We start from the raw sequence: 71751 nt of genomic DNA, 5'->3' as shown, positions 1-71751 counted from the left end.
TGATACACAGAACAGTAAAAATACAATAGCCTTATTTATAGGTCTATGTCAGCAATCTGAACACTGTCAGGTTTGTTACAGATATCACAACGGAAATCTTAAAGACAAAGCCGAAGCAGAATAATGAAGCAACTTTTCGGATGTTAGAGAGAACTCTTCCCACATGTGAGAAACCAAAGGAGGAGGAAGATGATGCTTACTTGAGAATGTAACAGGTAAATTGTGGAGGATGGCCCTAACTGACCCATCGCAAAACACAGCCCGTGCCTCAGCACTGACTGGGAGACATTAGGCCTAGCGAAGACTGTCTTTGAACTGGCTTTGAACCAGAAGACAAATATCTTATCTTTGATGCTATAACAACCAGTAGAGGCATGTAAATAAATGAGTGGTGGGATCAAATAATAGACAGAAAAAAGGTCTTTGCAGCAGCAGCCTGAAGAGGGATAAGCAACCCAAGATAGCATTTTTTTAAAGCCAGAGAAGTGCATTTTACTGTTTTAAAAATGTATAGTAAATAAAACCTCATCTCACCCTAGGTTTAGTATCAGATGTACAGACAGGTGGGAATTTAATTCAGCAATATTAGAAAGCAATATGTGAATGCAGCTGGACGTGAAGACCAAAGAAATTAGGGTCAAACCCCAGCTACAGACAGGATAGTGATGTTGCTCCATAAGCAAGAAAGGTGAAAGAAAAGAGCTTGCTTTATTGTGCGGAAATACTCTACGTGATGTTGACAGAGAAATGCAATACGTAAGGTTTAGAGAGAGAAGTACCAGCAACAGAATTCTCTGACAATTCACAGTCATGAAAATGATGATGAAGAACTGGTTCTGAGATTTGGCTGCAGAGAGAATTCCAGTGAATCATCTTTAAAGACACCAGCAAGGGCAATTCAATGAAATATAAAAGGCAGTAATCGGACTGCTCGAAATAGAGGCTCTAACAATTGTTTGGAGTTCTTTTTCAATGACTGTAGACAGCGCATTCAAAGAGTTTAGAAGTGGAAAGTTGTGATAGTTGGAAAGTTGGAAAATAAGGTGATAAATGACAGAGAACAGAATAAATCTGAAATAGAATCAGGTTGCTGGAGAAAACAAAATTATTTGGAAAGACCTAACTAGAGATGTCTGTACAATATGAAGGAGGAAAGAAAAGGCTCAGAGCAGCTTCCTGGTATATTTTGACTTCTTCCCCTCCTTTGAAGGATCTTGTAAAAATTGTATGCAGCTAAAGAAATGGCAACAGGAAGAGGGAAGGATCTGAGAAGCGTATCAGCCAGGGGAGTAAGTAACGGGAATTTCAGATCTGGTATTCACCTGGAAAAGTTGGAAAAATAGAGTCCTACATACGTAATTTGTTTATATCAATTTGAAAATCCCGCTGCTTCTTGGAAGCGCACGAAATTTCCTATGCTCCCATTAATCTGTAACCATGCTTAAATGAAAGCACAATATACTTATCAAAACTTTTACTATACCTCTCCAATAGTATATCCTAACTGTCTAGCCCGAACAATCATCTCCATCTGGAAGACGTATCCTTTAGAAACACATTTTTCCATTAGTTTCTGTAAGACTTCTTTTCTGTATAACCTGTAAACAATTACAAAGAAAATGAAACCTGAAGCACAATTTCTGAACTTTGGAAATCAAGATAGTGTGTAGGAATCTTAACTGTAATCACTCGTATCGTTACTATTTTAAAAAATCTTTAACAATGTCATAGGATCAATAGTTCTTGCAATCTAGGCTACTATTTCTTACATCCTTTCCAAACAGATTTCGTAGTCCTCCATAAGGAAGGTCTGTTTCTACTCCAGTTCCTTGTTCAGCAGTTTCTTCATTTCAAATAAACTTTATGAATTGCAAACCAGACCCATACCTGAAACTCCCTGTTAAGTCTGATGCACCTGGTCTCAGCAAAACCTGAGTTATAAAATTGGCACCACGACTGTGAAAGAAAACATGAATGTCAGAAGTGCTCAGTACACAATTCCAAAAGCAGAATTTCTAGAAAATAAGTAACTATCATTCTACTACCAAAAAAAAAAGAAACCTTTTATTGCTTAATATGAAACAATTATATTTCTAATATGTTTTCACTGCTAGATTTGACTAATAAATCATAGAATCTTGAAATCAAACCCCAATGTTTTGTTTTTCAAATGTAGGTGATTAGTAGATTATTGAACTTCTCTATGAAGGAGAAAACAATGATTTTTAGAAATGAGGTTTACAATCTGGTTCTTTATGGTGGAACTGTCAGTACAGCTACACACTAATACAATACAAAAGAAATAAATTTGACCACAGTCAAAATAATGTTTTTCTTCCGACTAATGTTCACTGTAAGTGGAGAATTTAGAATGCTTCCTGGACAAATGTGAGATATGGATTTAGAAAATCAAGGTTCAGTTTTGGTTTACACTGCTTTCATAGTATGATAAGGATAAGCTCCACTGACGAAAAATGTTGAGACCAAAAAGCCAGTCATGACTATCTTGCTGAGGGCTATATTACACACTGATAAGATGTGCAAGTCCTTCATCTAGTCCGGTATTATGTAAAAGGATTCCTCTGTAATGTCCATTTAGCTCTCTTCCTTTTTTTGGGTGTATATTTTTTTTAGATTCATAAAAAGATGAGCACTTATTCCAGCCGTTAAAAAACAGGAGAAATCCAAATACACTCCCTGTGATACCACCTCCAGATCAGACTGGTAACACAACTTCCGCTCTTAATTCTTTACAGTAACATATAAATCAGCATTAACTCATGCCTATTCTCTTTAAATCGGGCATAAGAGAGAAAGACTCTGCAGTAACTTGTCGATTACCTCCTCAAAATCTGTAAGTCCCTGTAAACCTGAGATACCAGCCTCCATATGCTTACATGACCTTGACAGGGTTTTCCTCTTTGCTTTTGGGTGAAACCTCTCCCTAGCGTTCACAGTAACCATTTTCCAGTAAAGTCTAAGTAATGATTTATTGACATTGATTGTGCCAGATAATTCTTAACTTGTGACAAATCAGAGTGTCAACAGAGGGGTTTAGCAAGCGATTTACTTTTAGGAAAAGGACCATTACAGCTATTAAAGCTAACTAAATGTGCCTTTTAAACTTGACAAGAGTGTCATAGTCTCAGCTCATTCTTTGGATGATGAAGCTGAAAGAGGGTCCCAACCTGATGCCATATAGATTTGTCCACTGTTCCAACCCACTTCTCAAGCCCAGTCATATAGCTACATTCTTTCCTGGTGGGTTTTAACCAAAGAATCTGCAAATCATGCATGCTTCTGTTATTTAATATAATTCTGTAGTACCCAGTACTATTGACTAAAGACTCAGTTCAGCTCACACAGATTGAGTTCAGTACTTGGAATTATTATTTCTAATTAACAAATTTATGTGTAAATATCTAGAAAAATACTAACCTGATTAATTTTCTTTTCAAATCCCAGCCATATACTCCTCCATTTCCTTTATATCTTGTTCCAGATACAATATCAAAATTGCCTTCTTTCTGCTTTCTATAAGCAATTGGTTTTATCAGAAAAACAGGAGGAATATTTGTATGAAGGTAGTACAAATTTCAAAATAAGAACAATCACTCTTTTAGTACAAAATCTGTATTTTGCAAACCTTTCAACAAACAAATAGAGAAGAGAGGAAAGCAATAGTATGATGGCTATAAGCATTGTGCATTTAAAAACCTATTAACTTCTATTATAAAGAGCTATTTCAGGGAATCTTATGATTATCTTCTAACAACTATGTCAGAATTTCATAACTACCTCATAAATAACTTATAAAGACCAACTTACGCATTTTTAAAGCCTCTCTCTAGCAAAAAAGATAGAATTATTTTAAATACAGATTTAAACATTTAAATTACACAAATCCATAGTAAGGAAAAAAAAAAAGTCTGGAACCATCCTTAGCCCATACCGTGCCTGACTGCTGCAGAACCTTATCTAATATTTTAGGCCTCCAGTACTACTAAGCAAGAAAGTTGAAAATTAAGCAGACTGTTACCCTCAGGCTCCAACGGAATGCCTGTTGACCATTTCTGACAAACTGAAATGTTACCGGGAGAGGAAGGTAAGACGTAGGCGAAAGGGACAGGAGTATTTCACCAATAATTGAGGACATTGTCCTCTACTCAATATCCTTACACACACACATGATGAAATCATTGGAATTAGAAGATGACATTTATATATTCACTTTCCAAAGCTGAACCATTACAAGGAAGAGAAGTACTTAGCCACACATGCTTTCTGTTACTTTAAACTTGAGGATTTTTGCTCCAGTTAAAAACTAATTATTTTCTGGATTATTTTGGGACAAATCTAATGAGGTCCAATCACTTTTATTTAAATTCTTGCCTTGCCAATTTTCTTACTACAGCTAGACAGCTAACACAAGAATATAAAACTTTCAAATATTACTACGAAACAGTAAATGTTCAGAAGTCATTCTCTCATACTACAATTGGCACCTACCTGATAAACTCTGGAATAAATTTTGGCTGAAACGGAAGGAAAACAGATCAGAAAAGAGAAAGGCGGGGAGGGATTTACTTATAACAGATTAAAACCACAGTACATAAAACACAGACTTACATGGTGAGAGAGGTCAGCATCCATAATAACAATAAAATTCCCAGTGGCGTGCTTCATTCCATGAATATAGGCAGTGCCTGATGGAAACAGTACAGAAATAATTTCCCTCGCTATTTTAACTTATGCAATCTTCTAGCCACAGTCTTCACTTATTTTCTAAAATCTCCAAGTCATACTAGAAAAGAATCAACTAAAAACTCCTAGAATTTATTTTCTAAAATCTCCAAGTCATACTAGAAAAGGATCAACTAAAAACTCCTAGAATTTATTTTCTAAAATCTCCAAGTCATACTAGAAAAGAATCAACTAAAAACTCCTAGAATTTATTTTAAAATGATGTATCAGTGGTCAAACATTAAAATTATTTTTCCTTTTCCCTACAATTTCAGCACTAGATTTTATAAATAAAAACCTTGGCAAACCCTACCGCACTAGAAATGCACAGAGAAACATGACTTGATAAGTGGGTTACTATTTGAAATATCATTTTCAGAAGTGTCATAGGCACTTATGAGCCACAGAAAACTAGGACACAGACAACAAAATAATCGCTGATGGTTAAAAACCACCTGATTTCTAGACTCAGAATTTACCATTAGTGGTACGTAGATTTTAGTTTGTTCTCCTTGACACCATGAATTATATTCTGACACCTAATCTGAAGATAGCCTTTTTTTTTTTTTTTCTTACTTTAGATTTTGTTGCGTATTATTCATCCTGTAAGAATTGGTGTAGCTATCTCGATAAGAGCTGGAACAAGTTTTGCTATTACAGTTTTCCTCAATAATGCAAATTTCTAGTCCAAGTCATATCGTTCAAAGACAGCACTGCTTCCAAGGACAGTACGGCAGCACAACAGAGATTAAAAACCTGGCGTACACTCTTCACTGATCCAATTACTCTTGAGTCTTTCTATTAACTTCATAAGGAATAGATAAAACTGAAAACAAAACACTCTTAACTGATGTCCTTAGCAGGCACTCTCACAGGAAACTAAACTCCTGGTTAATGAACAACCTGTCTTTCTTTTCCATGTTGTTTGCAAAGTTACACAGTAGGAGTGTCACAGATCTGTGTATTGTGCATGATCAGTAGCTATGGTACATGAAAAATTTTAATTCAGTCATTTTTAATCCATAATACTGGTCAAATTAGGACAAAGTATGAAAAAGCAGAAAACAAAGACATGTAAGCTTTTTGGAGTTTTAAATAAATGACAGATGTAGAAAAAAGTACAGAAAGATGAATTTAAATAGACAATTCAGTATCAAAATTAGAATTTTATTTTCGTTCAGTGGACTGGAGAAATTAGCTAGCTGCAGCACTCGGTACACAAGACACCTCAAGTGTTTCATCAGCACATGGAAGTGGGAGTTGCCAAGACATTTAAAGAAGGGCAGATACTGATTTCCAATAAATCAAACAAGGTATTGCATTTTATCATTTTCTCCATTCCTATTATAAGAAAGGAGGGATAAGGATATAACATGAATCTTAACAGATGGAAAGATCTCCACTTTATTTTAGGATAGTTTCCATACTACAAGTTTTAATGCTATTTATTACTTCCTAGGATTTGCTTTTTTCTAAAGCAAATAATGACAAACTTGATTTACGTATTCTGTGAAATATGGCAGAGCTATAAAATTGCAGTCCTGCATCATTCCATGCAAATTTTAATGATCAATCTCAGTGGTACAAGATTGGCTCCCAAATTAGTGAGATTTCTGCAACGCAAGTTAACTTTTGCAATGTACTTCAAAACCTTCAACTCACATGTCAGTTGATAGGTGAGACAATACTTCAGTAGTTTGAGTGCTGTAAATCTGTCAGATATGTATTTTTTAATTTAATTATAGTCATAATTCACACTGAAATGGGTTAACTGTGAAGAGCTCTGTCCAAATAAATATCAGAAAAACATCCCAGCCTTCTCTGGAGATTAACTATGGTCCAATTTTTGAAGCATCCTGCACATGGGGAGATTGCACAGAAAGTACTGCTGTCCCCTCTGGATCAGTAGGTTCCACACAAATACAGCAGCTACTCTTGTAAAAAAATTACATTTTTTCTCAATTTAGACCCCTCATTCTGTAACCAGTGAAAGCAGTATGGGAGGGAGAGAAGCATCATAATGTTAACAGGAAAACACAGTTGTACAGAATTGCAGTGGCCAAAGTTTTCAGGTTTGAGGTTGTGGGGAACTTGTTATAAATTATTACTTTGATTTTTGTCTGTGTGGTTTTTAAGCTGTTCACTTACAAAAAACTTGATGAAAACATGTATTTCTGCTTTTGGGTTTTACTGATTTTTCCTGGAACTTTATACACTAGAATCAATCAAAGAATACAGCAGACTTTTTTTTTTTAGTACTAACCGCAGTTAATAAGGACTTACCAAGGCCCAACTTTCTTGCTCTGGGTCTTAGAAGCTGCAGGATATATTAAAATATACATATATTACTTGAAGTACAGTTTCTAATCAATTTTAGTGATACCTTGAAATTCACTATTTTCAAGGTATAAAAATATTTTAAAACATACTTTTCATTTTTTAGAAATCTACATAACATATAAAAATAAATTCATCTGTCAAAATACAGGAGAAACAAACCGTTGTATTAAACAGGTATTTGATCAGGTCACATTTAAAAACAAACCCCTTTTAAGCTTTACATAGTAGTTCTGCAGTAAAAAACAAAATTAAAAGCACCATGTTAGTAACTAAAGGATTTCTTCAAATTCCACTATCTGAAATAGTTATAAATCCGAACAACAGTCTCTCAGCACCATTATGTTTAAGGAATGACAAACACTAACAGCAAACATTTTTAGCAAGTTTCCCAAAGTGATTTAGCGTACTTTTAGTAACGAACATAAATGTCAAGACTTTCACGTGCACATAGATATAACCCATGAATAACGACCACAGGACAGTATTATTAATCTTTCATGACATGAATGACCAAGCTTTAAACCTGTGCCCAGTATCCTCAGCTCCTGCAGGGCCATATGAAGTACAGGGGGAGAACGGGGCACCGCCACTAACAGAAGAGGAATCCAACTTCTAGATCATCATGACAGTAATTTAACTTTCAACTCTTCCTGAAGTGGCTTTGTCAGCATTTGGGGAGGAGACGGTAGGTATTTAAGCAGTCATCTAAATATACTTCAGAAACAAATTTTAAATCTCACTTTTAAATCTGGGCTAATTTTCATGCATTATCTGAGAGGTCATAAGTAATGTAATTCAGAGAAAGACATGGATATAGAAGTTAGTAATCATTAGTGCTTCTGCTGATTTGTTATTTTGGTTTCTGAGGGTTTTTGTTCTTTAATAGTTAAATTTGAACATTAGCAAAAAAATCGCTTTGATTCCTCATCTACTTCCATGAACATGTTGGCCTCTCATTAAGTTAACTACATACCATGTTCAGTAAGCGTAAGGTAGTGAAAAGCCCCATGGAGTTATTTGGATGACGACTCCTGAGCACAAATCGGAACACTGATTTTGCTCAGGAAACAAAGAAAAGAATTTCAGGCAAGGAAAAATAAAATTATCAGGAAACAATGAAAACTCACAGCTGATTTACACTTCTGCAGTAATAGCCGTATGAGCTGAAGGCAGTGCCTCCATCTAATTCCGCTCAAGTGTGCTTGGCTCAACACTGCTGCAGGGGTTGGTCCACAGATTAAACTTCAAAATTAAACTCTTAAGCAGTGAGGAAAGGTTGGATAACTGTTTTAAACTTTTCTATTACTAGTATCCAAAAAGAAAAAAAAAAGGGGAAAAAAAAAAAGACTCTAAAACTTCCATACATGTTATTGTTTAAGTAATCTCTATAAATGGTACTTAATTCACAAATACTTTTTAAAACCTTACACTTACACAGTAATAGATTAGGAAAGTGCCTGACACTGCTTACAGCACAAAACCATCAAACTGAAAGTTGGGTTTTTACGCTATTCTACAATAAAGCTTTCATTGGGGAAAAAAAAAAAAAGCAGCTTAATGGCTCATAAAGACTAAATAAATGCCACTATCTTGTTGTATATAATTGACGGTTATACAGTAATATATGAAATAGAAAAAAAAAGTCCTGTTACTGAGGAATGCAACTAGACAGATTAAAAATAAATCACAAAACCAGACTGGCTTTCATCTTTCCATTTCCCTATTCCTGCAGTCACTTAAAATGAAATTAAAGTTTGTCCAAACCTTTCCCTCGGGCATGCACAACGGACACTAACAACCACTGTTCATTACCCAATAGCACACAGCAATGCACAAAGCATTGAAAACATTTTCCAAACTTTATTTCATGATTCTGCATATTAGTTCATAATGCTGCTAAGCAGCTGCAGGACTAGCGTAATTTTACATTTGTCTAAAGTGGCGTGCAAAAACTTAAATAACTTGTTTAAGGATGTAAAGAAAGTGCAGAATGCAGGGACTCTGTTCCAGTTCTCTAAGGACTTCAAGTACTTTCCAACAGAATAAAAATGAAAAAAAATACAGAATATACAACTCACTATTTTATCTGATCCATATATCTTTTGCAATTGTTCAGCAATTTCCTGTGTCCCATCCGGGCTTCCATCATCTATGATGATGATTTCAAAATTGTTTCCACTGAAATGAGAATTATTTTTAAGTGAACAAATGGAACCCCCAGTTTCGCTACCTATGTCATTTTGAAAGGCACAGAACTAAAGAATGGAATACAAAGTCATTTTCTGGCAGAGATACACGCTATTGTTATTCTTGTAGCCGTAAGACTGCGCCTGCAGCGATAAACCGCGACTCTCGCCCTTCCGGGCCTGAAGCTGCGACTGCTTCGCAGCGCCCTGGGCCGCCCAGGCCCCATCGCCGCCCCGGCGCCACGCCGGCAGCCGGTCCCGGCCTCACGACTGGGAAAGGCGAAAAGCCAAAGCTGCCGCCGCGCTTCCCCCGGGCCTCGGCGCAGAGGGGATCGGGGCGCTGGCAGAGCGCTCACCGGAGCGGCCCCGCGTCCCGCTACCCCGGGCAGCCGCGCCCTGAGCCGGGGCTGGGCGCCGCCGGCTGCGCCCCCTCCGGCACCGGGGACAAACGGCCCGTGTCCCCCGGCCCCGCCAGCGCCGCTGCCTTCCGCTCCCGTGGTGTCATTTTCGGAGCCTTCCGGACGCCCGTTTCCTAGCTCTGCAGACAGCCGCTCTCAACGTCTCGGCTCTACCGAAACCTCACACCGAGAGCGTCTGGCGGCTCTGGGCCCGCTCCTCACCCGCGGGCAGCTCCGCCCCGGGGGCCCCTTTCGCCCGAGCTCCCACACCGCCGTCTCCCTGCGGCTCCGAGAGCCGCCTCCCCTCGCAAAGGAGCCGCCGGCTCCGTCCCTTCCCCCGAGCGGCGGCCGCGGCCGGCCCGGGCGCAGGGAGGGAGCTCAGCCCCGGCGCGCTGAGGGGCCCCGGGGCGCTCACCCCCCACCGGCCCCGGCCCGGGCCCCGGCACCACGCCTGCCGCGGCCGGTACCTCTCCCGGAAGGTGCGCGCCAGGAGCCAGACGACGAGGGGCAGGTTCTCCCGCTCGTTGTAGGTGGGCAGCAGCACCGAGAACTTGTCGGCGCCGCCGGCCGCCATGTCGGCGCGCTGACGCACCCGGAACCGGCGGGGCCGCGCCGCAGCCAATGGCTACACGCGGCGCGACCGGAAGCGCCGGGGGCAGGCGGCCGGAAGCGGAAGCGAGGCGCCGTGTCCCGCAGGCATGGCGGGCGGCACGGCGGGCGGCGCGGAGGCGGCGCGCTTGAGCGCCGAGCTCCGCCAGCGGGAGCGGGAGCTGCGCGGGCTGCGGGAGCAGCTGGCCGCCGTCCTGGCCGGGGGCGCCGCGGGGGCGGAGGAGGGCGAGGACGCCGAGGACGCCGAGGACGCCTCCGCCTTCCCTGGCGAGCTCCCCCCTCTGCCCGCCCAGGCCTCGCTGAGCACCGCCGACATCCTGCGGTACAGCCGGCAGCTGGTGCTGCCCGAGCTGGGCGTGCGGGGGCAGCTGCGCCTGGCCCGCTCCTCCGTGCTGGTGGTGGGCTGCGGCGGCCTGGGCTGCCCCTTGGCCCAGTACCTGGCCGCGGCCGGCGTCGGCCGCCTGGGTCTGGTGGACCACGACGTGGTGGAAACGAGCAACCTGCACCGGCAAGTGCTGCACGGGGAGGCTCGCCGAGGGCTGCCCAAGGCCCTGTCTGCCGCGGCAGCGCTGCGGCTGCTGAACTCCAGCGTGCAGTACGTGCCCTACTGCGGCGCGCTGAGCCCTCGCACGGCCCTGCAGCTGGTGCGGCAGTACGACATCGTCGCCGACTGCTCCGACAACGTCCCCACCAGGTACCTGGTGAACGACGCCTGCGTCCTGGCTGGGAAACCCTTAGTGTCCGGCAGCGCCCTGCGGCTGGAGGGGCAGCTGGTCGTGTACAACTACCAGGGAGGGCCCTGCTACAGGTGTCTCTTCCCCAAGCCCCCTCCGCCAGAGACGGTGACTAACTGTGCGGACGGCGGGGTGCTGGGCGTCGTGCCAGGCATCGTGGGGTGCATCCAGGCCTTGGAAGTGCTGAAGATTGCTTCGGGAATGGGTTCCTCCTCCAGTCAGTTCATGCTGATGTTTGATGCCCGTGAAGGGAGATTTCGCAACATCAAGTTAAGACCAAAGAAACCAGACTGTGCTGTTTGTGGCGACAACCCATCCGTCACCTGCCTTCAGGATTATGAGGCATTTTGTGGTTCATCTGCGACAGACAAGTGTAGGACTTTACATCTGCTGTCCAGTAAAGACAGGGTGTCTGTAGAGGAATACAAAAAACTGCTGGATGAGCAAGTTCCTCATGTATTGTTAGATGTTCGTCCGCAGGTAGAAGTGGATATCTGTCACCTGGCGCATGCTGTGCACGTTCCTTTGAGTAAATTAGAAGAAAAAGATGAAGGATATCTGCAACATTTAGAAAAAAGAATTTGTGAAGAAAAGCAGAGAACCAATGGCCAAGCATCTGTTCCTGTATATGTTGTTTGCAAATTAGGAAATGACTCCCAGAAGGCTGTAAGAATTCTGCAGGAGTTACCTGTCAAAGAATTTGGTTCTGTGTTAGTTAAGGATATTAAAGGGGGGCTCATGGCTTGGGCCAGTAAAATTGACCCAACATTTCCTCAGTATTAGAAATTTAAATGGGGAAACTACCCCCCCCCCGCAATTTTCATAGCAAGTTCCATAGGCTTTCATCTTCTCTGTGTAATGACTATATTGTGGATAAAACAGGAGATAAAAATACAGTGTTGCTTTTTCTACAGTAATTTTTCTTCAAAAAATTATGTATTTTTGTAGATGTCTGATTATTTTTATAAAAATGTGAAGCTATCCATGGAAATTGAAAGAAATGTGTTTCTTGGTTATTGTTTAATAGTGAAAACTTGGAATAACTACTTAGTTGTGCATGCAATAATTGAGAATGACTCCTAATTAGTAATTGTAGCCTGGAGAATGACAAAGAACAGGAGTCAAGTGTTGAAAACTTTTACTCGTTCTCCTGACTGCCTAACAAATTGAAACAGTGCATGCAGTGGTTAAAAAAAAAAACAAACCCTGTTAATCTCTAGCTGGTCAGTAGCACTATTAAGCCTGTCGTAGGGAATTGCCAAGACAATGCTGACAAGACTGTTTTGGTCAGCATCCTTCAGTTCTCTGTGGAAGCGCTGTGTATTTCATAGATAGAGAACTGCACGCTGCAAATAATGGCACATACAGCAAGGGTGTTCTGTTAAGAACTTCCAGGCCCGTCCATCCTCATGTGTTCGCTGTCAGAAAAGTGTATTCCCTGACTTGTATAAACAGAGGTTAAATGTTATAAGATGTAAATTTAAGCCCAGAAGGTTTGTAAAACATACAGAAAATGCTTTTGTGAGGGTTTAGAAGATTTCGGAGATTAAGAGATGAAGAGGAGGTGGGAGAGAAAAAATAGGTATGTGGCCTCCCTTCTGCAAGTACAAAGACATATTTCCTAAGTGTTCTCCCTGTTTGTTGTGGTAGTTGCATATCCCCAGTTGTACTGCATTATTTTGTTAACTGGCATGAAGAGCTATGCATATCTAAAAAGTTCTCGTAGATTAACTGAATTAAAAGAAAGGGAAATAAATAGCTTGTTAACAGAGAGCTGCCTGAGTCCTCATCACTTAAGCATAGTAATTATCCTCCTATTATATTAATTAAGGTATGGATTTCCTTTGCTTTTTGAGGAGACAAAAACCTGTCATGACTAATCTTTGCATTATACAAGGGCAAAAAAAAGAATGGTATCGCTGTAATTAATAGTCGAAAAAGCATATTTTAGTAAAATAAATTTGAGAACATCCACACCGCCTACTTTATTATAACATGCCATGGGTTCTAGCAATAATAATATTAGTCTCTTGTGAAGGAAACAGTTATGTGAATTTATAAATATGGAGTTATATCTCTTGCAATTTAGAGGACAATGAAAACATTGTAGGCCATGTCTTAAAGTAAGCATTGCGGTGTGTGGTCAGACAGTCGTAAGTCAAGACCTTTTAAGACAGGCTTGGTTCAGTCAGAACATCTGGCTTCTGGTGGGTTTCAGCTTTTGAGAATTGGAAACCAGAGGGACTTGTTTGAAATGCCTGACCTATGTTTTCATTTTTCTTTCTTTACTGTGATGTCAAGAAGAGACTGAAACATAAAAGGGAACAGTAACGGAAATTCTCTAATACCCAGCCTTCCAATGCTAAACAGCAGATCCACCTGACCTGAAAAAGTGATTCCTTTTCAGTCATTCAAAGCAAGGTGAACCTATGGACCTGGGGAGAGGGGAAAGACTCTTTGATTCAATGAGTGCTACTTCCAGTGGATAGAAATAATGTGTAAAGCCTTTTCCCTCATTGCAACATTTTAGCAGCAGATGTACGCAAAGTCTGAAAGAAAAAGGAGGTGACATTAAAGCTTGTGGTGTTCGGTGGAGGATTTTTTGTAGCGAATTTATATCTGCATTTCTTGTAGCACATTTTCAAGCAGGAAACCAGACTGTTGAGTCTTTGTGCTGTATAGAAAACAACACCTCGAGGATCTGGAGAACTCTGTGGAATAACGTTGATAAGGGTGAATTAAAATGGACCAAAAGCATAGAGTGATATCAGAACTGGCAAACAAGTAAGTGCATCAAGTCAGGCTGACGAGAGACAAACTTTCAAGGATCTTTTCTATTAAAACAACTTTTTGGAAAGACCGTTCTTGCCAATCTGCAGCGACTAAGGTCCAAAGTTCTTACAGGAGTACAGCATCTGAAATACGTCTGTTATTTTTGCATTAGTTCTGTGCAAAACTAATTAGGCCATACTATATAGAGGTGGTTATTCTGGAAAGAGCTAGTGGGTCAGTTCTGATCTCAAGGGAGTATGCAAAATGTAGGTTGCTCGGGGGGGAAAAAAAAGTGTTCTTTTCCTTGACTTAGGATAGCAATTAAATTCTCAGCAAATACAAAAACATCTGCCATGCATCTTAGATAAAGATGGGGTCCGTAGTGCTTGCCAAAATTTCATTCTTTACATGCTGGGGCTTTTATTTTTTTAAGTTTAGTTTCTTTTTTTTCCCGTTGGCTTGCTGAAGTGGAACACAAATCTTCCTGTAAATACAGTCCTCACGCGGTGCTGGACTCTTTGGAGATAGGCTGAAGCATCAAGGGTCACAGGATCATAACTAAGCCAAAACCATTCTTATTATTGGAAACTTATCTTTTGTTTTGACTTGCTTTATTTCTTGAACTCTATAAAACATGCAGTGGTTTCTCTGTTTACCGGGAAGTATAATAGCAGAACTCTACTCTGAATTTCTAAGAGAAGCAATAAAACTGTTTCGTTTTGTATTGCTGCCAAAGTAGTATCTAAGTATCAGTACATGTTGACATTGTGAATGAAAACAAGCTGCTTTATTCAAGGAGCTTGGAGTGTAGCTGGGCTGCGATGTGTTACCAAAGGATCGGGTCGGCCAGCTGAGTGTTTCCTTGCTCTCGATGTCATGAGGTTGCTTTTGCTTGTTTGGTTGTATTTAAAGGACTTACTAGAATTTGGCACAGGACCTAAGTAGGAAACAGGTTCCTGTTAGATGTTTAGGGTAATAGAAGGTGGCTGCAGCATTTATTCTGAATTGCTGCATTTTAATGTCTCCCACATGTAGGTCTATGGGGTAGCCTCATGGTTCAGGCACAGAGTTAAATATCTAAACTTGTTTTGTCCTGGGACATGGTGGTTATTTTAAGGCAATGCAAATCAAGTTGGTCTAGCTTTCATGCAAGTCTAAAAGGTGTCTGCATACAAGGTACTTATGTGCCTTGGTAAGCTAAAATCCTCGTTATTTTGGTGGCAGGAGTCCCTCTCCTGTCAAAACTCCAATAAATTCAGCACTGACCTACTATTAAAGTTTATGATTTAAAAAAAAATCCCCCAACAATTAATGGAACTATTTGTAGCCGAATGTATAAAGGATATGTGCAAAACTAGTTCTCAAAGTTTGTGTACCAGAATTTTAGGTATGTGAACATCCTTGTTATTATCCTATCTGTAAGCATAATTTCTAACAGAAATTTACCTGTTCAAAACAAAAGCATGTACTAGCTGCTTAAAATACTGCAAGCACAAATTTGTCTTTTTTTTTTTATGTGAAAGCTCTAAGCTGTCCTTCGTAAAACTACATCAGGAAAAAAAATTTTAAGGACGTTTGCTAGGTGGCACTACAAGTTAATAAACCAAATCATTCTCTAGGTTGTAAGATGCAATTCAACCTTAGCAAGAGCCAAGGTTCACTTGTAAAAATGTATTGTTGTACAGTTCTTTTGAAAAAAGACTGGGGAAATAGAACAAAATGGAACAGGGCAATTGAATAGTACATAAAATATTCCCAGGAAAAAAATATAACAGAAATTATATTTCTAGGGTTTTCAAAGCATTGTTTGTTTCAGAGACTTAACCTGAGGTCTTTTTTCATATGCTATTTCGAAACGCTTTTGCAGCCAAAATGGATAATTGTACAGAAATGGGCCATTAGAAACGCTAGCACAAAATTAAACATAGATCTTAAATCTGCAGAGTTACTGCTAGTATGTTATTAATATTACTGAAAAGCATTGCAGATTTTCTTATCTGGTTAGGGCAGGTTTTTTTTTTTTTTTTGAAAAGTCAAGGACATTTCTTTTTTGTCCTTCTTGTTCTGTAAAATGGAACTTAAGGCATAAAATCTAAAGAAAAATAATAATATTAAAAAAAAACCAAACGAAGTCCCCTAAGTCAGAGAACCCCACACAACAAATTGGACTTCTTTGGAAAACAAGAAGTGGACTTGCAGACCTGATGTATCAAAACAAGCCCATAGAAGTAGCTGTGCCCAGAGCTCAGACACGTGGTAATGAAACTGGGTTGTGAACCTTATAGTACTGTAGAAACATTTGATGCCTGTCTTCAGTATTTAAAACATAAAAATAAAAAAATCCTCCAAGTGTGTTCAGTGCAGATGACACGAATGAAGCTTGTAACAGCAAGCTGTAGTTTCTGCAGAAACTTCAGATAACAAAAGCAGCAATGGGCTATCCTCTTCCAGCTCTCTAAAGAAAAGTGGAGTAACAGAAGTGGTGAAACCAGGGGATGAAAATAAGCATATTCATTTGTTTAAAGCTTCTATAATTATAAGCATCTTTTAACTCAGGATTTATTAAGATAGATTTGAAAGTTTTTCTCTTTAGAATCTTTAGCTTCATGTGTGGGATTAAGCTTGTATTCCTGTAATGCTGCAATTAAGCATCTGCATCATGCTAGCAGTGGAGAGTGGCAGATCGCTTGGGTCATGGATACAAAGCAAAAGGAGGGGTCTTGGGAAGTCATGGCACTTGCATCAGTTTGCTTGTGATTTTCATTCAAATCCAGGCGCTGGTCAGAATATAGAAATGAAAAGACAGTGTAATCGATTTTTCCTGCAGTAGACTATTGCAATATTTCATATGAAATGGTTTAAATCATGTCCTGGTTAATTCGGTGAGTTGTTCCTGACAGTGAGTCATTCTGTCACTGGAGATTCAAGACTTGTTTATCACTGTGTGCTTTAGAAAAGGTTGAGTCATTACAGCGTTAACATGAACTTTATTCCTGTCGCTTGATTTACGCGTGTGTCTGACTTGCTAGCTCAGTGTTTGAAGCAGAATTAAAAAAAACCGCGAGAGAGGAGCAGTGGGTACTATAATGTTTTGCTAAAATTGCCAGCTGGGTTCAGCCAGCGCACGTGCAGGCCAGGGCAGTGTTTCTCCGCTGGTGGTCTGTAAAATTGTAGTGGCCTCTGAGACGTCAGAAGATCATCTTTGTAGTGACTGGGGAAAAAAGTGCACGTGTTCCAGTGCGTTTGAACAACATGCAGCAAGATAGTTTAACATTTTGGGGGAAAAAAACCCAAACCTGCTGTTGAGATCCCCTTCACCCCAAAGCAACCGATTTCTCCAGAAGATGGGGGGCTTCTCCTTTTGCCTGGATATAATTATGTCTGTGACTTGGTAGTAACAGGAAGAGAAATGTTGAACTCCTTAGGAGAAAAGATTTTTGTTTATGCAGAGAAAAGTTTATAAAGAGGGTTTTTTAACCCTTAGGTGCCAGATGTAAAAAAAAAAAAAAAAACCCACAACCCACAACTTGCAAATTAAAAATACTAATATTTTTGATGTCAGGTATTACTTTTAATAGAACTTGTAGAAAGTTCTTTTAAAATCTAGGAACATAACCAATAGCTGTCCCTAATTTACATCTTTGTAATAGTTAATTGCTACTACATTTACTCTGATTCACTGGTTGAATTCACGCTGACCACTTCCGTTGTGTCAGAAGTTTAGTCCTAATAACATTCTTACAGAATCCGTTTTAAGACTGCTGAAGTCATTGGTTGCTGTTCTGTTCTTTTTACAAGATTTCAATCTGAAGCTCCTCTGCTGGGGCCTGCTGATGTCAGTGGGAAAGTTATGATACACTTGGAAGAGCCGTGGATGGGAATGTAGCGTGGATTTGCCTTTTCTTCTGGAGTAAGAGTGCATTCAGCCCCAGCCCTGTATGACACTGCAAGCTTTTGCTTTTTATTCCCATGTAATCACCTAATACTAATGAAAGGTGGCAGCTGTTTCTTGTGGGAAGGAGGCAAACGTATTGACCTACAGCAGGTCACCTTTATCTGAGATCTGAGAAGTACTCTTATCTGGGTGAGAGGAAGCTAAAGGGGAATAATGTAATGTCATCTTTTCATTTACAAACCATTTTTGTGTATTTCGGGAAGAGTAGTTACCTTGTAAAATGTAATGCCTTAGAGCCTGCGGCTGTCTTGTAAACACAGAGATCTTAAATTGCATCGCTGGTTAGTAAAACAAATGCACTCAAACACAAAGCTTTAAAAGGAAACTCCTCAATGTCACTTGTTTATTTTTGCAGTAGGCAATTAATTGGTTTCTTCAAAGTGCTGATAATAAAAAACCGCTTTGGATTACTGGTCCAGTTTGCAGTTTGCTTGCAGTTTGCTGAAATCTGGTGAAGAACAGGAGATTAAATAGTAACAACGTGTGGTTAAGATGCATGCCTGCAAACAGGCTAAGTTTTAGCAGATAGTTTGCAGTTACCTGTTTAGTAATGTGAAAATTTGCTGCCTGTTGGCAAGTGGTTTCTCAATGACTATGCTGAATGTTCCTTGTTTTACAGGCATCGGAAACATGGATCCATTTTAGTGAAGCAAACCAAAATGCAGCTTCACACTCCAGGTTGTGGTGGTGACGAGCCCTCGCAGCCCTGGAGATGGAACTTTATTGCTGGGACACAAGCATATCTAACACATCCAGGTTTGCAGTGGCTGCTCAGGTAAATGAATTGTTACGTGAGGGGAAGTCTCACCGACACTGTGAAGTGGTGCATTGAGATGAAGAGCAAGATCATCTTTTCTTAGGCTGGCCCAAGTTCTTGCACAGAACCCCTCCCTGCTGGAAGGAAGGATCCGTCACTACATGCACTGAGCAGGTTACTTCCAAGCTTGGACCCACGCTGAATGAGAAAGGTGGAGCCGAGTCATCCTGTAAGAGTACAAGAAGCTTGATAAATACAAGCTGTGCTGCTTTGTTTGATTACAGGACTTCAGCCAGAAATAACAGAGTAGTTTCGAAATGGCAGAGTTGAATAAAAACCAGTTACATCACTAAAGAGGGTTGCTGGGTGAAGAAAAGGAAAAGGGCAATCAAAAGCAGCAATAATTATGGCTGGAGGCTAACTAGAGTTCCTCAGAGGTAGTACCAGTCCTTTGAATTTCTAGTGGGCATGATGTGGTCATACTTTTCCTCCTACATTAAGACTAGGAGAAGTGTAAAATATTAACGTGTTTTAGGGTGGCACAATTTGGAGCACAGTTAGCAAACACTGATGTAAACCACAGGAAAACACACACACACACAGGTTTGTGGTATTAACCTTCTGTGGTTTATGTTACCGTCGGTTAAATATACCGGCCCCACTGCTTACCTTACACTACAGTTTCAAAATCTTTGGGGGAAAAATAAATACAGCACAGGAAAAAAAGCAATACATGTTAGAGCCCATGGTTAGGAAGAAGACATAAAGATTTTCCAGAGCTTTCTCCTCAAATAACTCAGAGTTGTCCAAAAGAGTAATGATTTCATGAATAAGGCAACAGACTGAGAAGAAATCCAGAGTTTCTGCTAAGTTTTGGCTGTACTCCTCCTGGGCAAGTCACTTTTTCCTCACTCTCTGCTCTGTGTGTGTTGTGTTTAAATCTTGCTCTAGTGACCAGATCCCAAGGAACCAATTTAATAAGCATGTTGTTCTAGAACAGCTCTAAGAACTAAAATTCATGGATTATGTGACTTGGACAAGGCAGTGGGATATGGCATCTGCTCTGCTGGAAGCAATGAGAAATGCTTGGTCACTTACAATGCAAATACATTATAATCTTCATTATGCAGTCAGAAGCTTGAGCCATACGGCTGCATGCTCTTCATCTTCTCCATGTAACAGCAGAAAAGCAACTGGTGTGTTCTGGTCTCAACAGCAGGAAAAGAAAATGGCTTCTGTTTGTATATTCTCTAGTCTTTTATCATTGAATGGGTTAATTTAATCTTGTCTTCACCATATATTTCATGTGATTGATTCAGCTGATGGTCAAAGCCAACTGAAAGATACTTCTGTGATGGTGCTGCTCTGACCTCTTGTTCTTTTTATTGTGAAGTACTTGCAATTCTAATATTTCATGCTCATGACAAAAATTGTAGCTAAGAACAAAAAATAGCTTCCATCCAAAATGTTATCTGTCATATCAATCTTATCAGAAAAGCAAACTGATATAAAATCAGTCTAGTCCTATTGCAGCACAAGTTTTCCAGCCAGAAAAAAAGCTATTCCTATTCTGCATCAGGGCTACTTAAAATTATAGTATCTATTGAAAGCTGGAATCAGGCTACAGCTGTAGCCAGAACCAAGATCTGGAAAGGATGGCTTAGGTGGAGGAATCCACACAACGTGCATGGAGTAGCCATAGTCCTTCCTTTGCCAGGGGCCTGATGTGTGCATCGACTGTAGGCTTTGCTGACCTGACCCTTCACCATCGGTCACCGAAGGAAGAAACCGGCAGCTGGCTGTTCTTGTGGTTTTTCCATGCCCATGGCACGAGGCCCTTCTGTGCAAATGAACTGTAGTTTTGTTCATGAGGTGTTCGTGCTGTTGCTAGGAGACCAAATCTCTGCTTGCAAAGAAAGGTTATTTCCAAATTTAAAATGGCTCCTTATATATTTGGCTGGGAAATGAAGTCTCCTATACAAATGGGCATTCACCTGCTCATGAATAGTGAAAGGAAGTTCTCATTTTGTGAAATTGTTTTCTAACTTCACAATGTAAGGGTTTGAAACTCTTAAAAAAAATCAAAGTGTTTAAACTTGTCTTTTTTTATATATATATATATTTATATGTACACGTATGTGTGTGTACACCCAGAGCACAGGTGTATTCCAGATACTGTGTGATAGAACCATAAGTGTTAGGCAGAATTTACAGAAATAATTTCCAAGACATACATATTGTCCATTTCTTTTTGAAGCTGCTCTCAGTTTCTATTTTATTACTGTAGTAGTGGGAGGTAACAGGTGTAACAGTGGTTGGAACGCATTAAAGCACTCTATAGGTGCCTTTTTACCTTCAATTTATTAAAACTGATTTTGTGTTGTTATGTCTTTCTGTTTTTCCTGCCTTTCAGATGAGAGCACTGACAAGTTCTTCAACACTCAGAACTCTAGTGCTCATCTTTCAATCACTCTTGCTCCACTGATCCAAAGAATATCTGAATATTGACACTTTTAAAACAATAATTCCTTTCCTATGCTTTCTGCCCAAAGTTCTGCTGGGGCCTCCTCATTTGCTTCCCCTCCTTCTCAATTAAAGCATCTTTAGTATTGCAGTCCATTCGAAGCACCGTTTCTGAGATGAAGTTTCTTGTAATTATTTCTTGGATGCAGTTACCTCAATCAGATCTTCAGTTTTCGTAGTGACAAGCTTAATGTTCTCATCTTGTTAGCCTTTTTCAACACTGATCATTTTGTGGGTTCTTATCATGTTTCCTTCTTTATTTCCTTTCCCTTTGTACTGTGATTAAAAACAATGGCAGCATTGATGTACAATTCTTCTAAGAAAAAAAAAAGAGCCATTATTCTACTAGCATAATGTGACAATTGCTAAGAATAATGAAGTTTTTAGGTTTTTGCACAGGTACTCAAAATTTAGACATTGATGGAGACCGATTTGTAACACCCTGGTGCTGTTGAATGTTCTATATTCCAGCGGTAGCTAAATGTGAACAAAAGGGAGAAGTTTTGTCACTTGTCCTGGGACAACAGAAGATTGCAGAGACTCTAAACCAGCTTCCTTTTAGTCTTCCCATTATTAGTTTCAGGTAATACTAAGAATCAGTTGTTCCAAGGAGCTGGAACTCATTGGAGTTCTGGGAATAAAGGAAGGTACAAATCTGTTCTTCCTTCTGATACCCAACTGGATAACTTGCATCGATCCTTACTGGAGGACCTGGTGCTTTCTTCCTGGAGATGGTGTTCTTCAGATGACTGCGTGACACTACTACTGTTTTCAATTTCCTTTTGTCTACCAATGAGTCAATGACAGGAAGAGCTGACAGCCTTTCTCCCACACCTGTGCTGATATTGCAGAGGCTCTTGTTCAGGCATTGCTCGCAATATCGACAGGCTTCCACTCCGCTGGGCACCTTGCTCTCCATATGATTCACCACTGTAATGCCTGCAGGGGTCCAGCTGGGAAGATGAGGTAGCTGTACTGTAAGTAATTACAGTACAGGAAAATTGTTCTTATTTATTGTGGTTGCACCCTACCTGTTCTTCGTGTCTCCCTGTTTATCTGTACCTGTTTTTTCTCTCTCCAGTGAGCTATGAGGGTGCAGAAGTAGGAAGGGTGACAAAGCTACTTAAGTCATAACTAATTCTACTGATACAAGTTCAGAGCCAAAATCACATGCAGAACTTGTACGCAGAAGAGTGCATTGGTCTATTCCCAATTAATGGACAGTATGCTAAGTGTGTGTGCATCCCTACTGCCAAATGAGCTGTCACAGAAGTTTAACATGGTAGCTTTTTATCTGGATGTAAGAAGCTACAGTGCTGTCCCCTTCCTTAAGACTTCTAGTGCACTTCTGGAATTAGATTTTTTTTGTTCCTAAACCTCAGACAACAGGGAAGCAAATATTGCCTGTTTGGCTGTTGTTTAATTTAGAACCTGAATCTCGCAAGGTCATTAGTCTTTTGGTGGCAAATTGGGGATTAGCACCTTGGTGCCATCTTGTTTGTTTACAGGAATGAATATTGAGAGTCCTCCTTTTCCTAAAGGCAAGGTTTGTTTTACACTAACTGTAGAACATCTCCAGCTGACTGTTCTCCCATGAGCAGCATTTCCCTCTCTCCTCTCAGGGTGAAGCTTACAGCTCCCTTGCTTCTGTTGTCTACCTCCTCTGTGGGTCACTAAATCAGTGCTGCCACTGTCCCTCCCATGGGAACAGCTCATTTCCGGCTCTTCCTTCTGCAGATGCTGGTGTTCATTTATCCCCCAGGGAACCTTTTCAAGGAGAAAAGTAACCCCACCAAAGCAGTGGATCTCACAAAGAGTGTCAGTGCCTCTGTGAGGAACACACGGGTGTGGGTTCGTGGCTGAGTCTGGGAGAGCAGGATTCTGGAAGTTTGGATTTAGATGACCCTGTATCGTAACGGAGCAGCACCTCGAGCTACAGATTTACACCTAGTGACGACATTTGGGATTGGGCTCTGTAAGACTTAACTTTTACTTGCCATGCAGCCTGTTCCTCTGAACAGTCCCTGCTGTTATTTACAGCTGCTTTTGCAACACAGAAAGACTTGATTACTCTTTCTCTTGAGCTTGACCTATTCATTGTGTTAAATTCTGTGCTTGTCTGCAGAGCAGCGCTCGGTGACGGTTCTTTTCTCTTTTGAGCATAACACAGTGATGGCTTCACTTTTTTCACAAATACATTATAAGTTTGAGAAATATGGGTTGATCCTCCGACAATGAAAAAGCATCAATTTCATAGTTTGTGCCAGGAAAGATGCTCTGTATGGGGTTACCTTCTCTAACTTTAAACATTTAAAGGTTAAGATTAGATTCAAGTTCTCTCTGTAGTTAGGGAGAGAAATGGATCTGTCCTTTGCAGGGTGATTGATCCCAGCTTACTAGAGGTGTCTGGGATGGCTGGGAAAACTGCAGAGCCCTGCTGGAGCCCAGTCAACTGGGTGACCGTAGGCGCCTCACTGAGTGAAGCATCACAAGTAATGTTTCAGCAGTACGGACCCAGGCTTTCCCTGGCACCTCAGTGCCCTTTGCCTCGGACTGGCGCATGTACTTGTGTGACTGCAGAGTCAGCTGGGTCAGGGAATCTCTATTCTTTCTTATTTTTAAGCAAGACAAATTTCCTCATCCCACAGCAGCAGGAGTGCTGGGGCTGGTGGAGTGGGAATGAGGGGTTTGGGTCAGGCACGGCTAAACTCCTTGAACATTGAGCAATTGCACAGATAGAGCTACTTGAAAGTTTGGGTGGGTTGTTTTGGGTTTCTTTTTTGTTTTGGTTTGTTTTTTTTTCCTTTGAAGCAGATCTTGTAGTTTCTTTTATAAATAAAATCATAACTGGTTACTTAAGAGACTGCTCTTGTACAAGCAAGGGAGGTGTTTACATTTTCCTGTGACCTTGAAGCTTGTTGATTTTAGCCGCATAAAGTCGCATTAGCCTTTTGAAAACTGTCACTTACCAATATTCTGGCCAAATAAATGCTGCATGAATATTGTTTGTTGGTATTTATGTAGTGTCAATACGTGCTGCGCACAAACTAAGGTGGCGATATCTTCACCCTACTTTCCTTGCAGATCTGACCGCCTGCTCTGGCAAATGAGAGGCCACGCATGCAGAAGCCAAGCAGTGCAAGGCATTTAATAATTTACTATTTTCCTCTGTATTTTAAAAACAATGTCTCAAAATATTTTGTGTATCCTTTTAAAGCCGACTGGTGGGATTGACGCTTTAGGACGGAGTTTGGGGACTCAGACGAGAACTGCCGGGAGTGGCCCGTAGATGGCAATGTAAGATCCTTGCATCGGGCTCATTGCGCTCTGCCTTGATGAAACCCCCTTTTTTTACCCAAACACACACAACAGCTTGGATTTATCATGTTTCTTAGTAACTCTTGACTCTTCCAGCAGAACTGACCAACTCTCTGGCTAGTCATGCATCTTGAGTACTATAATGCTCATAGTTAGAAATACAATCGTATTCAAATAGAGCAAATAATGACAAATTCCCATTTACAGGGAAAACCTTCCCTTTGCCTTTGCAGATCAGTAGTTTGCAAAAACATAAATATGCATCATGGTCTTGTGCAAGTGTTTGAAGTACTTCAGCTGTGGGCCAGAGTTACTGCTGTCAGTGGAAGAGCAAGGAGTCAGTGGGAAAAAATGCAGCCGTAGGTTTACACAAGTCCCACCGAGACTGTTTTGTTAATGCAATTTCAGGGTTTATAAAAGCCTCTGTGGTGGGATGAGGATGCCAGCCTTACCTCATGCTATTGTTACTGGTGCTTCTTTCCTGTTCCTGTCAAATCAGGTTCGTTTTCACCCTGCGATGCCCATGTTGAATTTGTGCTCTCTGCTTTCACCTAACTAAAAAGATAATTTCACCTGCTGACTGTGCCACGTGATGCTTTGCAGTCTTAACTTTCCTCACTCAGGTTGTCCCCAGAAACATTCCTGTCCAAAACTAAAGACACCTGCAGTTCAGCAGTGTTGGATCTGATTTGCCTGAGCATAGTATTTCTTTAAGTTCCCAAAATGTGCTTCTATTTAAGAGTGAAACTAAGTTGTCTTTTCCTTGGTTGACCTGGGAGCTATTACCGCTGTAAAAGTTATGGATGGTATCACTCAGCTTCTTTGTGATATGAGGTGCATCACTAATGAAAATGGGCAGCTTTACTTCAATTTATCATTCAGCAATTCTGTGTCAAAACTTCATTTCTATATATAATTAACTACAGAAACTTATGCTAGTCCACACAACTTTGTTCCTGTGGTAGGCACCATTTAAATTATATTGTTATATTTAACAGAGAGATAAACACTATTATACTTGCTGACCACTTTACTTGCATGACTGAGAGCTGTAAAATTAGCTGTCTAGTTTTGAAACAAATGGCCTTGGTTTTTTAAAAATTCTAATCTCCAGATGATGGCTGGGAAGTACTTGCATTCCAGGTCAGTCATTTGAGCAGGCTAATTATTGTAGTTTACAGCCCTGTTTTCCTGGACCCACAATGAATGTAGGAATAAAATTATGGCCATAATTAAGTACGGCTGCAAAACTGCAGTCATTAAAAAGGGTACCCGATAAAGGAGAAGCTGAAACCTTAGCTTGACAGCGTTACATGTGTTTATGTGCCCTAGCTGACTTTGCTGTTGCACAAGGCTGTTCAACTCATGTCACAAGGGCTGCAGGGATAATGAATTAATATTTATAAAGTGTAGCAAATATGCTCTAATTACCCTAATTGGCCTGCTGTGTTTCCAGTTATGGCAGAACTTTATTTCTGTTCAAGTGACATTTGCTTCTGGATTAGTTCCTGCCGGCGAAGTGAAAGTTAAAAGCCCTGTTGGACAGGGCAGAAACATCCCCTGGTGTTATGATCCTGCAGTTTCTAAACCATGCTTTTGGCAAGGCTAATAGCATTTGTAATATCTTTAGTGATTTCTAGGGAGTATTTCAGAAGAGATGAGATGCTTGAAAATGACAAAGAAAAACAATGAACAAAAAGAGAGGAAGGTCTAGTTTTATTGTTAATAATTAATAGGCCAAACTCTGAACATTTTCAGTTTGGCAGCCAGGCAAAATTTTCCATGACTTTATTTGTGGTGTACGAATGTATCTTTATTTGTGGTATATGATTTTACATAGTGACTGACTGCTACCAAACAAGGAATCCTGTCCTAAGGACTTACATTCTAATGGTACAAGACAAGACAGAACGTGCACCGAGATGAACTGATTCAATGAAGTACAAGTTTTGGATCTAAACTGGTCGTCTTCGCTTTTCTGTTTTTTATACACTCTTTACTATGTTAGGAATGCTGAGATCATTAGTAATGCTGAAACGGGATTGTTAAAATGCCACAGAGGAAGTGGTAAATGAGTGAGCGGGTAAAGCTAGTGTTTTCTGGTTTAGCAATAGAACTTCTGAAGTGTATTTTTGTTGACGGGGGTGACGTTCATCCACTATCGTGAACTCTAGTTTCATGCCTTCCGTTCTGTCTGGTTTCTGTAGGTTGCACTCTTTGTGCCTATGGGATACCACAGTTCCACCATCCCAGAAGGCGTTCTACTTGGGGCTTTTTTTCCCCCCTCTGTATTTTTGGTACCCGTATCATCTTTTGGATAAACAGATGCTAAATTAACAGTGAAATCTCACATAAGGAAGCCAACAGAACTATTAGTGCAGAAAAAAGTGGGTCATATGCTATTGTAAAAACTACTGATAGAAGTTAAAATGGTGTGATGAATGTGAAAATGGCAAAACTCTCTGACATCTGGGCCAGAGTCAACTGACAAGGTTAGGGGTTAATGTCACTGACTGACTCGTGAGCAGAGATTGATGTCACAGTCTTCAAAGTCACATTTGTCACTTTGTTTAATTTCTGATAAATGCAGTCAATTAAATCTGTGTAGGTTTAAGAGTATCCAGTCCAGTTTTCAGCCTGTTGCAAACCCAAGACAGGGATGTGAAATTTTATAGCTTTGTTATGAGAAGTATCTGCTCCTTTCCTCTTGTTTTAACTTACTACTCTTTTTTCTTATCTAAGCAAAAAAAAAAAAAAAAAAAAATCAGTAACTGTATGGAACAGAGCTATTTCACAGTCAGGCATGAGCTACCAAGAACTCGTATATTTGCTGCTGTCTTACTGTTTCAAACTGACCCTGACCAAGAACAAGCTGACCTCTCTGGACCCGGATTCTTTGTGCTGCTTCATATTCCTTGGTCCCCACGTACAGTGAAGGAGATGTGGAAAGGGCACATGATGTGGAGTTAGCACTGGTGGTTCTGTGCAATTGAAGAATAAGACTCCAATTCATCTGTCCTAACATTGGCCTTTTAATGCAACACCTGAATGAAGGATCTAGCTCATTCTAGGCTCCCTCTATTAAAAAATAAAAAATAGAGAAGATTACATGTCTCCCAGTGGTGATTCAGATCTTTTGACAGCGAGGCCACCACTTCAGGCACTTTGGTAAGTGCCTGAAATGAATTTTTACTCTGAGTCTCAGTCTGTAGCCTAAAGGACTGTTTGAGTGGAAAGCTTTTGTTCACAGAGATTCCTGTGCAACTTTGGTTTTAGTTACAGAGAAGAGCTATAGCAGTAGGAATGAGAACCTTCTACAGCAAAAATTTTTGCTTTTGCATCAGCCTCAATACTCAGTTAAACTCTGCCCACACAAGTAATGAATGTATAGACCATGCCAGTTTTCCTTCCCAGACATGCATCCGATGATGTGTAAATCCATGATTCAGTTCTGCATGATTTTTTTATTGTTTAATTGGACATTGCTAAAGACTGACTATTCAATGACACCACTAAAGCCTCTGACTATGCAAATCTGGAGTACTGAATTACGGTAGAAAAAATATAAAGGGACAAATGGAGACAAGTTCTGTATATTCCCTAAGGAGAAATTTCCCTAAGACCTTGACCTGTAATGAATGTTAGTGTAATACAAATTATTCCAACTCACCTTGTAAATGATGTTCTTTGATGTACAGTTAGAGAAGCCTTCTGGCTCTGTCTTCATTTATCAGTGTTGCACTCATCAAGTGATTTTTGTTGCTTTTATTATTGGTTTTGAGGAAGGAGGATGGAGGAGGGAAAGATTTTGGAGAAAGTAATTTAATATACCACCTTACCTGGAAATTCTGGTTTTATCAGGGATTTTTCTTTTTCTCAATCTCCATGGATCCTTCCTGTTCTTTTCTGAATCTGTTAGATTCTTTGGTTAAATGGTTAAAATATTTTGAAGTTATGTCCCAATTAACTGTGACTGTGTTTCTTGGGACAACATGCAAGGAGGAGGTTTCCCTATACAAGCTGCTGAATTGGTACCTACATTTTTCTATACCGAGATAATTTTATTTCCTAGTAAATGCTTTCTGTCACAGCCAGCCTGCTTCAGCTAGCGATGCTCATAGCCCAAATTTTCCTTCAGCTGCTGCTCACTTCTCATAGTAACCCCAGGTTGTTAAGCACGCCTATAGCACATGTGACAGCCTTTCTATACCATAAGCAGCACATCAAAATGAAAGGAGAGCCTAACACTTTATTAATCAAAATTAATACAGCTACTGCTGTTTGAATTCATACTGTACATATTACTGCAGTATACAGAGGATAATATAAATAGCAATGCAAGCCTATCTCTGTTGGAGACATGCACCACTCTTTATAAGTGCCAATTCAAACAATTCTTTTGACTTCATAAAAGCACAAAGTGTTTTTATTGGAACTTTCTTGTTGACTGCACATGCTGTTAAAATGCAAAAAAGGAGTGGTAACTGACTTGATAGCTGTCAGCTGTGTCACTGGAAACAGTCAGCTTTTGACTCAATCCATAATTGTCATTAATTTGACTAAAATTCAGACAATATACTGTGAAGAGGCATATTCACCTTAAACCTTCAGCCTTCACCGTAAAAGCTGGGACACAGCATGTGGGTTTCATACTCATGTTGTGCTCTTAAGACTTATAGCTGGATTTATTTAGCATAAGGGCTACAGTAGGTATTACCTCCTGTAAAACATAAGCGAGTTTGTTACAGTGATTCATAGTAAAACATGTTGATATGCTTACAAGTAATGTGTTGCCAAGTACAAAATTACATAGGGGTACGTCCTGGATGGATTATCTGTTCCTGGCTTAGGCAGAACTTGCAACAGGCAAGATACTTTCAGGGGTTTGCTCAACCAACACCCAGCTGCAGGGTGATATTTTTTATTTATTTTTCTGGACAAGGACTTCAGAATCAAGCTATAATTTGGGGATAAAAAATAAAGTGATACGTGAAATAAATGAGCATTAACTTAATGTAAAGACATTGAGAAAATGGATGGACCTTCAGCATTTGTTAGCTAGCATAACATGGAAATAAGCTTAGGTTTTATTTGGTAAGTCTTGATTTCTCCTTATATTCGCTTACAGCTTCTTATTTATGGCTCAGCTTGTCAAACACATTCTTAGATAAGCAACTGTTGCTCACAGGACTAATCTAATTACCAGTTCTTTTTATAATGAATGCTGACACAAAGGTAGAAGGATGTATAGCACTTGTGTTGGAGCCAATGCTACAGATGATCAAACAGTTTTGAAATGAAGAGTATTTTGGATGGAAAATGTGTCCCTTTTTTGTCACGATGTTCCTGTTTTTTGTCCAACTCTAATTAAAGCTGAAGAACAAGAGTGAAAAGCTGGTTACATTTGTAGCTCTGGCACATAATTAATTGCCAAGAGTTTAGACTGGGTATTTTAGTGCTCTGCAGTAATGCTCCTCAGGCATATTTACCTACGACAGCCTGAAGAATGCTACAGCCCTAATTATTTGTAAAGAGCCTTTTTTAAAGTTTTGGAATTATTCTTCAAGAACAAGCATATCAGAACACCTTCAAACTGTATTTTGAAGACATTTGAAAAGAAAACCAGTGTAGCGTGGGCTTGGCCAAACAGCATAGGCTGAGGAACTAATTCTACTTTTTTTGAAAGGACAACGTTTGTGTCCTTGGCCTTAATTTAAATCACAAAACCATCATGCATTCTGGCATTTCTAGCAACGTGCTCCAGAAATGTCAATAAGCAATAGTATTTCTGAAAATTAAGATAGAGAAGCATTGGTGAATGTGATGGGAACTTCTAAATTTCCCTAGCTCTTAACTGTTAATAAGTAACTTTACTAAAAAACAGGGGGGAAAAAGGTGAAACTCTTTAAGATTAGCTTTTCTTTACCTCTAAGCACACATGAAATTAAACAAGTGGATTTAATGGTTTTCTTAAAGTTCTGGAATTTTTCTCCTGAGCTGTTATGCAAGCCAGTCTCATTCCCTCTAAAATAAATGGGAGGTCTGTCATTAATCTCCACAGAAACCTGTGCCAAACCTGAGTGTCTCACTGACCCATGTGCTCCCCCTGACTGCAGCAGGAGAACCCAGACCAAGACACACATGTGGATGAAGAATACATGGTTGCGTTTTGGGACCTTGGAATTGCTTTTTCGTATCGTCTTTAAAATTTTCTCCATTACTATGATGTGTGTAGTGATGGCAAAGGTATAGTTAATTAAGTCTTAAGTCCCTCATGATTGAGGACAGTAAAGTATAAAGCTGTCAGTACCCCCCCACTCCATGACTCAAATGATATTTTCTTTTTTTCATCATTGGCAACTTCCCACGACCATATATTTCTGCTCCTTTTAAAGAACCAAATGCCGAATGTGAATGGGTAGACGCAGCATCAATTTGCCAAGTAATGGTAGGGTGTCCCCTGGAAACAGGCCTCTCTTAATTCTGTTTCATATTTGAGGTAAAGTGAAAACATGGAAACAGATGGTAGGGAACGACTGGCATCTCATCACGCATATTTCATTTGATTTGCAGCTAGTCGCCTCTTGATAATAATATTAAATGCTACAAAATTCAAAGACTTTGTTCCTGGGAGTACTGCATTCAATGACACAGGATCAACACTGTAACTTAATTAAATTTTGAAGCTGGTGAGCTATAAGTATTTACATCTTCAGCAAGGGTACGATACAAACAGCTCGATTCTTCTTTTCTGGTATGTTTAGGGCTGACTTGCAAAGAAATATACAGTTGCTGTTGTGAATGACAAATCTTACTTAATGTTTTTTTTTAAGAGCACAATGGGACAAACATCTGTGGTTATTTCCATTATGCTCTAAGGTGTTTTACTGGGAGAGAATTTAGCCATTAATTTTGTTGTATTTACATTATTTATATACAAGAAGAACAAGAAAAATGGCAGCCTGTTTAATGATTATATACATTGTGATTCAGTTGGAAAAATGTGTATTACAAATGGCAAAACAGCCTGTCCAGTACATAATTATATGTTGTTCTTTTTTTTTGTCAGAGAACTTTTAATTCCTAAAATCCCACTGCATGATCTCAGTGCAAGATCTGTCCTATACATTATACTGGGGGGGAGAAACAGCATAATAATAGACTTCTTAAACCACATCAGTTCCTGGTTAATAGCTCCTTTTCTTCATTTTAATATGAGGGTTACCTTTGTAAAATGCTTCCAAAGCAAATTAAAAGACGGAATCTGATACAACAAAACATTACTTGACATCAGGAGAAATAGTAACTTAAATTTCATTCATTGTCCCTAGTCTCAGAAGAGATGCTGGGGAATAAAATATCACTCCCTTGTGACACATTGCTTATCTGAGACTTTGTTTTTAATAAGAACTGTGCTCTCCTGTACATTGTTCTTTCCTGTTCTTGCTTTAGCTCAATGTAGGAGCGTGAAAACGTGTGGAAGATGGAGGTGACTGGAAATGCCATGAGGAGGATGCCACTCAGTATGCTGCTTAGTGCCACCACTTGGCCGGGAATGCTTCTGGGAACCATATCTCCGTAGCCTACCGTGGTCATGGTGATGACGGCCCACCAGTAGCACGCAGGAATGCTGGTAAACTCCTGCGAGTCCGCCATCTCGTTCTCAATGACATACAGGAGCGGTGCAAACAGTGCGATGGCCACGCAGAGGAAGAGCAGCAAGAGACCAAACTCCCGGGTGCACCTGCGAGCGGTCAGCCCCAGCGTCTGCAGCCCCAGGGAGTGCCTGGCCAGCCGCATGACGTAGAGAATCCTCAAGGCACGGAGAATGCGGAGGACCAGACCTACTTTGTCCAGGTAGATGCTCCCGGAGCTGGGCTTTTTATAGCCCACTGAAGTGGTGTCTACTAGCAAAGTGATGTAGTATGGCAGAATGGCTATTATGTCTATCAGAGTTAACGGTCTCCTCAAAAATGCGAACTTGCTCTTTGCCTGGATGAATCTTAGCAGGAACTCCAGGGAAAACCATGCCACACAGACAGACTCTACAATGAAAATATTGTAGCACATCTGGGAACACTCGCCCTGCAGGAAAGAGGAGGAGTTTGTAACTGGCACTGGATAATAACTATTTTAGTTGGTACGGTGACAGGAAGACAGGTTTCTGTGTTGTGTTTTTTTAAACCCAAAATATTAAAGGAATAGAAGCTGTTGCTATGGAGAAACAGACTGACAAATTGGAAAAAGTTAAATGCAAAACTTAGAAAAGAACTACTTATTCCACAGAAGACATTGCTTGGTAAGTTCAGGCTTTCTAAATAGCAAATACAAAGCTTGAAAAGGTAATATACAGTTGTACAGAAGAGTGCACACTGACAAAATTTTCTTTGGACATAAAACTTGGTATGGTTAATTGTCTTATGAGTAATTGAACGCAGTCATGTAAGATTTTGAATATTCTTTGTGTTATTTTTCCCCCTCTAAAGACAGCTGCAAAATCCCCATTGAAATCAATACCATCAGACCTTGTACTTGTTCTGCTCTTCCCAGCACATACCATTTTCCATCCTGAAAAGCTAACTTACCTTTTCCTCCTCCTCCCTCAGGTCAGGCATGGTGCTGATGGATAAGTTCACTGCTGTAATAGTTACAAATAAAACAGACAAACAAGCAAACACCTTTCCAGGGAGGCCAGACTGTGGCCTTTCCACCATGTCTTGCAACTTTTTCATGCACAAGCCAATTTTTGTCTCCTCTACTGTTTCACCTGTTGTTTCATTTTCTATGAGGTCATCCTCCCGTTCATTTATTTCTGTAAACTCCTCCATTTTTTGCAGGTATCTCCTTTTACAACACCAGTCCAAGTTGTCTTCCTCAATTCCCCAGTAGAGCAGCTCCTCTTGGAAAGACAGTGCACACATCTCACGCAAAAGCCGAAGTTTTCCAACCCGCAAAAAGGTCAGGATTGTCCTGAATGCCCCCGGGTTGCGGTCGAAAAAGAATTCATTACATGTCACATCATAATCATCACAGATGTTTAGAATGTCATCAAAATTGTTACAGAATTTTAGTTGTCCCAAACGTGTCAACGGGAATTCATCAAGCGTGGTCCACGGGAGCAAATACTTAATGCCCCCTACGTTTATAATAATATGATGCTTCCGATCGTCAGGGTGAAAGCCTTTCAGGAGATCCTCTTGAGGGTGAATAAGCTTGGCTCTTTGGTAAAAGACTCCCTTAAGGGTTTCTGTTTCTGGAAAGAATGTGTGGTTGAAGGAAGTATCTGAAGCACAGCTCAGGGCACTATAGTCATAGTCAGAATTTTCTCCAGGTAGAAGAGTCATCTTGGACGATAACTTCACATCACTTCGCTACTTCTGCAAGGGTCTTCTGGAACAAAAAACAGATATATGGGGTGAGCGAATGAGAGGTGGTTTTCAAGTTTGGAACAAATGTAGTGATTGGAGCTCAAAACCATTTATGGCTGATAAAAACAATTGGAAAGAATCGAGCAGTGACTGAGTATGGTCAGAAAACCTTTCTGGTGAGGCTGGGTTTGTCCGGCTGGGTAGAACTGACTCTATCAAGGGCTGCTCCCTTGTTCAGGAGCTCTGCTCAGCATATTTGTCACACTGCGGGGCTCCTCCTGTCTCACATACAAAGGTCTCAGTTGCCAGTGGATATAGAGGGAAACCAGGAATAATTCCTGCATGTGGTGGGATATTTGTGGTTCAGAATGGAAGTATAAAAATTATGACAGTATCGCATAAGAACACAGAATTCAAGTGCGTTTTGTAGAAAAGGAAATTGTATATTTTAATTTAACTGTTACACATAAAAATCTTAAGTATTTTAGTACCCATGAAGTACATAGAAAGAATCAGAAGTCAATTACGTTGTAATTCAGTAAATACACACTTCTAAAGAACAGTTAGTACAAGACTAATTTCTAAAAGGCCATATGGAAACAATTTTGGGAAAAAAGCCCCATGTATATTGATGATCACATTAAATGTTTGTATAGAGTTTATATACATTTAATGACGTGGCAACTCCCTTTTTACGGCCTTATTCACAAAAGACTGCAAAGAAATACATGATTTCTACACAAACATTGTAATATTATTTCAGTTACAACTGACACCCAATATGCAGTAAAAGGTCATTGTCCTTACAGTGGATTGAACACTAGCTGCTTTCACCTCTGATTATAGGAAACCAAAAAATTCTTATGACCACTTGAAAATCACGTTCAAATTCTGCTCACGCGACACTCATGTAAAGTCTATGGAATGAAGTGACCGCAGAGTTCAAATGGGTATAAAAAGCAGGTACTGGAATACTGGAAATGTTAAATTTTTTGCCTCCCTAACTCACTGCGTTTCAAAAGTCAGACCGAATGTCTGCTCATACACAGGAGAGTTGTACAGTACTGCTTCTAGATCTTCCATCATCCACGTACAGGCAGCCACAGCTTAATGCATGGAGCTGCTGAGTTTTGTTTGAGAAGAGTATTTATTTATTAAGTAGATTGTACAATAAATAGATATTAATTATGCACAAGTATTCTGACTTTCTAGCCTTGAGTTCACAGGAAAGCAATAAATATTAGACTTGATTGGCTTCGGTAGCAGTACATAGTGGTGTTCTTTTCCTGGCTGTACTTACCTCCCCTGTGGTCCGCACCCTGGGGATATATACCCCTGCTAGGGTGACTTCCTTAAACACAGAACTGTCGTTTTCAGAAGCTGGGTTTATAAACCACATCAATAGTGTTACATACCTATTATAGAAGAAAAACCCATGAATATACAACAGCAAAGTACTCAAAACACAGCTGCACTTCCGTTTAAGAGCAACAGGCTTTCCTTGCTGCAAGGGGACTTACAATGCTGATTTCAATAAAATACTATCTCAGTCCTGCTCCTAAAGTTCCCGGAGGGGTTACTCTGAACAGAGCAGTTCCTTACATACTCTTACAAACAGGTGGCTCCAGGTCAGCTTTGCATGGAGCGGTATTTCCTGATTCCTCACCTGTAATCCTCTTTAGTACAAAAGGAAATCATTAATTTACTTACCGTTAGGGCATGTGGATAAAGAAAGCCTACAGGAATGTACAAGAATGGACAAGGTGTGATTCAGACCTTCCAAGAGCTGTGGTACTACTTTCTGGCCTGAGGTAAGCGAAGAGGTAAGCTTTGTCATCTTGCTTCTGTCACAAAGTGGGATCTCTATTACTATTGCTAGTGACTTGAGAACAGCTATTTGGCAAGCAACCCATTCTCCATGCCAAAATCTTAACTGTGTTTAGCTTTCAGTGCCTTATCACTACATACTTGCTTGTATTGCTGAGTTGCTCTGTCTTTGCTCCAGAGTTATGACTCTGGAAATCCCCACGGCAGGGGATGGGCAATTCTCAACTCCTCTGGAAGTAATGCTGGGTGCAAACCATGACAAATCCCGCAGGCGTACACTCAAATAAACTTCCAATCGATTTTGGTTTGTCTCTTGCCTCAAGAAAGACATAGCAAAGGCCCGCTGACCTGAAAGTATCTTTTTTTTTTTTTTTTTCCGGAAAGAACATTAACATGAAACGTAATTGTATTAAAAAGTCACATTCTAGGAAATTCTAGCCAATACTGGGATTATCAGTGGAGCTTCATGACAAACGACGGCACTCTGCCATTGCCCACTGGAAAAGCTTCAGGACTGAGATAAATGAAGGGATCTGAGGAGAGTGATAGCTGGCTCAGACAGTGCTAGCTAGAGCATGTTGAACAGAGGAAGCACAGAACAGCTGAACTTGCAATTACCCTGATATAGTCCCATCACATGAAGTACTCCTAATGACCTCAGAGCTGGTCTTCTGTTAAAGCATTCCCAAGGTACCATCAGTAGAAATAATGCCACTGGGAGTTCAAGCTATAGGTCTGATATGGAAAAACAGGGCTACCTGATGTATATTTACGTAGGGCTCCTTTTCTTAGAGCAACTGTTGTTTTATTTAGAAACAAGCTTTTTCGCCCCTGCCTCAACTACGTCTAAGGCAGGGCTGGCTCAAAGAGAATAAAGATTATGACTGACACAAGACTATGGATAAATGGGAGCTGTTAACCATTTTCCCTTCTGTAATACCAGATGACGTTGGTTAGCAACAACTTATCCTCTGAATCTCAGCCAGGGAAAATGAGGAGGCAGCTCATCTCTGTCACTGGTTTGACCTCCCACCACATCCATTGTTGGCACAATGGGAAGAAATGGGGAGAGGGAAATGTAAATGTGCTGCGTGTGTCAGACACACGCTGTAACCCTGAGGTATCAACTGTGAAATAACAGAGCAAAGAAAAAAGAATTTCTTTCTTCGCTTCCAGCTCCTCGACCTGTGCAAGACAGTAAATTGGACAAACGAATCCCCTGTGTAACATGCTTAATGACTGCAGTTGTAAAAGGTGGCACCTTCTTTTTCCATAACCACAACTGGCACGCCCACAGATCCCAGGTAGGCAGCCACGGTATTTGACACTGTACGTGTGTTATTTACACGTTCTTTGCCTCGGATACACATAGCATCATATCTAAGGGGGAATGATAAGGAGGAAATGAAGGCCAATAGAAAAGACAGCCTGACTTGAAGGAATGGAGGAAGGAGAAAAATAAAGCCATACATTTCTCTGTACGTTTCTTGCTTTCCTTTGGAAGGTGCTTCTACAGAATGATGCTTTAAGATGGAAGAGATCTAATTAATGGAAAGGGTTTTTTGCTATTGAGCTTAAAAACAAAGCAAACACTTTTATTCATACATTGCAGACTGATGACATTGGGGGTGGCTGTAAGAAATGCATTAAGGATTAAAGACAACACGCTGGAATATAAGGTCGGACAAACACATTAGCCTATAGCAACAATTTTCCCAACAATTAAACCAGATGAACTTTAAGGATATGCTGTAGCAGTAAAATCCTCAAATAAAACTGCTCTGGTTAAGTAAGGCCCAATGGTAAAATCCCTCCTTGTCTGAGATAGTATTCTGCCCTTTGAATGCTTGGGAGTTAGTGAAGCCCAGTTCACCTCTCCAGCTCCCCTGCTCATTGTGTGTTCCCACCTTGGGCAAATCACTTCTCTCTGAGCATCATTTCCTATTTTGTTTGTACGCTTACTGGGGCAAGAACTGTCTTTTACTCCATTACACAATCCTGATCGTTGTTCTGGCTTCTAGAAACGATGGTAATACAGAAGAACTGGCCCATAGCAAGGGCTCTTGGTGACTCTACATGGTGTGGTGTGCATGTGAAGCAAGATATAACATCTTTTCAAAAATCTGTCTTGCACAAGATGATATTCTTATCCATTATGTCTGATGAAGAAATCAAATTAGAAATCCGTACTGCCCTCACTTTCAGCAGAAATTCAGGAAGGGTGCTAGACTCCTAGGCAATGGGGAAAGAATTATTAAAGATGCCCTTCTGAGGGAAAGAAACAGAAATCATGAGTAACATGCTAAAATTCCACTGCAAGTGTTGTTCACCCCCCCAGTGTCCTCTGCAGTATTTTGAATTCTGCAGTGCATCTCTGATGTAATCAGAGCTCCTGCAAGGAGTCCTGATACTGCTCTGTGATGCAGACAATTCAAAGTTGCGCCTGGATGATAACAAGCACGCAAGGAAGGTGTGTAACTCCTCCCTAGACTCTTCTATCAATTCCAGTGCCTGGAACTTGTCTCTGTTGCTTTTTACCATTTGTAAATTTAGTTTAAAAAAAAAAAAAGTTTCAGATTTCAGTGCAGGATGAATACAGTGAATACAGAATATGAATACAGTGATTTTTTGGAAAGAATTCCATAAGAAACTGCTTTACAGTTTAGTGATCCTTCCCCCTTTATTCTCTCCTTAGCTAAAATAAGCAGTATTTTCAAGCAGTGTTAAATTCAACTACGTTCTGACACATGATTTCTGTACTGTATCAACACTGTCAGGGTACCCTCCTGAAATACTTTAAGCTATACTCATGCAGCTCTTTATGTAGTAAGAATTGATCTCAAACTTAACTCTGCTTGCAGAGTGAACTTCCAACCAAATCAAAGTAAAACTTATAAAGGTCAATGTATAATACGAAACAAAACTATCCCGAATATCATATAATCTGAAAAAATATGCCCACGTCTGCATATTGCTCTCCTTGATCTGGACGGTGTTACTTTTTGGCGTCTTATGACAACCTACAACTGAATTATGGCAAATACGTTACTCAGTGTTTGGTTTTATAAAGCTGAGCCTTATTCTGCCGATAACAATCAGAAGTGAAATAACTTTGCAGATAACTTATATCCCCAGGAGAACGTTCTGAAATACATTAGGACAGATAACTATAGTTATTAGCCTGCTGTGAAATATATTTATGTCAATGAATTTCAGTAAGTCACATTCAAAGCAGTCCCTTAAACATCTTTTTAAAAAGTACAGGATTTGTCATTTATTTATATAGATACATATTTTGCCGCTGAAATGAAGAGATACGTAGTCATGGAAGAGTTATTTTACGCGTGTGTCCCCCCCCCCCCCCCCAGTCTTTTCCAATGAAAAAAATCTGCCAGAAATACATTGCCTATCAAGACCAGTTAACTTTGTTATTTGCCACCGAACAGAAGTCAGTAAATAGATCAATATAAGAGACATCTCTTAATTATTTTTAAATTAAAGCTATAAAGGACCTTCAGATCAGGCAAAGGAGAAGGAATTGGAAACACGAGCCTCCATACTGCACCGTGCAGACGCGGGACCCGGGGAGAGGGAGAGCCGGGCAGGGGACCGGGAGCACGGCGAGCCCAGCGCGACGGAGCCGCCTCGACCGCCGCCAGCCACCTCCGCGGCCGCGCAGCAGAGCGCCGGGACCCGCCGCGCCCGCCCCTTCGCCCGCCGGCCGCCGTTCGGGCAGCCCGGTGCCGGGCAGGGCTGGCGGCGCGGCGGGACGGCCCCTCTCCTCCATCCCTGCTGCGGGAGAAAACAGACCTGTTGCTGCAACCCCTGCCCGGGCTCGCCCGGCCGCCCGCCCCCCCCGCGCCGCGCACACCCCTCGCGGCGAGCGGCGGCAGCCCCGGGCAGGGCCCCCCCGGCGCCCCCCGGCCGGGCTCTGCCCCCCCCACCCCGAGACGGGGCGATGCCCGCGGCTCCCCCGGGCTCCCGCGGCGCCGCGGCCCCGAGCCGCTCCCGGAGGAAAAGTTTCCCCGGAAACTTGCCTGCGAGTCGCCCGCGGCGCCGGGCAGCGAGCGCGGCCGCCGGCAGCCCCGCGGCGGGGGTGGGCGCCGGCGCCGGGCCGTGCTCAGCGCGCTGCGCCGGCGCTGCGCGGTGCGGCGGCGGGGGCGGCCGCCGGTGCGGGCCGGGCGGGCGGCGGGGCCCCGGGGGCCGCTCCGCGCCCGTGCGCGGCCGGCGGCGGGGGTGGGCGGCGGCGGCTGCGGCGGCGTGCGCGGAGCGCTCCGCGCCCCCTCCGCGCTCGCCCGCGGGCCCGGGCCGGCCTCGCCGGAGGAGGAGCTCCCGGCGCTCCCCGCACCGGCGGCCGCTGCTCCCGGCCGGGACCGGCTCCGCGGGGGGCAGCGGGGGCTGCCCGCAGGTGGCATCCCGGGCCGCTCTCACCGCCAGTGAGACTTCCGTGCTTCTCCCGGTCCGCGGCGATTCTACCGATTGATTTATGGGTCAGCGAAGTGGCATTAAAAGTGCCCCTTACAGCGTAAATCGTAACATCCCCCGCCCCGAGCCGTAGCAGTGACTCCAGGAGAGCTGAAACCGGGCTTTATTCCTCTTTATTCCTGTGGCACCCTTGCAGAGTACAGCGGCAATTAACGCGCTGGTATTATGGATTGCCAGAGGTCTGGAGAGCGTTCCGTAGCTCTACTTTTTAATGAAATTTGTTTGACGTCTGGGGGGAAGCTACTCTGTGTGGACACAGGATTCTATGATTCTATGACTTGATCTCCGTCTTAAAGCAGTGAATTAAATCTTGGTGCCAGGGTTAAGGAGAAACCAGCAGCTTGAGCTCTGTCACAGACTCTTAAGTGCAAGACCACCCCCCTCGCGTGTGCTCCTGTCCCGCGGTGGGTACAGGTCATGATACTTTTGACCTCTGATTTTTCTTACCTGCTCAGGCACTGGTCTTAGAGGGAATTTCCTGCAGATGAACTCCCGCACCTCGGTGCGGGGTGGGGACAGTCACCTCTAAGCTCAGTGGGACAGGGGCTGTCTCTTGGTATGAGCATCGTGCACTTCACCCAGAGCAGCGGGGGGGCCTCATTTCAAGTGAGGTCCTTTGTTGCTATGGTAATACAAATGAAAAACCTATACTATGATAATTTTAGCAAAATACCTCTTTTTTTCTAAACTAAATTGGACCGTGGTTCAGAGTTGTGTGGGCATACAGAAATAGTCATGCTTATATCCTTCCACTGTAGCTGTTAAACAGCAGTTGTGTAGAGGGCTGTCAGCGACTGTGGCGGTGGGCAACTTGGGTTTCTTTTTCCCTGATACTGCATATGGTTTTTATTTGACTTTATAAAGGTTTCTTAGCATGGCTCTCAGCCTTTTTCTGCAGAAGGGAGGTAACTGGTTTTACTGACCGCAGTGCCATGTATAAAGAGTTTTGGCTTTTGCCTGTAATAATCTTGTTAATGAAAGCCTGTATTTTAAAAGCCTTTGTTGATAATTGCTGTCAAAGAGGAAGGACACACCAAGTAGGGTCTCCCAGGCAATTATGTGGGAACAGTTTTGGTCGGTATTTTCTGTAATAACTTGGGTGATGGAACAGAGGGCACTTTTATGACATTTGCAGTGATTCCAACCACAGAGTGCAAGGCTGAGATTTAAAATGACCCTGATATACTGCAGACCCAGTCTGAACTCAACACGATAAAATCCTAGAAGAAAAATTGTGTAGTATGCCACATAGAAAGGAGTATCACATGTCAGATGAGGACTATTGGTTAGGTAAAAATACTGCAGAAGAGAATCTTAGGACTACAGTGGATCGTAGACTGTGCAGTGCTGCAAAATAGTCATGCTGCTCTGAGCTCTAGTAACAGGAGGATCATATGTAAGACATCGGAGGGCGTTATTTCTGTTCCATTTAGCGCTAGTCAGACTTGGCTGAAGCACTCTATCCAGTTTCAAGCATTACACTTACTCTTAAAGAAAGATGTAGGCAAACAAGATAGAATAGCAACCAAAACTGTAAGAGGCTTTGGAAATGCAAGCTACAAGGAAAGATGGAATTTGATTATTTGATCTGAAAAAGAAAACATAACGTAAGGACATGGCAACTGTCTTGAGATGTATAAACACATTTATAAAGATGACAGTAAACAGTTGTTCTGTGACCACCAACAGTAGGATAAAAAGCAATTTACTAAAGTGCAATTAGGAAGATTACTTTAGATGTCAGGAAAAAACCAAACCAACCGGACAAAACTATTACTGTGTGAGTGGCTGGAATCTAAGGAGATTGTAAATCTGTTCAGTGAAGATTTAAAGAAAAGGTGAGATAAACAGCTATCAGGACTGGCTGTAGCCCCGTATGATCAATGCAGTTTTTTACTATTTAATGAATCGCACCGGACTATGCTATTTGGATCAGTATCTCATTAACATCTGGAGACCAAGAGCAGCTCACGGAGATAGAGAGCAGAACTATCCACTGCAAGTAAGCAGTTTTCAAATCCAGTTTGGAGCAGTAATGACTGAAAATTGTTACTACTCAATGGTCAGTGTAAATATACATGTCCCGCAACTTGCTTGGTGCTCACTGTAGAAATCACCACCTCATTTGGACACTTGGTTGGCAGATTCGGGTGAGGTCAAGGACTTCATTGACATTGGTATAAGAAATAAAAGTCAGGTGTGAGGTCACTGGCTGCGGCCGATATTAAATCTGTTCTGGCAAAGGGAGGTCTTTACTCTTCAGGCATAGGCATGTCTTGCCTGCATCCTTCATGAGTGCAGAATTCATGTGAAAAACAAAAGTGGTACATGCCCTTGAAGATAACAAGCAGCGCGCTAGCAGTTTTTCTGTAGCGATAAGCTGACTGCCTGGCGAACTGGCTGAGGATTCCGAGAGTAAATCTACTACTTTGTGCTCCTTGAGGAATTAGCAGAGAAAAATTTTAATCCCACTTTCATTACTTTTGCAGTCTGTGGCTGCTTTTCCTTCTGTTCCTTTGATTGTTGACATTGAAATCCTGTTCTGTCGTTTCTCTGCCTTTTGCAGATAATTCCAGCATCATTCTGCAGTCAGGAGCAGTGCTGCCAGCAAAACAAGGTATTTCAACTTCACAGCACCTTTCACCTCTCACTTTCCAAACAAAGCAAGAGACTAAATTCGTTTCTTATAAAACAGAACTTAAATATCTACATGGCTGAAAGGTGAGGATTTTCAAAACCAAGCTACCGACCAAGGATTATTCACAGAACTTATTCATCAGAAAATTTTAACTAATGAAAACATTACAAAAGTGCCATCTGCTTGAGAAAAACTCTGTAAACAGAGATAGAAACAAAATGCTTTGAATAAATTATGGATGGCAAATTGTTCACCTGGTCTTAGAAAACTTAATGCTTTTGTCTTTTAAGGATGCTATATAATGTATACACAAAATGTTAGGCTGAAAGTGGTTAGCACAGACTACTGTTGCATAGAGGTTCAAAAAGGTCTTAAAAAAAAGAACATGTCAAAACCCATACTACCGTCTGCCGTGTGTCAGTGGTTTTCTCACACTGAACAAGGGAGTTCCTTTAAAAAGAAGGAAATCTGTCCCTTTGTGTCTGTTTATACCCAGATCCATTTGTACCTTGATTTCTGCTATTATAGGAAGAAAATGGTACCTGTACTTATGATTTTGGTATTGGGTACAGACTGTCAAGGGGAGTAAGAGAGAGAGCAACCACTTAGTCATTAGCACTGTCCACAGGGAAGGATTTTTGTCAGTCTTCAGCTCCATCAGCCCTTTCAATGTGACAGTCCTACTGGAAAAGAAGGGCTTTAAGTGGCTAAAGATTAAGGTAATGATCATGGTTTGCTCTGAAATTCTCAAGCTGTGGGCACTAGTGGGACCTCTGTGTTCACTCTACGCAGCAGTTCGCCTGGTTTCAGACAACAGCTATTGTGTGATGGGATGCTGGGCATGGTAGTATTCAGTAGCTCTCCTGAAAAGGAGTTGGGGGTCTCAGTAGACCACAAGCTGAACACAAGCCAGCAATGTGCCTTGGTAGCAAAGAAGGCCAACGGCATCCTGGGATGTAGCAACAGGAGCTTAGCCAGCAGATCAAGAGATGTGATTACTTGCCTTTCCTTGGCACTCGTTAGATGACTTATAGAATACCGCATCCAGTTTTGGGCACTCAGGACAGGAAAAACATCCATAAACTAGAGTGTGTTCAACAGAGGGCCACCAAGATGGTCGGTGGACAGAGTACGTGCTCTGCTGAGAGACTGAGGGAATTGGGCTTGTCTAGCCTGGAGAAGAGCAGGCTTCGGGGAGACCTAATAGCTTCCAAAATCAGCAAGAAGGTTATCAGGAAGATAGAACCAGGCTTTTCTTAGTGGTGCATGGCAGGAGGACAGGAGATAACAGACATAAATTGAAACAAGAGAGTAAGGAAAAACTTCTTTCCCATGAGGACAGTCAAGCAGTGGAGCAGCCCAGAGTGCTTGTGCTGTCTCCATCCCTGGGGGTTTTCAAAATCCAATTGGATTAAGCCCTGAGCAACCAAGTCTGCTCTCATAGCTAACCCTGCCTCGTGCAGGAGGCCAGACTAGATACCTCCTGAAGTCTCTTCCAGCCTGAACGATTGTGTTTCGATGGTAATTACTGTTTGAAATGCTACTGCCATTGTCACCTTCCCCTGAGGAGTTCAAGGTGACGGCTGTGAGGGGAGATCTGTCCCCTCAAGGCGAGCAGATTGCATGCATGCTAGCTGCAGGTGGACCCTATTCTCTTGTCACTGCACGGTGACACATTTCTTTGCTGATTTATGGCCTATGTGGGCATTTTTGCTGCTTGCTCTTTGCGTGTCTTTTCTCATGAATAGCTCCATTACTCTTAATGCAGCGCTTCTGTAGCACACTTTCCCATGGATAAAGCTTCAAAACATGTCCCTGAATTTTATTACATATAACCTAGTTAAAATAGCAATTTGTCTTTTGCTGGAATTCACAGAGGTGCTTAGATCCAAAAGTGTTACATTACAGGGCTGCAATAACAGGGGACTAGACTCAGCAATCCACAGTCCCGTATTTTCATGCTCCTCACATCTTTCACTCCCTCCTTGCACTGGAATAAGCCTTCAGCATGCCGACAGAACGTGATCCACACGCTTTCTGCATGCCCTGGTTTGGGACATGTCCCTCCCAGCCACACAGATGCGCACTTGCATTGCAGCATCGCTCATGTCTACTGCAGTTCCCCAGTGAAGTGAAGGGCTCTGCCAGCCGGAAGAAATTGGCTAAAGGCCTCAGAATCGCTGTTCCGAGCATGTCTCAAAGTTCTCAGTGCAGCTCCCCTCGAGCACACGTAGCAGGTAAGCCCCGGTCTCCACTGCAGCGATGTTAGTTTTGGTGCCTTTTTCCAAGGAATGCTAAAGATTTCCTCACCTGCCTTGCTCGAGGTAAATGTGACAATTTAATCACCTTACGCTCCCTTTATTGCCAATTGAGATGCATTTGACTAAATGTGGTTACCCACTTTAAGGTACATAAATAAACTGTGTCTGTCTCGATGGGTCACTCCGGGTTCAATTCACTCTGGAAGGAATCGTCGGTAATTCTGGCATTGATGCCCACAGCAGTGGTCAGAGGGGTCCCACCTGGAATCACCTGCACCAGATCACAGAGGTCTGTAGCAGAGGGAGGATTAAATTTAGACATCTTACTCTCATCTTTAATCATTAAACAAATCCTCAGACATTTGTGTTTGGAGAAAAGCTTCCCTTTAGCTTTATTCCTTGTATAGTTTTCTGTGAGTTTTGTGTTTGTGCATGGGCAGAACCAGGCTTTTCTACTGTTCTGCTTCTGTTTGTTCTTGGTGAAAACGATTCGGGAGAACTCCTGCACGAGCTTCTGCACGTCTGTATCGTGTTAGTCGTGGCATTGAAGGAGTGAAGAGTAACACATACCTCCTCCATCTGCAGCTCTGTAGATGTTGTTTATGTTTGTAAGGTGGCCGATGTGACTAAAATTAATTTACAAACACTTGAAATTTTACTCTGGTGCCTTGTGCTGTCAGCCTCCCCCATAACCCCACTGCAGATACGCTGATAAATATTCTGAATAATCCCTTGGCTGGCTAGTGTGTACTGATACCTATGGTCTACTGTGCTGAAAAATGGAAAGTTTCTGAGTAGTATACATTGGTGGACAGAAAAACAGAATCAGCATGAAGTCATACTCCACAAAGAAATTAGGAAATGAATAGGATCTAAAACTGGAATACAAAGAAGCCAGGAGTGCAGCTGTGCAGAAAACTCCTTTTAATTTCAACAAGTAGAGAGGTATGGATGTACTTGAGTAGCTTCACAGGGGTTTAGTTTGGCCTGAGCAGCGTGTGTTCCTAAACTTAATGATATGTCTCAAGTGCTTGGCATTGCAGCCCTCTACTCCAATTCAGGTTGCATCCAACCTTGGAAAATCCTGTAAATGCATGAGTGAGGAGAGGAATATCTGTATGCATATATTTTGCATAACTTCTGTCTAATCTGTGTGGTTAATACACCAGCAAATGGTAAACAGGAGAATTTCTGCATGCAGGTGACTCCTGTCACTCTGAATTCCTTTTCAGCTTAGGCATGCAACTGTAAGTGTGTGGCACATAATCAGAGAACCAGATTTAAAAATATTTATATTCCAGAAAGCTTGGTAAAATGCAGTACTTCAGCTGGGTTTAAATAATTCATTTATATCATGTACCAACAAGACCAGCAAAAGTGTTTACAGAAGAGGAAAGCTCTTTGGCTGAAATGAGTTTCAGGGAACTGCTGTATTGAAACTATCAGGGACAGTGTATTATTTATCATGGCTCTGGCAGACTTCCAAAAACATATCACTTTTTTTTTCCAATTACTGAACTGAAGGAGCCTTGCAAGAATCTGAGAACTGCCTTCCCAAGCATGTGCTTAAGCATCAGTGTTGTTCAGCTTTATGAGTAAGAACAGATAATGCTCCTAAATACTTCATTACCCCACTTGCCTCAGATTAGTCAAAGAAAATCATCATTCCTCTCCTATGTTCAGGCACTGAAAAAAATGTGGGTGTACTCATATAGTTTGCATGTGGGTCTAGGAATGTGTCTTTGAGCCTAACTGATGCAAATACGAATTCGAGTAGGCAACTCCCAGTCAGGGTTGTTGGGGCCTTGTGGACGTTGCTGGTGTGGACACCAGGTTGGGAAGCTTGGGTCCCAGCCGCCCACATCTGTGCTTTGCTTGGTCTTGGGGGGAGTGCAGAGCTCACCGCAGGGGCTCTCTCGTTCCCCGTTGCTGGAACAGGCTCACGCCACCCAGCTCCCCTGGACTCCCACAGCAGCACACAACCACAGCTTTCCATCACAGCACCCATCTTCATCCCGCCCATCTAATTGCAGTTCACTCCTTATGGGCAAGGCACAGCGGGAACAAACTCGTGTACCACCTCTGTGACAAACGGAGCAATCTGCAGGCAGCAAAGAGCACAGCGGTGCATGCTCCCTGCCTCCACCTCGCCCTCACCCATGGATATTTTGGGGCTGAGAGTAGGCTCTGACGAGGGCACAAGAATGGCCAGGACAGAAGATGGTACCTTCTCCAAAAAAATAGTGTCTCTTCATCCTGTCAGTTTTCCTCTCCATTGGATAAACTCATAGCTAAACATCCATATTCCTAACCTTTATTTCTCTAGGGCTAGTTTCTTGGGTTTACTTCATGGTGAAATTCCAGGGTGTCAGACTCCAAGCCCTCTGCAAGGAAACTGGAGAAATCTGGGGTCAGCCATTCCCTTCTGTTAGTCTGTTTCCATTTGAATGTGAGTCTTTCAAATTAACGACTTCTTACTGTCAGCCCTTTTAAATTTCTGTCTGTCATGGACAGGAAAAAGAAATAGAGAGGCCAAATGGCCTTTCTTTCAAAACAGAAGCTGTGGTACGAAACACCTCAAGAGGGAGAGAGTCCTTAATGCCAAACTAAATTTACCAATTGTTCTCCGGTGATAGAGTCCTCAAACTGTCAAAATGTCACCAGAGGGGACCAGGCACGCAATTTTCAGGCATTCACTTCTGTTCAAAGATATAGCTAAGAAGAGGAGATGAGCTTCCATTAGATTTCTTTTTCTAGCTCAGTCAATTTTTCATACTCGTGATACATTCAGTGAAAGTGAAATAATTATCTTAGTCGTAATACTTTTGATTAATACAATAACGTATTTTGTGTTGCAGTTTTTTAAATGATTTTGACAATATGGAAGAAAAAATTTATTTGGCACAAACCATCATGCATGACTACTGTAATTGCTGTTACAAAAAGGTGTGGGTACACAGTACAATTGAAACGATTTACATTTCAATATTTCTGCAAATGAACACAATACTTAATAAAGGCCTAATCCTTACATTTCTCATCCAGAGGAACCCCACGCTTTCAGGTTTGACCAAGCAAAGAGTAAATTAGAACCTGGGGAGTTTGTATTGTTTAAGCGAGCAGGTAGCTGGTACGAATGGGTATAGCTTTTGTGCCCACCCAGGTGACCTTGTTCTGCGCAGCGCAGCGAGAGGCAAGCACTTAATTTGCTCGCCCAGCAGCATGACTGCACGTGCAATTGCACAAGTGGGCAGTGGATAGGACACTAGTAGATATGCAAGAGATCTGAGTTCCTGTCTTAACTCTGCAACACCTGTGAAATTACTGTACAGCCTGAGCTTATTTTCCCTCAGTAGTTTTGACTCTTGTGTCTGCGAAAGCAGATCATTTTCAATAGCAAAAAAATGCACATGTTCGCCGCTGGAAATCTTCCCTTTAGAAAGGGAGCCATCTGGAGAATAAACTGCAAAATAAGCCCTGAATGAGCTCAGTGGGACTTGTAGATCATTCTGCATGTAGCAGAATAGTAGTAGTTACTATAATTATAGTCCCAAATAATAGTGAAAGTAGCTGACTGGCCATTTGTGTAGGAATTTACCACTTCTGTGTGCACAAGGGGTAACTTTGCGCTCAGATGAAACATGCTACTATGCAAACATTCAGTGTGCTTATTTGTTGCATGCAGTTGTGAAAAAAAGATTCTTGCCATTGGCGTTGTTGGTCGGGAACAGCATCTTGCTGTTTCTTTGTATCTGTACTCCGCTTGTTAAATACGGCGGTGGGTGAATGAATGTTTGATTACATGTTTGAAGTTGTGCTGTGCACTCTTGATGAAAAGACTTTATCAGTGGTTGAAGACCTATAGAAAAAAAAAAAAAGACAAATATTTGACAGTGGTAAGCAATCAATCAGGGCAGGGAACTTCAGTTTGAATCTATGGACGTGGCTTTTGACCATCCGCCACTGTTCTGCTTCCCGTGGCTCAGTGCAATTCCACATCTCTAATGAAAATTTAAAGCAGTCCCTTAAACTCAGAGCCAGACTGTGATATTTTTGTTCTCTGTGAACGAAGTCATTTTTTCCGAGGAGCCTCACGGAGTGAATTTGCATCTCTTGGAAAAAATGCCCTCCAGAGGGGGTGGGAATAGGGTGAGCTCTGCCTGCTTGCTGCACAGCTGCCACAAAACCTGCCTGACAGACACGTGCCTTAGTCAATGCCAGGGAACCCTCAAATGACCCGGCACCCATTGGCACCGCTGCAGATACTTTGAGAGGAGAGTTGCTTTCAGATATCCTCTATTCTTTAATCATGGAAAAGGTGCAGCACTGTGAAATTCCCACATATGTGACTCTGTAATGTGTTTAAGCCCAGAATACCATCCCTTGGTGAGAACTCGGTCATTGAGGACTTGGACTGCCTGGCTGGTGCAGGGAACTTTATAACTGATACAAATTTCACTGATATTTCACTGAGGTGCTGGAGTGTGTCCAGAAAAGGGCAACAAGGCTGGTGAAGGGTCTGGAGCACAGGCCTTATGAGGAGCGGCTGAGGGAGCTGGGGTTGTTTAGTGTGGAGAAGAGGAGGCTGAGGGGAGACCTTATCGCTCTCTACAACTACCTGAAAGGAGGGTGTAGTGAGGTGGGTGTTGGGCTCTTCTCCCATGTAGTTAGTGATAGGACGAGAGGAAATGGGCTCAAGCTGCGCCAGGGGAGGTTTAGGTTGGAAATTAGGAAAAATTTCTTCACGGAAAGGGTGGTCAAGCATTGGAACAGGCTGCCCAGAGAGGTGGTGGAGTCACCATCCCTGGAAGCGTTCAAAAAACGGGTAGATGTGGCACTTGGGGACATGGTTTAGTCTAGTCTACCCTTGATTGGCTTAGAGTAGACTTGGTAGTGTAGGTTAATGGTTGGACTGGACGATCTTAAAGGTCTTTTCCAACCTAAACAATTCTATGATTCTATTCTATGATTCTATGCAGACTTTACAATGTTTTTTATAAACACTGTCAGTTGGCATGATGGCTTTTGGGTCCTACTGATGTGGATGAGGAAAATCACACACCGGACATCTGACCCTTCTACTTACACTCAAATTATTATTTTTAATTTCCATTGTTGCTGAAGTTAAAGACAGAGGTTCGATGTTGCAATAAAAGCCCAGCTTGCACAGGATTTTATTTTCATGAGGGGACTGGGACTCTGCTGTCCCTAGGGTCTTCCGTTGCTTGCACGGGTGCTGTCTGAGGAATGAGGAGCTGCAGGTGGAGCACTGTGCTTGTAGCTTACACAGACCTGCTGTGACAAATCTTTGGAAACCTGTTAGTGAAAATACCCCATGGTAATGTGTAGTCATTAATCACCACAATGTATATGTTTATCCCATCAGAAGAATATCTGTTTAAAGAAGAGTAATGGGCATTCATCTAAAATATTTTTAAAAGTATTCGATGTTGTAGCTAGACCCCCAACTGCATGTAGGAAGTCACCCCTCTGTAGTCCCTTTTTATGGGACTGATTACATTTTACTAATAAAGGAACTAGTTCAATTTTACCTGTAAGTAAAATAAAGACTTTTGATCCTGCTTCAAAACTTCCCTGTGGGTTATTGTGGGTTTCTTTTTGTTTGTTTGTTTGTTTTTAAACTATATATAGCACCATAATACTGTTCTCCTTCTAAATTAATAAATGTCTCCCATATACTTTCAAGGCTGTATGGTGAACTTTAACATCCTTTTTGCTAAATTCAGATTATTACTTTAATCTCTTTATGATTCAATAGCTGCTTAAATTATTAACAGTTAAAAAAAGAAAAACGCAGTAGAGTCCAGGCAAGCTATCTCAAGGAGAGGTTTGGCTTTCCTAGCATGTGAAAAAAACAATGGTGGCGGGTAGATAAATTCAAAGTTAAAGCAATGTTTAATTCTTATAATTCAAAAATGGAACCTCATATACAAGAAGCAAGACATGCATAATGTAGTTATTATACCTAATTATTGTTCAGCTGTATGTCTTGCTTACAGCAAAATTGCCACAAAATGTAGACCAGCTTTCTAGTTAATAAGATTCTTTTCCTTCTTATTAAGTTTATGAAATGTTGCTCTAAAAATAATTCTTGTAGAAATCATAAGAATAAAACCAGGTTCTTCACTGGTGGTTTACTATGCATTAGTCATTCACATTTACTGAACTTCTGAAACTCATGGATTTATCTAAAAATAAATATTATTTCTTGACATTTCCTGTTTGGTTATAATTGTACACAGCTCAAGCTTCCTGCTAGGAACCCCTTCTAGGCAGCAGACTTCAGTTGCATACTTTTGGAGTTTGGTCAGGGCAAATTTTTGCTTGTTTTCCCCATTGAAATTCATGTCAAAATTCCCTTAGTTTCACTGAAAACTGGTGTGGGGTCACAGATATATCTTGAGCCAGATTTCAAACAGACTCTGAGGTTTTTTGTATCTCTTGCTCTTTAAGTATTGTAGCATTCATAGCTTTTGGTGACGTCTTTTGGCACAGTGTGGACAGAATGGAAGTTCACAGATTATCATAGTTCTTTCTTATTTGGCATGTATTTTGGCTTACATGTTAAGCATCTTGTGGTTTAATTAACACTCTTAATTCTGTTTGTCCTCATACAGTGAGGCTCGGATCCACTGCTGTGGCTCCTAGAGGCTGCCACACTACAAATAAAGGAGAGTAATTTTCCAGCATGGGCCAAATAAATCTGTCCTTTATGCCATTTCTGTGTTTAATCTGGCAAGGAAGGGGATTTGGGGGGTGTGTTTGCACTGAACAACTGAGTTCTCTGTTGGTTGTCGGGGCTGTTGGGAATTGAAGAACAATGTTAGCATTTGTTATTTCTCTCATAAAATAGTGAAAACAGCACTGTCTTGACAAATCTGTTGAAATAACTCACAAATGGATAGTTCTTCTGTAGGAACAAATACAGTTTAAGGTCATGCTACTCCCCTGTACCTGCAGGCATTCTAGGACTACAGAAGGTGAAGATTTATTTTATTTTTTACAAACATAAGAAAAATCTCCACACTTTTCAGTATCTGTATGATCTCGGCAATGCTGTCATAATTTTAACGTCTGATTACGTTGCTAATCAAATCCTAGTTTAGCAGTTAGTACATTGATAAAAAGATATTAATGAGTTCTTGGCAGCTACTCTTTTTCTGTCAGACAGCTAGATAAAACTACAATGCACCAATTTAATTGGAAAATGGGCACTCAAGCATCAACACAGTGTGTGGTGGAGAGATACCATCTACTCTATTTCGGTAAGTGACTTAACCGTCCTCTCATGAAAAGTGTTTAATGTCCAGGAGATGTAAAACAGAATGTAATTGCAGTGTGGGATTTTCAAAAGTGCTTTGCTAGGGCTATTTTAGAGTCACTTAGGTAGTTTTGCAATCTGTAGTGTCAAGGGTATAAAATTACTTTAATAATTAATTCAGTCAGTTATTTTTATGGATATACTTATGGATGTTTTGTACTGAATTCTGTTTGCATTTATTTTGGTTCCTGGCTTTACAGTCAAAGGTACCTTAGAAATTCAGACTAGTCATGTTAGCGTTGTCCAATCTCTCTTTACACCAGTACAGACATAACTAGGGAGGAAGAAGAATAAATTAGATCAGTATAAACATTTCCTCAGCAGTTTAATTATGTTCCCACTAAAGGCTGTATGGGTATTTCTGTAAGGATTTCACAGGCTAACATAGTACAACTATGCAAGACAAGCAGCATGTGAAGAGTCAGTTCTGGAGCTGCCTTCTTTTGAAATACAGTGGAGGTGAGACCTTGAGGCTGATTATCTCCAGCAAAGGGAAGTTTAGGTTTGTTTTCTCTCATCTCTGGCATCTTGTTAGACTCATCTGCCAAAACAAACACAAGAAGAGTGTTACAGGATGTCCATGGCTTTCTGAACACCAAAAGCTGATGGACTGCTTGGGTCCAATTCTCTTCAATAAATCCCATTCACCATGTTTATATGAAGACAAGGACTTTAAAGGTAGCATTAAGATGATGATATTTGTGCTATTACCCTTTATGGAGTAGAGCTGTACTGAGAGGCCAAAAGGAGCAGGTCATATTTGCAGCTGTGGAGCTTGGTACTCTTCAGAGCAGCTCAGTGGAGACTGCATCTGGCTAGCCAGGGATTTGTCTAATTAATAAATCATCCGTTTTCAAGCGGTGTCTGGAGTGGGATGCCATGACATCCTGAGACTTTCCTTTTGTTCAACAAATAGAAATCCCCATCTCCTCCTGCAAAATGTGCTGCTGCTCTGGGGGCAGAATAGGGTTTTGGCTGCTCCGTTGCCAGCTCAGTGAAGCCTTCACTGACAGCTTGTTGAGTGGTTTGGTGGATAGCGCCGTCTCTCCTGGGAGCTCTGTGGAACATGATTGTTCTGCTTCCAGGGATCAGCTAAGCTTATCTGGATTGAGATGCTGATAAACTGCCCAGAAGTTTGATTTGTAGATCAAATTTCAATGTTGTAATTGTACAGTTGACAAATGCTTGTTGTTATGGGCTTGTGGTCTATTAGAAAGAGTCTGAGTATATACTGATTTTATTTTTAATTACAGAAATTGTGGTTGGTCTTTTCCTCTGTAGCTGGAAGTAATACTACTTAGTCAGTGACCTGGAGACACATCCAATTATCTGTTCTCTGAAAGTCATCACATAGAGACTTGTTAAAAACTTCCTTAAAAAACTTCCCTATCTGATGCTGTATTGTGGGCAGGAATGATTATTTGCTGCAGTCAGAGTAAGAGTTCATTCTGAGTATATGAGTAGCTTTTCTAATTCCTGGAAAATGATTGTGTCTCCTGCTGTGAGCAGGACTTACTCCTTAAAAGCTGATGTGATGGGTTTATCTCTATGTAGAGTTGCAGCCCTAATGCACTATGAGGGGCTAAGATTTGCCCAGTCCTCTCTGTAAAAGGAGAATTTTTTCCTTGTTCATCCTGTAGCCCATACACACCTGCTCTGTTGCCCCTGGGCTTTGAGATGCATCCTCCAGTGCTGCAAGGTTTTAGCATCACTTCTACCATGGATGCTAATCCTTACTACTTTGGGCAGGAAAACCTTTCCAATTTTTTTTTTTTTTTTCTCCCATGATGTCTGGATAGTTCCAGATCCTGATGATATTCTAGAGGAAGATCTGTTGTATTCCCTGTGAGTGCTCATATGGTAGATTTCTTACTGCTCTCCTATAGCCTAACTTACTAGTGTGATGCCATATGCATAGTTTATGGCATTCTTAAGCCTTTCTTAATACCATCTAAAAATCCCCTCCAGTAAATAACGCTTATTTTGTGAAAGACTCATCACATCAGTCCTAGAATTACCTGCACCCCTCTTGAATATAGAATTCTCTTCTGTTTAAATTATTTACGTAATAAAACAAAGAAATCAAGACTGAGTCTTGAGCCAGAACACATCTTAAGTTTCCAGCACAAGTCATTTATTTGTATCTATCATTTTGAGTCCTTTTTCACTGTACTGTATGCATAAAGTTTGGCAGGTATAAATTAGACCTTTAGAATGAATTCAGTTGCTCCCTGCCATGACTCAGAACAGTCTGTCCAAAGTTTTTCATCATACTGAAATTATAATCAATTATGACAAAGGTGGCAGGATGCCAAAGGGATAACATACTGAGCAAGAAGGAGACATGAAACACCACATAGTGTTTGGAGCAGTGCTTAGCAAATTGATGGCTAAGCATCTTGTGGCATCTCTCCTATCCTGCCATCCAAGGAGAGGAGCGAGCGATGCACAATTTCCATGATCTTTAGCAGTACACAATTCCATATACTGAGTTCTTTCCATGGGCAGAGGTGTTTTTCCTGAGACAAGATTCCTTGGGTCTTGGATCCTCTCTTGAACTTCTGTGTCTGTGGGTTTGATATGGAATGAACAGAAGCATCATGCCAATCCCAGTCATTGGCCATAACCACAATAGCCGCTCCAGACAGGTGTGATTTATAGGGGCAGGAAGAGCGACAGCTGGGCCCAAATTCTGTGAAATGTTATCTTCCAGCTTAGGTCTAAGAGAAGTAAATTGCAAAGCACACTCGGAGGAATGAATGTTGGGACCACATTCTCCCCAAGTTCAGAACATCTGGGGTTAGAGTCTGGTCTTACTGGCCCATAAATTTTGTTTTTCTTATGCCTATAACACTTTCTGATTAAGCAGAATAATGATAACAGAATTGCTGCATTTTAATTTTACTTAATCCAATACTTTCTTGACTAAACCTTTTGTAAGTTGAAGGCTTCACTCCAGGATGAATTTGGCCCACATATGACAGTTAGTGTCTAGGATGATAGTTGCTATCTAAAGAGAAAAATGTAAATTTACCTACAGAAGGAAAGGAAAGAAGGGAAATATTTATCCACAGCGATGCTGCTATAGAGACCAGGGACATTTCCAATAGCAATAATAAAAAGATACGTGTGCTAAATTATCTCTGCTTGGTTCTATCATTGTTAGTCTTGTTACCATCACTACCTGCTGCAATGGTTCAGAACAACAGCTCCACCAGAACAACAGCTCCACCAGAATTCTTTTAGACATTTACACTTACAAAAAACTCTAGATTTGATGATTTGATGATTTGATGATTTGGTTTCATTTTACTTTGACAATGATGTTTCAGCCTGTAGAAAATAGCTTTTCAGTCTCTTTTCCAGACTCCAAATTAAAAGAATAATTCATCATAGGAAAGTATAAAAATGGGCTTAAGGAGAATGAAAGTAACTTTTATTTTTCTCTGCATAGAAATATATCTCAGAAGTTGAAAGTAAAACATGCAAATGAAGAAGACTGATTTAGGTACTACTGTGGATTACACACATTCTGTGCAATCTTTGTTTATTTAGTGGTGCATGAGGTAAACTGAAATAAAACAAATATGGTTCAGATTTTTAAGTAGGTTTCCAGCAATCTTTCTATGAATTCTGATTTATCCTATTTATAGCCTGTTAACACTACTAGGTCGAAGGCAAGAAACCTACAACATCTTGTATTGGATCTCTGTATTTATGCAAAAGTTTGTATAAAACAAATCTGAGATACCCACCATTGTGAATGGAGCAATTGCACACACACCCCATCTCTGAAAACATCTCATTCAGTCGATAGGCATCTTGCATCAGATCAGTGAACAAATTTGGTGTGTCTCAGAAACATTGATATCTGTCTCCAAGGTGCAATGGATTTGCTGTTTATGCGGTGGCTGTTCATCTGGGATCTCCCTGACATCCAGCAGCCTCTGTGCAGGAGATGGCCGCCAGAAGCAGCAAGAGGATTGGGAGTGCTTTTTATGTTGGTTGGGATCCATTCCTCCTCCTTTCTGCCGTGATGAGGTACTGTGAGCCAGGATTGAAGGCCACCATAAAACCTTTTCCTCCCTGAAAATATGATTGCAAAAATGCACACACATCAGCATTGCTAAATCTTATGCTTCAATACCTGTGCATGCACCCATTTACATGCACTTAGATGCAAATAGTTCCCATTGAACTAATGAGGTGACGCAGGTGTTTAACTAAAACACATGCTTGAATATGTGGAAGATCAAAGCCCTTAAAGCCTACGCACATGGTGCAATTGTAGAAGTACTTAGAGCAGGTATGTACAAATTGCCTTTTAGATGAAGGAGCTGTCACAGGTATATGGATTTTGCTCAGTCACCTGCACAAAGAGTAAAAGTGCTGGCAAATATATGAATGTTTGTGTCTTATTCTGAACATGCATTGATTAAAAAAAAAGGCTCTTTATGGTCTGTTTCCCATACCAGTTCAGGCTCATGTTCTGGAGCATCTAATATGTAGATTTAATTATGGGGGGCTTGATGAAGATTTGGCTAGTAGGACAATAAACACTGCCATTTGCTATGCTTGTATGACATGACTAAAATCAGTTAGCCTCTTACTTAGTCATCACACATTGGTGTTGCTCAGTAAAACACTTCATTTAATAACTCCTATCTGACCATGTTGTTAAATAATACAGCCAGAAATAGTTTTATATGCTGTATTCACATTTCACCTGAGATGAAAATAGAGACCGTGTATTTCTGGTGCCCCTTGTCTAGGTACGACTTCAAAGTGTACAGATAAATGCCAGGGAAAGCCCACAGTTTCAAATATTTGTGCTGAACAGGTATCATATGTCAGAAGCAAATCTTTCCTCCTCTTTCCTTCTTTTTGCTTGAGATCACTCATATAAAAATGAAAGACCTCGGGTAACTGTGGCACTAAAATTCTTTATGTGTGGGAAATGGATGTGTCTAGAATTATTACTGTATTAATCCGCTCACTGCTCTTGGTAGTCACTAAGGCTATATGTAATTGGGGAGCTATTAGCTTGAGAAATGATCTGGAAAGGATTAATAATGAATATAAAACTGGAATAATGAAAGGCATCAAGTGTTCCCCAGGTAAGAGAATATGCTTAACATTTTATTTCTATACCATGTGATCCTGGAGGCAGCGGGGTATTTCCACATCAGGAATCAGATGTGAGTGTTACCCACTGGAGTGGTTTGCATGTCTGAGTACTGATAAAAATAATTTTAAACATTTGTATGGGCACTTGTGAATTATTAATTGGGCTACAACTATAATTTTGGCTGAATTATTGATTTACACTGAGTTCAAAAGCTATGTTTTGTGATTGCATCTTTTCACTTGTTAATCTGAGGGACAGTTTGAAAATTGAGCCTAGTCTATCTGGTTATCCATGTGCATCTGCAAACACTGTAAAACCCATTAACTCCCTTTCACCAGCCAGCACCTCACAACCCCTCCAGCATGCAAAACACCATCTTGCTTGGCTGCAGGAGCACAGGGGAGGGTAGAAGAGGCAGGGAAGGATGCTGTGTGGCTGAAAGGAGAGTGGAGCAGGCTATCACGCTCCACATGAGCAATACCTCAAAGCAGCGGATCCAGCAGGATCCAACAGCCTATTTTTAAACTCTGCGGCGTTGTCGTGGTTTAGCCCCAGCCAGCAACTAAGCACCACGCAGCCGCTCGCTCACTCCCCCTACCCCGATGGGATGGGGGAGAGAATTGGAGGAGTAAGAGTGAGAAACACTCCTGGGCTGAGATAAGAACAGTTTAATAATTGAAATAAAGTAAAATAGTAATGCTAATAGTAACAGTATAATAATGATAATAATAATAATGATACACGAAGCAAGTGATGCACAATGCAATTGCTCACCACCCGCCGACCGATACCCAGACAGTTTCCCAAGCTGCGATCGCTGCTCCCCGGCCAACCCCACCAGTTTATATACTGAGCATGACGTCATATGGTATGGAATAGCCCTTTGGTCAGTTTGGATCAACTATTCTGGCTGTGCCCCCTCCCAGTTTCTTGTGCGCCTGGCAGAGCATGGGAAGCTGAAAAAGTCCTTGACTAGCATAAGCAGTACTCAGCAACAACTAAAAACATCAGTGTGTTATCGACATTCTTCTCCTACTAAATCCAAAACACAGCACTATGCCTGCTGCTAGGAAGAAAATTAACTCTATCCCAGCCGAAACCAGGACAGGTGTCCAGCCTGCTACGCTTTGGCCCTCTTTTGAATACTGGCATTTCTCTCATTTCAGTGCTCCCAAATGCTGCTCAGAGATTTGGCTGAGAATGTTTGCTGCACACTGAATCACCAATAATCACACTCACTAACTGAATACCTTTTGGAGCTTCCTCCACCCTCTGCAGCTCTTACTGAGCCTTTCTCTTCATCACTGGTGAAGTCTGGTGATTTTCATCAAATCATCATGCTCTTTTTTGCATGTCACGTTTGTTTTTCCAACTTTTCCTGAAATGTGCGTGTGCTATTGCACTTGCTTCGATAACAATGGTCAAGTCAACATTAAATTAAGTGGAATTATGTGCCATGTTTTTGGCCTGCATCAAAATTAAGAACAGTTTATCAACCATTTTGAAAGCGAGATTTGAAGAATAGAACACTAGTAGCTCAAGTCAGCTTTCCCCTTACCTTTTGGGTAATTACTTGAATATAATTTTGTATATAATGTAATTGGTAGATCATAGAATCATAGAATGCTTTGGGTTGGAAGGGATTTTGAGAGATCATTGAGCCCAACCCCACTGCAGTGAGCAGGGATTGAACCTGTGACCTTGGCGTTATTAGCACCACGCTCTAACCAACTGAGCTAACCCCGCTACCTTAGAAAATTCCAGTATACGCCTGTCTGCATCTTTCAGGGTCTAAATACCTTAAAAATGCCAACTGTATGCAATGAAGTCACTTTTGAAATGGAATTTATACTTCTGCATTAATTAGGCACGTTCAGAAACTTCACCTCTTGGGTGACTGGCAGATTCGCATTGATAGTATTAGTGGCTCTGGGCTAATGAAAATGCACAGGAGGTTCTTCAGTTCTGAGGTCTTTTGCTCCATCAATGCATGAGGTCATGCTGATGTTGGAAAACCTGGATAGAAAAATAAACCCTGAGCTGGGAACATACGACAGTGTTTGATCCATACTGAGGGAACTGGGGTTGTTTAGCCTGGAGAAGAGGAGGCTGAGGGGAGACCTGATCGCTCTCTACAACTCCCTGAAAGGAGCGTGTAGTGAGGCGGGTGTTGGGCTCTTCTCCCAAGTAGTTAGTGATAGGACGAGAGGAAATGGGCTTAAGCTGCACCAGGGGAGGTTTAGATTGGATATTAGGAAAAATTTCTTCACAGAAAGGGTAGTCAAGCATTGGAACAGGCTGCCCAGAGAGGTGGTGGAGTCACCATCGCTGGAATTGTTCAAAAAACAGGTAGACATGGCACTTGGGGACATGGTTTAGTCTAGTCTACCCTTGATTGGTTTAGTGTGGACTTGGTAATGTTAGGTTAATGGTTGGACTGGATGATCTTAAAGGTCTTTTCCAACCTAAACGATTCTATGATTCTATGATTCTATGATTCTATAAAATAAGTAAGTAGCAGTTTCCCCAGTTCTTTTAAATCTTATTCTCTTTATTGCTTTCAGTCTATATGAGTCTATATGAATCTATATGAAAAACTCAGCAAAGAAAGGATAAACGAATTATTAATAATTAATTATAGTATAATAGTTATATGCTAATATAATATTATATAATTATATAATAGTTATATAATAAATAATTATAGTTAATTATATTTTCTTACTATCCTCTTTTGTATTTGTAAAGTGAAGGCCTTCAGGCTGTTGAACTCAGCAAGTGAGCTTGATGTTCCTATGCTTTTGGGGAATAATATTGTGTCTGTTATGGATTGATATATTATATTTATGGTTTACTGTAATAATTTGCTGGTTCATGGTCCTACAATCCTCACAGGAGTGCAGCAAATCCTTGTGATCTCCCTGAGAACATCCATGTGGTTTCAAATCTTGGCATTAGTTGGGGGAATTGTAACATTCACATGATGTCAGTCAGCTCCCTGCTGACTCTTTTCGCAGAAGCAGTCTGAGGTATTTGTTGTTTCAGGGACAACCAGCAATAAATTAATTGAAGAAGTAGACTTCTTTATTACAACTACAATAGGACACCAATAATAGCATCAACTACCCCCTCCTTTTTTTTTTTTGGAAGGAACTTGCAGGGTTTGCTCAGCTTTGCTCTGCACACTAAGATAACCTGCTAGTCCAGAGCACATGAGGCAAAGGAAATATCTTCCCCCAGCGCCTGTGGTTCAGTGATAGAGCTTATCCACTGCCTGCAGCTGGCCTTGGGCAGATGAATCAAGGTGGATTTTGTCTCCCTTTTGGGGGGATGCTGGGATTGATACCAACGTCCAGGTCTGGGACAGAGGTGCACCAGAACACTCCCTACAGGAAGCACACGAGCTAGATGGATGTTTGGGTTTTTAAACAGGTGGATGTTTGGGTTTTTGAACAGGTGGATGTTTGGGTTTCCCATTTAACATAATTTCAGCATCCCTTAGGAGTCACAGCTATTCAGATGACTGTGTCCCGTGCTGTCTGATCTCTAGAGTTTTCCCCTCCTTGGAGGGCAGATCAGTGGAAATGCACATTAGGTGATACATATTATTGCAAGAAAATGAGGACACACAGACAAAGCTTTTGCCAGAATGTGGTAGATACTCATGTTCCGTGGAGCAAGACATGGTGCGTTTTGCTTCCCAGGCTGACCAGCTGGCCTCTGCTCACAAAATCTACCTTTCTTTCATTACCTTCAGCTTCACTCAGCACTGAGGGGCCATTCCTTCGGTTTTCCAGGGAAAGTCAATGCCAGATACACCCCTCCACTTCCTGCAGTTTCTTCTGTGCATTTGCCTATTGCCTTTAACACACAGGAAGATATTCACCTCAAAGGTAGTGTGGGAAGTGCCTTTCTGCTGCTGCCTCCTGGCTGCGCCACATGTGGGAATCTGTCATTGCAGCTAAATTCAGCTCCTAGCACTGACTTTCAATCTTTGGAGAAGATCTTATGTGAGTCTGGTATATTTACCAAAATTTAAAAATTAAAAATAAAGGAAAGGAAAAAACAAAGGTGCATAAAATGTGGAATGAATCAGCAGGCTAATGAAAGCAAACATGTCAAGGTGGCATTAAGCCATAACTGATGGAGTGAATTAGTGCAGTTTTGGAAAGCATGGTTAAATAACCCCAAAGAATTAACCAAGCAGTATACAATTAATACAAGTGGAATTATTTTCTTAATAATCCTTCAACTTCTGGTTATATAGACCAGAACCCCATGGTCGTTTTGGCTCAATGCCTGTTCCTATTGCATTTTTGTAGCAATTGCTTTCTTCTCTGAGGTTTCCCTTTGATATGTATGGGTAGTGTACATTTATCTTATGTATTTTAACATATATTAATGTATTTAACATAGAATCATAGAATGCTTTGGGTTGGAAGGGACCTTTAGAGCTCATCCAGCCCAACCCCCCTGCAGTGAGCAGGGACAGCTTTAACTCAATCAGGTTGCTCACAGCCCCGTCCAACCTGACCTTGAAGGTTTCTAGGGATGGGGCCTCTACCACCTCTGTGGGCAACCTGTTCATATATTTTATACATATATTTTACATAACCATATTCTCTGTCACCAGTTGCTAGTTGACCTCAGTGGCCAGAATGGGGTTTCCACCCAAAGGGAGATTTCCTTTTGCTCCTCGTTTTCAATCCATCAGGCTCCGCTCCTGGGCTCGCAGGGGTTACTGCACCATGGCTAATGCTCAGTACCAAGCAAGTAATTTGGATGCTGGTCCCAGGTTGCTCATCAGCTCAGCTCTGCTGATAATTCTCTATGCCCCTGGGTTTTAATACTCAATTCTGTTTTCTATAAATGTTTCTTGTCTTTTGACCTGTGACAGAGGGAGCAAAGTTAAGTACAGGGTAATTTCTTCCTCCCATAAATGGGCATACATGGAAAATTTTGGATGCTTTATTATCTAGTTATAGCTTGTGCTTTCTTTGGTTTACACTTGTTTCTTGGCATGTTTTATAGCAGTGTCTGGAAAATCAATTTTTCTTTTCCAAGCTACAAAGCTGTACATGTGTTCTTAAACAAAATCCTGTCATTCTGACCAACATCATTAGTTTTCCTTCCCTGGTGTTGTCGTGAAATCCACTTCAGTCCCGTATATTTGCTCTTTAATTTCAATGTTGCTTTTAGTGATCACACTTAGTTTAAGAATGCTGTCAAACAACTGATTATACAACAGCATGTATATTTAGTGTTTTTCCAAAAGGGGTTGTTGTATTTTAATTATGCTTTCTAAACTGTAAAACTTCACTGGTTTCTTTCTTCTATCCTCCTTGTTTATTACATATCTTCTTGTTTTAGAAAGTTAGATGGGTTAGTGATGACAGTCACGGTTTAAATGCTTCTCAGATGGGGATTTATGGGAGAAAAAAGGCTGAAGATGTTATATTCCTGCTTTCATGGGTTGCCAGGCATGTCACAGGAGATCCAGATGTGCACTCCTCTGTCACCACAGCAGCTGGATGTTGCACTGCATCTTTGAGATGATCCAAGGAAGCCCAGCAGTCCAGCAGTTGTCTCCATTAGCAGTGGATGTCATTATGGATTGTCTGGGAGAACGGCGGATTGGCTCTAGATTGGTTATTATAGTCTCCTAATTGGCATGATCCTGCATTCCTTTAAAGTCCAAACTCCCATTGGTCTCATTGGAGCTGTGGATTCAGGAGAAAAAAAGCTCAAGGTCAGTGAGTCTGGCTGCATCTCTTCTAAGGTTACGACTGTCTGCCAAATGTACCAAAATTTACAAAAATTGATGGCTCTTTCTAGGCACCAAGGCAGCAGTGACTGATGCCCCTTAAACGAGGCTGCTGAAATACTCTTTCTGAAGCTTGCATTCATCAATCTAAAGAGACTTGCAAAGCCAGAGCCTGTGGTCTGATGTCCAGCACTAATTGGAGCCCTGCCACATTCCCCATGCAAAACCCATGAACACTGCCCAGCGCCGAGCCGATAAAAGGGGAGCAGGTTTGTGTGAATACAAGAATGTGCAAAGTAGCACCAAGCTTCATCCAGCACTCCTCATCCCCCTTTCTGCCTCAGGCAAGTCTATTTAACCTCATCCTGGAAGTGGGAACCTTAGGGAGAGGCTGTTGACGACCAGAAGAGAAAACCTGCGTATTGTTGTGGAAGGACTGGTGAGCTCAGCAGGGCAGAAGAGAGCAGGTTCTCCTTTTCTGCAGCAGGAGGTGATATCTTGGGCTCATTAATGCCTCTTGTGTATGTAGGACAGTTTGATACCCACTGCTGGGTGGATGATGTCATCTCAGGGTCAATTAATCAGTCCTTGTGTAGGCAGAGCATATGCTTGACTATATCTTGTGGAACAGAATTTAATTACTGGATTGAGAGGGGGTTTTTTACACTGAAATTAACATCACCGTTCTCATTTGAAATCAACTGGTTTGTTGAGTTAATTTCTTGTTTATGGTATTTGTCTTGTAAATGAATTTTTGGTCTTTTATGCTAATGAACTGATATACCACAAAGCCTTGAAGAAGAGAGATAACGAAAGATGCTGTCAAATGACGATGTTAATGGTTAAGGTTAAATGGAGCTTCTGCTGGTACCCGCTAAGGTGCCGAGGTTCTCTGCTTTTCTGGGAATGTTGAAAGCTAAACTGGGCATTTTAAAGGGCTAGTCTGCGCTGAGAGTGGTGTCCACCTGCACTGACATAGGGTGGCACCAGGAGGGCTTGAGCTTAAAGCTCTGAACGCTCAGGGTGGTACGAGAATGTACAGATCATGCCACTGTCACCCTGTTAGTCACTGGCAGTGCTGGAAGAGGAGTGGTAGTGATGGTCAGGGGTGGGAACCCAGTCATCACCTCACAGCATCTGTGCACACAGAGATCTGCTCCAGGCTCGAGCCTGTGCTCTCTGTGTGGATGTACGTATAGTGGAGATGTAGGAGTAATATTAGAAGCTATGAACTAATGAACGGCTACATCAAGTCCCAGCAGTAAGGGTGTGCTACTTACTGTCTCAACAGTCCTCAGATTATTTTGGGGAGTAGTTAAATATGTTCTTGTTCAAAAGGACTTAAAATTGGTTTGCTCTTTAGAAGAATATGTTGATTTCTCTTTAAAAATCATCATTTTACTTCTGCATCTATTGGTAACACCTGTAGTGGTGACAGAGGTATTTAACCCACAGTTACTAAGCAGGTGAAAGCAGTATCTTATGTATGGTTCATGGGCTGTTTCTATTTTTCTGTTTTTCCTTCCTGTCTTTCTGCTGTTTTTCTTTCCCCCCCCAAAAAATCACAGTGCTACTTTCTTCCATACCATGTGTTGATTGCACTTAACTGGGTTTTTTGGTTTGTTTGGGGTTTTTTTGTTTTGTTTTTTTTTAAAACAAACAAACAAACAAAAAAACCCACAAAAAAACCTCTGCTCCAGTAGTACTTAAAACCCAGGTCAAACCTTCAAGCTCAGGAATGCCTGGGATGGAGCACATTCAGCAACCAATTTTTAGTGCCTGATGTAAGAAGAGACTGAATAGATGAGACTTAAAGTGTAAACAGTTTGTTGATGCAGAAGTGAGTTTGTGGGATTAAACTAGAAGGACATAAGCAATGCAGGTAAGGCTTTTTAAAATTCAAGTCTGAACTGCTGCTTTTTCCTGTGCTGCAAAACCCTCTCCTTTTGCATAACCTGGATCCCAGAGGCGTAGGGATATACAAAGGCTTTGCACATTTGTAGCTGATACAAAGGAAGGACTTAACTGGTAGAGGTAATATGTGTATTATCAAACAGATGGAGTATAGGTAATGTGCCTGTGTGTGCGAGTGCTAGCCTCCACTGGAGGAAAAGTTGTACTTTATGAGGTCAGTAGTTTTCTTACAAACCTCTGCTCTTTTATTCATATGTAAACATGTAGTGCAGGTAAAAGCATTTCTTTTGTGGCTGGAACCTGGTTCCTGTGGAGTTAATGTTGCTGTTGACTTCAGTGGAGTCAGAAATGCTCCATGAATCCCTCTGGTCCAGAAGCCAGACATGGGGAGGACAGAGCCTGGATAAACCGCTGCAGACAGAGACATTTCTGACGATAACAGAGCTTTTAACTCCCCTTGTCTGTGCAGACCTTAGTTTTACAGATAAGTGTTGTCAATAAGGGTGGGTATTAGTACATAATACAATTTATCGCTGCTTGTCTCTTCTCTTTTTACAAGAGCTCTTCATCTTATTACCCAGGCATTCAATGCTATTAGAACAAAGCACGCAAACCCAGAGTAGCTGATATTTTCTGTCCAAGCTTATTTGAAACTATACTGATGTGAGGGTTTAGATGATTTGAGGAGATTTATTTATAGCTCTTGTGATGGCAACAGTGTACTTTCAGCAGGATTTAGGATTTTGAAACCTTGTGGAGCCTTGGTCTTGACTTTGAGAACACCCATCACTCAGCTGCAGAGACTTGCAAAGGTGAAACTGGGTGAGCCTGTCCTGTGAAGTTGGTAGCAAAACTCCTAATGCCAAATCAGCTTGTTGTGCTGTTGGTGTGTAATGTTGGGTGGCCTGTTCGAGTTTGTGAAAAGCTATTTTCTAATTTTCTCTTTGCAAGAATCTTAAAGTAAAATTTTCTTTAATTAACATGTACCTTTGTCCCTGTCCAATTGCTTGTAGAAGTGCATGTGCTGCATTGTGTTGTGATGCCTCTGCCATGTGCTTTGTCCAGTGGTGCACTGGGGCTGTGCTCAGTTGCATCTTGATGTGGGAGTAGATAAGCTTGCATCTATAGGGTTTATGTTGACTTTATGTGGTAGACACACAGGTATCTGTATCTGCCTTGTCCAGCAAGAGCTAAGGACTAGTCATCATGCTGAGCAGCTGGTATTATTGGCTTTGGACTACAAAATGTGACATGGTACAAAAGATACCTGTTACATCACCAATAGAGTCCAGCTAGCTCTCCTACCTCTAACTTCCCTTTTCTCCATGCTGACTTCTTTTAAGACAATATTACTGATTGCAGTCCAGTATTTATAGTGGTGTAAGATACTGCCTTGGAAAGCTATAAAAGTAGACCTTTAGGCCAGAAGATTAAAAAAAAGAAAAAAGTCTATCTTAAACATGATATATTTATGCACTACACTGATGTATGTTACCAAGAGAATAAGGCAGAGAAGCCTAGTGTCCTATCTGGATTAAGGAGAAAAATGGAAAATGCTGTGTTTGTTTACATCCTGAACATAAAATATCACACAGCATTTTCAGAGGTCATGCGTGTACTGGGGCAAAATTACCATGGGAAAAGGCAATAGCAGAGCTTGGGATAATCCATTTGCCTTGAAAAAAACCTGTGCAGGGCATACATATACTCATGTACCTGCAGGTTTGGAAGGTGAATTGATCTAGATATCAGAGTGGCCTGTGATCACTGTGCTTATACTGGTGGACTGCGCCAATGTTGCGGTATTTACTGACATAAAAAAAAAAAAAGAAATTGAGATGCCTAACTCTTAATGAACACTTCATATTTGGATTCCGAGTCTAGTGGTACAGTGAATTCAGTCCAATTTCAGTAATTAAGCCAATTATGTGATACTTCATACAAGTAGTAGGATATTTTACAAGGTGGGTTTTCCATTTGGGTCTCGTGGGATCAGACTGAAAAATCCTTAAACATCTTTCTTTCAAGAGATGCATGTCTAGCCAAATATTTAAGAAGCAATCAGGGCTGAACAAGCATCCAATTTATCCACCATCTTACCAAAATATTTTTTTACTAGATTGCTTCTCAGAGTTGCAAAAATAGCCAGAGGGGATTGTCAATAGAAAATGTCACCTGCTTTGTTAGTTATCAGTGTGATTTGACTTCAGGGTAGAAGTTTGCATCCTTATTAAGAGTGTAACTGTTTTCCCAGCCTGTGTGTGCCTAAAGTTTTCCTAAAAAAAGTTTAAAAAAAACCTGCTTACAGGATGTTTTGTTGGTGTATGAGCCTGGGAATATGTCACAGTTTGCCACCTTCTGTTTTTGCCATTTGGAAAAGCTAATTTTGTCACAGGGCTTGCTTCTAGCAACTTGTAAGCAGCAGCTGCAGTGAGGTACAGAGAAGAAAGCCCCTTCTGAAGGACTTCTGTGCCTCTTGAGAAGGTGCAATTCCCCCCTTTTCATTACTGCTTCTCTTTGCTTGGGGAAATTGTCCTACCCAGCAACAAACTCCACTTTCTTTTCCAGAGGGCATCTTCTGTGCTTTTAAATGAGTTTCTAAAAGCCCCTGATTGTTGCCTAGTTAAGGACCAAGAGCTATAATCACTCAAACTCATTTCCCTGATTTAATGAGCAGTGCAAATCACTGACAGTTTCAGACATTGCTAGCTTCTGAAATACAACTAAACACTAAATCTTCTATCAGCTTGGAATAACTCTCAAACATTGAAATTATTAGTGTGACCTGATGTATGGGAGGAGATGACTGAGCAGATAATTAGATTGGGCAGAGGCTGAACCTGGGGATCTTATATGAGTAGGAAACAGCAAGGGTTAGATAAGTCTACTGTGCAAGGTATGAGAACTTGATACTTCATTTTTTTTCAGTGGGAGACAAAAGAGTTTGTCTCCAGGGCATGTATCTTCCTTCTAACCCAAACTAGATCATGTGAATGGCAGAACAATTTGTATTGCTGATGGCAGGCCCCCTAGGAGGGATGAGGTGTGGATGGAATCTGTTTGGGGTAAGGGTTATAAAGAATTTTGAAATATTTGGAATTTTACTTGTGACTTTTTTGAATAAAGTGATCTAAAAATAGGATTGAGCTGTCCTCAAAACAAATATGGACATAGGACTTGCCTGTCTAATGCTTTCATCCATGACAACCAAAAGTTAGAACAGCTGAAATTTGTGAATGAAATGTTGATATCTGTTTTGTTGCTGGATCTCAAGGGACTGAATGCAGACTTAAAATACTGTAACTGGGAATTGGCAAGGTAAATATGAAGTAAAACATGCAACTATGCAGCCCTCGGTATCATCTTAGTTAAGCTCTGATCATTAGTGATTAAGCTTAAACAGCCAATATATCTCTGCTGGGAGATGTGTTCAAGCACATTAGAATACTTAGCACATTCAAACTTGCATCCAAATCTTGTGGCTCACTTCTATTGATGTTATTTATTAACGTGACCTTGGATGCTGAAATAACAATCCTTGGAAAAGCTAATGTTTCTGCATAATGTGATTAAAATATAAATGTGTGTTTCATAATCATTATACTTCTCTCAGCTGTGTTTTGGGAGTGGATTCTTGTCCTACGCCAGCATGTTCAGATATTGCCTCTTCAGATGGGGTTAAAAAGGAGATGGTAAATAAGTCTTAACTGTAATTCCACTATGTTTTTATTTTTATGGGTTAGATTCAGTTGATAACTGCTGAACCTGCTAGAAGATGTTCAGTGACACTGTGGCATCTGAAAAAAACTGTTAGTGAGGGTAACTTAGGACCTTTTTGGCTTTATACTCCATTTCTTCTTGGCTCTTTTGACTAAATGTATGTCTGCCACATGGAAAGGTTATTAGTGAAATGATCCCATTATAGTTCTTGATTTATGGATTGTTTCTTAATTCATTAAATAATCTAAAATGTCTGAATGACATGTAGGAAATGGTCTTTATCAAGAGGCTGTGCACTGAAACAAACAAAAATGAATAGACATGCATTTTAAGACCTACTTTTATTGCTGTTTCAAAAGGAGATATTTAGAACTATGGGGTGATATGATGACATAAGAGCTAATTAATTCTAGTGAGACTTATTTTCTGCCTTTATTAGTGAAGATATTTATAATCAGTTCATAAGTGCTATAGATTTAGATGGTTTTGGATTGGGCTCATCTCTTCCTGGCTTTCCAGCACTGGTCATTAGGCATTCTCTTTGAATGCAAATCTTTGAACTTGCAGAGAACTGTGCTTGCCTTGGGATAAGCAAGCTGGTGAGGCCATTCAGCTAGGCTGCAGGAGCCGGTGAGGTAAATAATGTTAAAGATCTAATGAAGAGGTAGAAAAAATTTGCAAGACTGCAGTTTAAACTTACTGTTCAAGTTGCAGTAGTGCTCCGAGACTTGTATCTGGGACAGATTTTCACTGTCTACTTGGTGCTGTTTAGGCGCAAACCAAGACTTGGACCTTGACTTAAAAAGTTCATAAAAATGATTTGTCTGCATATTGTCCAGATTATATTTAGCATTTCCTGGGCATGTGCAAACAGCTCTTGGCTTGAGCAGCTTCCAGCCTAAGGCTTTGCAAACAAACAGAGGTCAGGGTGAGTGAGACCTGTGTATATGAATTAGCAAAATTCACTGTAATTCACAGAACCCACCAGTAAAGGAATTTTAAGGTCGTTCTCAAATTGCTGCCTAGGCCTGTGTAATAACACATACAATGCTATTTTGGAATTCCGGTGGTATTCTTCAGAGCTCAGATATTTATTTCCTTCCCATCATACCTGGTACAGGGTGGTCCCTTCAAAACCCTAGTGATGAGCTACCCCAGTTAAATTTTATCATATGTGTTTTAAGCTATATAGGTTTATTATTGACTCTTTAGTGGAAACAGGGATGCTATCACTCTGCTCCTGAAAATTATTCCTTAAAGGTGGTTGGATTTAGACTGTCTTGTTGTAACACCTCAGAATGATGTACCTGCTACTTCTGTTGATAACAGGTAGGTGGGGGCAGAGGGTGAAATATGGTGGATGTCATATTTAGTGTTACGCCATTGCATAGTTACAGAAATATTAAATAATTAAAAATACTCTAACCAGTGTTGCTGCAGTTTGGAGAACAAGCTTGAAAAACAGATTTTATCACATAACCCCAATCCAACATTTTCTTGTAGATCACTAAAAAGAATGGAGCAGAAATGACTCTTCCACTGGGGACAGTTGATCCATCTGCACTAGACCTTCATAACACTGATGCTTATTTCTCCCCTGTACTAAGTGCAGATTGCACATGCCAGCACCAAGCCCTGCATCACAACATACTGGGTACAGGGGAGAATATAAACCAGCACTGGAATTACTTGTGGAAACAGGAACTGTACAGTGCTTGAGCAGTTGCCCTTTGAGCCTGGTCATCCCCTCAGGTAAAACGTGTTAGAGCCACCACTGGAACGGAGTTAGCAAGGGAATTTCAATTTCACTCTCTTTAGGTCTCAGCATCGTGTGTTTCATCTGTGTTTTAACCAGGTTTTGACTTGGAACCTATAGAGAATGACACTTGAATGAATTACTCCTTTTCCTTCCATGTACATTCTTTTAAGTTGCTTCATCAGATTCCATCTGAAAGATGGTCCTGGAAGAGGACGGATCTGTAAAAGATACTGTAGATGTGGTGGTAAATTTGGAGCCAATTTATCTTGGGTACAGGTAGAGTGTGTTTAGTTAGTTACAGCTTCTTACCCTTCTTGTGGCATCTCTGAATGGGGGTTTAGGTTTTCTAATGTTTGAGCCAACAATTAGATGCCAAAAGTTGCTTGAAGGAGGAAAGCTTCTTTGTAAGAGAAGGCAAGGCAGAGAGCAGCAGTGGAGACTTAGACAGGAGGTAAAGCATTTCAGTACACTTCAGGGCAGGCTCTGCCAAGGAGAGCTGTGCATCACCTCACTAGGGCTATTTCACAGGACTTGAAGGACACGGTTGGATGCTCCAAATCCATGCTGTTTTGTTGTTTGTGTGATCAGCCATGCAGTAGAGAATTGAGCATAAAATGAAGCAGTGGTGGCTTCCTGAATCCATAAAGCCTTGGAAGGCAGTGACTCGGAGAAGCCATCTCCAGCCCACTTTAATGCCTCTGGAATCACTGCTCTCTGTGCTGGGAAGACACCCACAGGCATTAAGGGGTAGCAAGTGCATGCTCTAAACAGTTGTGTTGCTGGAGAAGGTTACCTTTCATAGCTTGTCACCAGTTGCTTGTCACTGTCTCTTGTAGTGCTGCCTGTGCTACAGTTCCCAGTCTTGGTTTGGCAAATGAGCTGCTTTAACAAGGACCATCAGGGCCAAATCCAGAGGAGTGTGTCTGTTCCAGCTCTTATTTAAGTAGGAGGAACAGGTAAAAACTGAAATGGCTGCTTATGTAAATGAAAATTAGCATCTACTTCTTGGCAGGGTGGGGAGTTTAAGGGTGGAGGGAATTGTGAGGAAAAACACTTCAGGGAAGAGAAGTGAAAAGTGAGAGTGGGAAAGAGGGAAAAGCAAAGGTCAGGAACGATGATAGTCCTGAAGGTATACATATGGCCATTACTGAATGAATGGTAAGGTACTGAACAAATAGTAATTAAAATCCTAGCTACTATGTAAATGCCA

The 71751-nt window shown here is 41.3% G+C and overlaps 3 protein-coding genes and 1 non-coding gene across 4 annotated transcripts in view; 1 reads left to right on the top strand and 3 right to left on the bottom strand.

Moving 5' to 3' along the window:
- Nucleotides 1–10242, bottom strand: part of DPM1 (dolichyl-phosphate mannosyltransferase subunit 1, catalytic) — a 13085-nt gene extending 2843 nt beyond the window's left edge. Inside the window, exons 1-8 of the mRNA XM_075721398.1 lie at nucleotides 10135–10242; nucleotides 9162–9261; nucleotides 7027–7060; nucleotides 4630–4706; nucleotides 4510–4535; nucleotides 3439–3534; nucleotides 1888–1956; nucleotides 1484–1598 (exon numbers count right to left, since the gene is read on the bottom strand). Of these exons, the coding sequence (XP_075577513.1) occupies nucleotides 1484–1598; nucleotides 1888–1956; nucleotides 3439–3534; nucleotides 4510–4535; nucleotides 4630–4706; nucleotides 7027–7060; nucleotides 9162–9261; nucleotides 10135–10241 (624 nt within the window). The 5' untranslated portion in view covers nucleotide 10242. The remainder of the gene's footprint in view (nucleotides 1–1483; nucleotides 1599–1887; nucleotides 1957–3438; nucleotides 3535–4509; nucleotides 4536–4629; nucleotides 4707–7026; nucleotides 7061–9161; nucleotides 9262–10134) is intronic.
- A 123-nt stretch (nucleotides 10243–10365) lies between these two features.
- Nucleotides 10366–12785, top strand: MOCS3 (molybdenum cofactor synthesis 3). Its single transcript, XM_009483085.2, has one exon. The coding sequence runs from the start codon at nucleotides 10366–10368 to the stop codon at nucleotides 11791–11793; it is 1428 nt and encodes a 475-aa protein (XP_009481360.2). The 3' UTR covers nucleotides 11794–12785.
- Nucleotides 12786–31649: 18864 nt separating this feature from the next.
- On the bottom strand, nucleotides 31650–33679 carry KCNG1 (potassium voltage-gated channel modifier subfamily G member 1). The gene is made up of 2 exons (XM_009483084.2): nucleotides 32921–33679; nucleotides 31650–32420 (listed from the first exon to the last, which is right to left on the bottom strand). Exons 1-2 carry the CDS (start codon nucleotides 33677–33679, stop codon nucleotides 31650–31652), a joined length of 1530 nt encoding a protein of 509 aa, XP_009481359.2.
- Nucleotides 33680–59056: 25377 nt separating this feature from the next.
- On the bottom strand, nucleotides 59057–59130 carry TRNAI-AAU (transfer RNA isoleucine (anticodon AAU)). The gene has a single exon. It is a non-coding gene; the product is annotated as a tRNA-Ile (tRNA).
- Between the last annotated feature and the right edge of the window lie 12621 nt (nucleotides 59131–71751).

The sequence above is a fragment of the Pelecanus crispus genome, chromosome 14, assembly GCF_030463565.1.
Source record: "Pelecanus crispus isolate bPelCri1 chromosome 14, bPelCri1.pri, whole genome shotgun sequence".
Classification (NCBI taxonomy): Eukaryota; Metazoa; Chordata; class Aves; order Pelecaniformes; family Pelecanidae; genus Pelecanus; species Pelecanus crispus.
The sequence above is the reverse complement of the archived record's forward strand: the minus strand, read 5'-3'. Positions and strand labels throughout refer to the sequence as shown.

Bases quoted from the DNA above. Each gene is read 5' to 3' on its own strand.
- MOCS3 (XM_009483085.2), top strand. From the start codon at position 10,366: ATGGCGGGCGGCACGGCGGGCGGCGCGGAGGCGGCGCGCTTGAGCGCC.
- KCNG1 (XM_009483084.2), bottom strand. From the start codon at position 33,679: ATGACTCTTCTACCTGGAGAAAATTCTGACTATGACTATAGTGCCCTG. The intron at 32,421-32,920 runs GTAAGTTAGCTT...TCTTTCCTGCAG, and splicing joins TGAGGGAGGAGGAGGAAAAG to GGCGAGTGTTCCCAGATGTG.